Genomic DNA, 72,089 nt, shown 5'->3' with positions numbered 1-72,089 from the left:
AATACAATGGGATTCTATTCTATCTGAGACCTGATCAGCTGAACTGTTAACTAAGCTCTAGTTGCAGCAACAAATTCAGCCCTCACAATAGCTCCTTCCATCCCCCACTATTTGAATCTTTATTACTGGACATGAAAGAATACAATTTGACTTTCAAAGTCGAGGCAGGCTTTGCAGGGCATGAATTAGAAGAATCTTTTTTTTTTTTTAAGTGAAACTCAGCAAATGTTGCTCTGGATGTCATTGTAAGGCAATAAACATAGTACCCATGCAATGCCATGTTTGCAGACTTACTTTTCAGAGTCAAAGAGCACTGTAAGCATTACAATATGCTGAGTGGTATCCAATGAGACCTTTCAATAATGGCAGGCCTCCAGGAATTGCTGCAATAAAAGAGTCCTGAAAGGAATGTTTCATTTTATTGCTGTCCTCCAGTTGATTCATATATAACTCTGAAAGTCTTCCTGTTTTTCTTGAAGGTGGGGTTGTATGTAGTACATACAATTTATGGTTCTACACTGTTTCATTCCCACACCATCTTATCCTAAAACTCAACCTGTGAGCTGAGCTGTATCTCTGCCTACCTTGCTGGTGAATCTATTTTCTCAGGATGTTCCCCTGCCTTAATAATATGAATTCATACCCTATATTTTAGACATGTTGTAGAAAGCCAAGAGTCATTAATGTGACTAGTCATAGATTTATACACCATAAATCATGACAAGTGGGAACAAGCAGAGATAAAGCCTGAAGAAGTGGCGGGGGGGGGGGGGGGGGAGGAAGGGTTATGGAATGAAGGGCCTCTATGGGTATGTTTACACTGCTGCCAAGAGCACATCTCCCAAGCTGAACAGAGTTGTGCTAGCAGGCTTACAATAGGAGTGTAGGCATTCTGGTTCAGGAGGACTGACTGGGCTCTCAAACCTACCCTGTCTCCTTGATTTGAGAGTCTGAGCTCCAGCCCAAGCTAGAGTGCTGACACTGGTATTTTTAGTCTGCTAGCTCAGAGCCCTGCTAATATGAGTCTGTCTTCCCTGGTTGGCAGACATCTTCCCAGTTGCAGTGTAGACATACCCTATAGCTACTATTCAAGCAATGGCAAGCAAGACCAGACAACAGGGAGCAGGGAACATAGCATAATGCATTATAAAGGCTTCTGCTGCCTGGAGAGATCTCAGCATGAAGCAGTGAGATATACTCAGAAGTCCCAACACTTTGACCAGAATATGAAATTTGTTTCAGGCTTGCCACGCAAGGACATGTAAGAGTCACATATGGTCCCACATTGAATAAAATTGCTTTCCAATATAGTGCCTTATTTTTTGCACTTGCAATTATTGCATAAATTAGCAGATTTATTTATGCCTGGAATTTAACCCATGCAGTCATCTAACTGTATCCACAACTAAGGTGGTTAGGCAGCCAAATGGTTGCAACTCTGGGGGGGGGGGGGGGCGGGGGGGGGGGGAGTGTTCCTGCCACATTGGAAGCTGGGCTGAGATGCAGTTAATAGTCAGATGAAATCAGTTGAAAGAAGATCATTTTTTTCCCTCTGGATCCTCCTCTCTGGGAAGAGAAACAAATTGATTTTTAAAAGAGTGCCAGGGGTGTACAATATAAGTGAGGCAGGAATAACCTAGAACAAGGCAGCAGAAAGGAGTTGAAGTATAGTTTCAGTGGCAACATGTCAAAAGGAGAGTAATAAGAGTATAGTTAAGACAATAGACTGGAAAACAGAAAGTACTTTGGGTAAATAAAGAGAAGGGAGAAAAAAACCAACAGTGCTGAGAAAGGAATAGTTTTCCAAAGAGTGTCATGTGGGAAGTCTGGGACAGTAGGGTTTATAGTTGTTAAAGAAATATAAATATTAGGTTGGTTAGCCAGAAACAATTTTGAGACATCATTGAGCTCTCAGAATTTAACATTTTCTTCTAAATGTGCAAGATATGAGAACTAGAATAATAATCCCCTAATCTGATGGCAGACAAATACATTTGATTAAGTCTGTTCAACGTGTAATAAAAACTCTCTTCTGTCATGCTTGCACAGCAACACATTTGTAATGGTTGCACAGCAACAAATTGGCAACAGTTACTATCTCTCAATGGAGATATAGGTTAGCGTGTGACTAATAGAAGCTGCCGGTTGAACTGCAAGGGAATGAATGATTTCAAATGAATGCTTGCATGGGCTGTTGAAATTTAGACTGTTCTAGAAGGATTGTTCTCACTGGGAGTTCTTGGAGGGTTCTGTCAGAAAGGCTTAAACCAACCAGGTAACATTTGCCAGCTTTCTTCACAGGTTGTCCTGAAGGAAGAAAATATAAACCATGTTCTACATTATAATTAACAGAATTGCTTCAGTATACTCACAGGCACAGAAATGTGTAAAGGTGTATGCTTATTTTTAGGCATGGGGAAGATGATTTGAATAAATATAACTGATCAGAAAATTGGAGCAAAAAAGAAATAAAAGGGCCAGATTCTGATGCCCTTCCTGAGGCACTCAGATACTACAGTGATGAGCACAGCATAAAAACCCATACAAAACAGAACTTTCACTGAGTAGTACCTTTCTTACAAGTAGCCATCACTGACGTCAGTGGGAATACCCATGGCGTAAGGTACTATTAGTATGAGTTTGTGGTCCAGCCCTCTATAAATATCTAAATTCAATCTAAGGGCTAGAGCTGAATGAATTCACTATCAATACTAGTAATGAAATTTAAACAAATATTCTAAAATATTAGCAAAAAGAAAATTGTGAATTTTTATTCACGAATCTTCACACCAGTAAGTTGTTGCTAAGATTTATGCTCATTCAAGGCCTTATCGAACTCCCAACGATGTCAATTGGGAAAACTCTAAGTTGGAACAGACCCCTAGTAAGGTACAGAAACATATTACAGCCAGATTTTGCCACCCTTACACAAGTTGAGGAGTACTTATTACTCAAATTATCCAATTGAAATATACAGGACTAATTCAAGAATAAAATAGTGTGAGTAAGGGTGTCAGAAATAAGGACCTGGTGGTTTTTTTTTCCTCCTTCCGCTGCATCACGGAGTGGGAATTGCCTGATAGGATCATTTGGGCATTTCTCACCTAACCATTTCCTTAGCTTTGCTTGAGGCACTGGTGGCACCTCGAACTTTTCTGTTCTCTGACTGTGGCACACAACAATTTAATCTCCTGAGGACTAAAATGCTTTAGTTTAAGGATATGACTATGCTGCCCCCCAGTTTGAACTAAGGAGGTGTGAAAAGCAATGTGCACCAAAGTCCACACTGTAACTCTGTGTGGATGTGGTGGACATGAACTTAAAGGCATCAAGTTCTCAGTAATGTACTCCTCTTCAAACAGAACCTTTACGTTCATGCCCACAATGTTCACATGGAGGAGTTACAATCAGCAATTCAAGTTATTTGGCTCAGGATAGAGGTAACTGGGTAAAATTAGTGGTCTGTGATTTGCAGGAAGTCAAACTACATGATGTCGTGATGCCTTCTGGTCTAAAGTCCTATGAAACTCTATGAAACCCCATGTCACGTAGCATATTTCTTATATGTTCAATTGAAACAGCTTGATTTTCAATTGACTTATCAGCTGAAATGATTTGGTGAACCATTTTAATCACCAAATTGTATCATGTAAATTGTCTTCTCTTCATTAACCACTGTTATGATCTATGCAAACAGTAAAAGAAGAGAAATTTGGCAAATAAATGACACATTATGAATTATTCACCAAAGTCTAGGCAGGTTTTGTAAGATGTGGCCAAACCCAAATTCTGCTCTCATTGACACTTAAGTGACCCTACCACTAAAGGCATTGGAGTTACAAACATGTGACTGAAGAGAGAATTTTACTTTTATTATTACCCATGCTACACAGTAAAGAACTCATGGAGTTATTTGGTACAATAAAATGTGAAACTGTAATACTTTCTGTATTTAGCACCTTTAATCTAAAGATCCCAAAGTGCTCTCCAAGGCTATATGAGCTCTGACTCTAGTGTCCTCGCTATAAAACAACTAGCTATAGGAAAATTTACTCTGATCGCAAACAGCTTGTGTTTGAAGTTGTATAGAATTTTCACATTTTGAGTGTTACTTTGGCCTTAATAATTTTGGTACAACATTTAAAGTTGCATGTGTTTTTCTGGTGCTGAATGGAAATAGGTTACTGTAGACTTATTTTAAGTTTACATATTTAGGCATAGCAAGAAAGACTTAGATCATAGTATTTTACTTAATTCTATTCAAAGTGACAGTTCCAGCATTTTGTAGTGATTAATTTTTAATCCACATGTCACGGAGACTTAATATATAATTGTTGATGTGAAAGCAGTTTTTGATACAAAAAGCAAATGAAACCACAGAGGGAAAACAATAAATTTGCTGCTGCTATGTTTTTCATTCATATGAATGAGATCTACACAGTTAGTTTTAAATTGGACTAACAATGCATGTAAACAAAAAAATTAAGAAGGGATGCAGTGATATAGAGATTAGGTACTATAATCCTGTTGTGAATAAGAGAGTGAATGGTAAATTTTGGGGAAAATGCTTGTAAACTAGATTCAAGGTACTACATTATTCCATTCATGTAAACCTTTATATAACTAGTTCGTGTTTACAGATTGTGTTCTAAAACGTCTTTAAACATAGTAGTTAAAGGGTAAGTAATGAAAGGCTGAAAAAAAGAAAGCAATTTTGCTCTTGTTATTGCTATATACATTCTCATTATCCAAATAAATTTGAAGTAAAGATAATTAAATAAAGAGTAACAGTGATTTTTTTTTCTAAAATGACTCCAGGGCTGAGTTTTCCTTTCCGATCCACAATGGATCTCTCACATGGATGCTAAATAGCAACTCTCCCATTGATCTCTGTAGAAGCTACAACATCTAAAGGGTGACCTTAGAGGAGATTTTTCTCCTCAAACAGGTAGCAAATATCATATGATCAAAATCTGCTCACTGTACCACATGTTCACGGCTGGCAGTCAGCCTGACAACAAAATATAAGTAAGAGGCAGATAAGAAGCAGAGAGAAGGGAGAGGAATGAGGAGTAGTATATCCCTTTAATATCTAGTGGTTTATGGTGTACATCTCCTGGTAAAGCTTTCTACCTGCATCAGAAAAGATGCCCAGATAGGTTCCCTCAGTTTTACAGGGAAACTGGAAAAAGTCAGGAGCAGACATGCTGGTGGAAACAGCAGCAGAGGCAGGCACAAAAGGTTCAGTAGCAGTAGTCGATATTGTGGCCAATTCTTTCTAGTATTTTCTTCTTCTCCCCTGGACCAGATTGAAGCATAGGCATGTGCTAGCTCCTAGAGTTACATGATAACATCTGAATTCCAGCTTTCATTAAAAATAAATATGCTTCTAACTCAAGCCTGAAACAACACCTCTGAGTCATGGGAAACACCCCTTTCACCTCAAACCTACAGCTCTGAGGGATGATGGGAAAAGGGCATGCCCACATTAACTCAACAGAGGTCTTTGTGTCAGGGGAGAGGGATCAGGGGAGCCCTTACTGCAGCTACTACATCACAGCTCCTCTGGGTGGAATTGGGGTTCTTGTTTGGGTGGGAACTGATTCCTCCTTCCTCCCCAGCATCCAAACAGCAGTGGGCCAGATTGGAAGGGGAGCCCTACCTTGCAGGCTCCCCACCAACTCCACAGATGGCCCTGTATAGGTTGCTCATGCAACTTCCACTCTCAAGTAGTGGGACCAGAGCATGGATGTAGGGCCATATGATAGGAGTAGTGCCTGGCAAGGTAACCATATGTTATGTGCCAAGGACCCTGGATTGCCTTAATCCAGCAGTGCTTCTCACAGTTTCATGTGACATTTGGTCCAAGCATCACAAGATTTTCATCCCAGTTGTTATCTGTGGCATTTCCCATTCTTACATATTTGCTACATATATGGGTGCCTATTTTAGGCAGTACTTCTCCACTGTTAACCACTAAGTTTGTATACGAAACAAGAAAAAAAAATAAGATAAAAGGGAACCCAGAATCAACATGGAAAAACACAATAACAATATCTATCCGAATGATAAGTAAAATACTCCCCTATGGCAATTTTGGCAGTAGTCTGTAAGTTTGGTTTCTTACTCAACAGTATAAATGTCCAATAGGCAAATGTCTTCTTATCACATCACTTCTTCCTTTCTCATCCATGAAACCCCATTCGCATATTCATATCAGTGATTCATAATTTTGTTCCAGAGTCTTCAAGTATGCTCAGGTAGGCCTGCCCCCACTCTCTTGGGAAGTGCTGCCTGATCATTTCTTGAGTCTACACCACTTAACTCTTGCCTAGTGACTTCAGCTTTATTTAGTGTTTGGTAGGAGGGGCCTCACCCAAGTTCATTCAGCTCTGCAGTTGTCCTCTGCAATTTCAGCAAAGTGCCACCTCTGCATCATCTCCCATTCATCATCTCCCACCAAGGAAGAATTCTCCCAACCGGTAAGGATCCTCAGTAGAATAGAACAAGTAGGTTATAGGATCCTTGATCAGAGTCTTGGCCATCAGGGATATACTTCTTTCTCAGGGCAGGAGTCCTTTTTCCCTTATGATTTCTTTCATGTTCAATTCCAACACACAATCAATTCTGACTGTGCGCAGTTATGATGGCTCTCAGGTGTTACTGGATGACTTATGCAAACAAGGCTCGCTTTGTAGCTGTACATCTCCCTGCTCAGCAACAGATGGTGACAGACAGCACCTTCATCTCTGGAACTTCTGTCCATTCGGAGTTCCAATAAGATATGCAAATGTTGTCATTCTTCCCAGTGTTCCTTATCCTCTAGATATTCAGAGATCTTATCCTCTAAATCTACAGGAGTTCATATACACATAGAAAATCAGTTCTGAGAGTATATGTATTATTTTAAGAACTATCTTGTTCCTGTTGAAGACAATGGGAGATTTTTCTCTGATTTCAGCTGGAGGTGTCTAGGTCCTTAGCGGATACTTTAATTAGGAAAATTTCAGGTCAATCATTTATTTTTAATATTAGTGAACATTAAGATTAAATTCACCCATGAAGATGAGTCAAACTGCAAGAGGACTTTGCTCTGTAAGTAAAGCACAATGTGTCATTACAGCCTGGGGAAACACAAGGATGTGATGCCCCCAAATTACAAAACTATCTCTGAACATTTTAAGTTTTTTGGCTTGGGAAGCTAGTGGCACATCTTGTATAGACCTTCCCAGATAAAAAACAGTGGCTGACCAGTGAAGCAACAAACTTATCCAAAAGTGTAATCACAAGCCAGCAAAGAAAAATTGTATATTCAGTTGGAAATGCAAGTGGAAAAAAGGGTGTCATTCTTGACTTTAGTGTTAATATTTTTATCTAGTGTATCTAATTTAGGATGGCACAGAATATAAAGTGTAACCAATAATTGTGATAACTGTCATTGATTTGGCATGGAAGCATTTTTAAAATTCATTTCTCAGAGAGAAATAAATGTGATTGAGTACCGTGATGCCCACAGCTAAACTGGAGGAGATTTTTTGTTAAATGGCATGTCAAGCACTTTGACCTATTTCAATCCAAGGTTGAAACTCAAGCAAATTTCTAGAGAACAAACTGGATTCAAATTAGGAAGTTTGCAGACAGCTAAAAAGCCTCCAAAAACCTAAATGTACATTTATATAAGAGCTGGTTTTGGGAGAAGAAAAAATGTAGTGAATATAAATTATCATCACCAAAAGTTACTCAGAATCAAATACGTAATGTATTTCATGTAAAGGAGGAAAGAAATGCTTAATGACAAAGGGGAATTAGTTTTTTAAAAGCTGAAATTGCTAACATTTTAAAGGATTTTTGTGTGTGTCTGTATGGTCCAAGATACTTATTATGTATATTTATTACATTGTGGAATATACTGTATGCATATATGCAGGAAATATATTTGGTTGGAAAAGGGATTTTTAAGAAAAGGAAGGTTTTGGAATCTCCATCATTTTTAAGAGCAGGTTAGACAAAAGCCTGTCAGGGATGGTCCAGATAATACTTAGTCATGCCATGGGTGCAGGGACTGGACTAGATGACCTCTCAAGGTCCCTTCCAGTCCTACAATTCTTTGATTCTGTGATTCTTCCCTCCCACCCAACAAACAAACAAACAAAACCTTTAGTAAAATACAGGTGTTAGAATTACTACACATTAATCCTATACTACATTTAAAATAATGTGATTTGATTAGAAAAATGACTGAACAATTTGATAGTTGTTTTGAGTTTTAAAATCACCATTACAATATTACATTGGCATTGTTTATAGGGCTAGGATACATGTTGTAATTAATCTATTTATTTATTTATTTTGTCATAAGCTTCAAAAGCCTTTAAGGAAATGTGAAAAAACGATCTCAGTTTGGCTTCTCTTGCAAACACTGGCAGAATTAATTCAAATTAGTTGGAGTACTATAATCAAGAATCTACATATTGAATGGGAGATTAGAGTAGGTAAAATGATAAATTACAAAAAAAAATCTTATGAATTCACATGTTAGGGGGCTTATTCCTTCACCCACTCACTTCCCTGGTCCTTCTCGCATGAACAGAGAGCAACAATACCCGAAGTCCAAAGGTGCAAACAATTCGATGTTTATTGGGGTGAACTTCCAGCAAGCATGATTCCAGTTTCCTTCCTTAGTATCCTCCTTCCCAGCTCTGACACCACAGAGCCTTACACCTGTGTCCCTGTTCCCATTCCTGCCCTTAGCAAAACAGGATTCCAGTTTCCCCACTCCCATTCCCTGTTCCTATCTCCCCCTTTAGCAAAACATGATTCCAATTTCCTTACCCCCATTCCCTGTTCCCATCTCCCACCCACGCCCCCTCCCTCCCACCCACCCACGCCCCCTCCCTTCCTCATTGACTACAGATTATATAGTAAAACTTGAGTTCTGCTTAGCTATACCTTAACCAATCCTTTTCCTGAAATTTAACTAACCAATCCTAACATATTGTAACATGATTAGCTAACCAATTATATCCCACCACCTTAATTAGATTACACCCAGCAAAATTAATTATACAGCAGACAGAAACAATCACAGGACCAGACAGAGATTATACAGACAAACAATAGCAAAGTGGGAAAACAATACAGAAGTGAGGATTTCACATCCCAGCTATTGATAAGTGAGTTCTTGCCAGACAGGATGCTATCAAACTAAGTTTCCTTTTACATTTTCTAGGCACTTCCCTTTCTTTGGAGGTGATAGGAATTATCAGGACAGGATTGTATTCAGGACAGGATTGTATTCCTAACAGCCCAATAGCACCTTCTTTCAATGTGACTAGTTTGGAATGTGAGGATGTGACTGTTCGCTTCCTGGCTTATGGCTGCCTCTGCTGCTTAGCCAAAGGCCTTAGCCTAAGAACAGGGCCTCAAACTGTCACAGTAAGAGACGGCCCTTACACCAGCAGACAGTGATTTTGATTCTTTCTTTTATACCTCTAACTAGCCAAGTAATAAGAATACCCCTAAATTCTTAAAGTACAGGCCTTTACAGACAGGCCTGAATAAATCAAAATCAATAAAGGATGTTAGGGGGCTTATTCCTTCACCCACTCACTTCCCTGGTCCTTCTCGCATGAACAGAGAGCAACAATACCCGAAGTCCAAAGGTGCAAACAATTCGATGTTTATTGGGGTGAACTTCCAGCAAGCATGATTCCAGTTTCCTTCCTTAGTATCCTCCTTCCCAGCTCTGACACCACAGAGCCTTACACCTGTGTCCCTGTTCCCATTCCTGCCCTTAGCAAAACAGGATTCCAGTTTCCCCACTCCCATTCCCTGTTCCTATCTCCCCCTTTAGCAAAACATGATTCCAATTTCCTTACCCCCATTCCCTGTTCCCATCTCCCACCCACGCCCCCTCCCTCCCACCCACCCACGCCCCCTCCCTTCCTCATTGACTACAGATTATATAGTAAAACTTGAGTTCTGCTTAGCTATACCTTAACCAATCCTTTTCCTGAAATTTAACTAACCAATCCTAACATATTGTAACATGATTAGCTAACCAATTATATCCCACCACCTTAATTAGATTACACCCAGCAAAATTAATTATACAGCAGACAGAAACAATCACAGGACCAGACAGAGATTATACAGACAAACAATAGCAAAGTGGGAAAACAATACAGAAGTGAGGATTTCACATCCCAGCTATTGATAAGTGAGTTCTTGCCAGACAGGATGCTATCAAACTAAGTTTCCTTTTACATTTTCTAGGCACTTCCCTTTCTTTGGAGGTGATAGGAATTATCAGGACAGGATTGTATTCAGGACAGGATTGTATTCCTAACAGCCCAATAGCACCTTCTTTCAATGTGACTAGTTTGGAATGTGAGGATGTGACTGTTCGCTTCCTGGCTTATGGCTGCCTCTGCTGCTTAGCCAAAGGCCTTAGCCTAAGAACAGGGCCTCAAACTGTCACAGTAAGAGACGGCCCTTACACCAGCAGACAGTGATTTTGATTCTTTCTTTTATACCTCTAACTAGCCAAGTAATAAGAATACCCCTAAATTCTTAAAGTACAGGCCTTTACAGACAGGCCTGAATATCTATATCCTAACATCACATCTTTTAATTCTTTGTGAATTATGAAATATCAAAAATATAATTTTATGGATATTTGATTAATAGTGTATGCAAACATATTTTGGCATACATTTTGATCGTAAAATGGTCACTATGTTTATCCTCTATTATTTATTCACTACGAGTGCTGCACAATTGGTCATTTAAATCATATAATATTGTTTGTTTTCTTATTGTATGACCATATGACCACAAATTGTCCAAGACCATTCCTAACCGTTTGAATTTATTGTGCAAAGAAAAAACCCCAACTACTATAAACGTCTTTTCAAAAAAAGCTGTGAACATATATGAATTTGTTCACAAGTTCTTATTTGTATTTATAATACTTTTATTTATTTATAAGTATTTATAATACTTTTACTTTCCAGGAACATTCCTGCAAATTAAAATTTGCTCGTGGCAATGTTTGCCAGTAAACAAATGGAAGGAGCCATGAATACCAATAAAAGAAAACTGCAGGTTTCTTGTCATTTTCTTTCCATATCTACTTCCTGGAAAAAAGGGCAGACAGCCAGGTTTTTACTGATAGACCTGTGACGTTTTTCCAGTGAGTCATACTGTGTTTGGCTATTGTAGAAGCTGGGTCATTTACATAAATGTCTCTCATTTATTAGGAAATGTGTTTTGTACCCAAAAAGAAAATTCTGGCTTACATAAAATTGCCTTGTACATAAGAATGGCCATACTGGGTCAAACCAATGGTCCATCCTAGCTCAGTATCCTACCTCCCGACAGATGCTTCAGAGGGCATGAATGGAACAGATCAATTATTGAGTATTCTTGTATAGTATTTTAAATATTATCTGACAATATTTCACCCAACTTTTTGGTACGTTATCATCACAATGAAAACACATTTGTTTTACCCAGTTCTTTCTTCTCTTTAATCATGCCTGCTTTTTGCCCACCAATGTATGAATATATGGATTCTGTTTAAACACAGGCTGTCTGTACAAAATGACAATAAACGTTTTAAGATATTTTATTTTGATATTTTTAATTCATCCAAATGTGTGTAGTGAGGCAGAGTGGCCTCCCTCTGAGCCTGAAGGACCACTACACTCCCCCTCGTAGGCTGCACCAAAACAGCCACTCCTCCCCCCCTCCCCTCCCCATGCTGGAAGCTCAGGGAAGGAGGCAGATGTCTTGGGCCCTCTGCAGGACTCCAAACTAGGAACTGAGCCATGCCATGCCCTCCTACTGGTGGACACTGAGAGGAGTTACTGGGACTGCCATCAGTCATCTACCCTGAAGCAACTGAGGCTTGATGAATACAGAGCCACAGCAATGGAAGGCAGTAGGAAATAGCCAGGGTAATCAGACTTTGGTCAGGTTGTGATGCTAAGAAGCGAGGCAATGGAGTTTGGCTTCCCCACTGACTCAGTGGCAGGATCACCCACCACTAGCAGGGTCCTGGGCTCGGACCCAGTGGAGTATGGTGGGTCTGGATCCCCCTACCTCCTTTTCCACCAATCCCACAGCTGGGAATTGGCCGCACACTCCCCTTAGGTCCCAAGACCTGAAACCTTGCTTACTGATATGCCCTGTCTGGAGGGTCAGAGCCCAGACCGTGTTTGTTGTCTGCCCTAGCCAGGAGGCTTGGGCTAGAGAGTTTGGTTTCTGCTCTGCCCTACCCAGAGGGCCAGAGCCACAGACTGCTAATTTACTGTGCCTAATGCAGTGAGACAGAGTGGCCTTCCTCTGAGCCTGAAACTGAAGGACCACTACAGTGTTATACTAAATGAGTGTTTTATTTCTTCTTGGAGGTTCTATTTCAAGGTCCATCTACCATTTATCATATAGTCAATTTAAATTATTACCTACCCATTATTTAACTCTTTCATTCCTGGATTTTTCTGCAGTCCCAATGTAGTAGTAAAATGCAGAAATGCTCCTTAGAGTATTGATTTTGGAGCATCAGCATTTCAAAGGGAGAAATGGGGCAACACTGGAGTCCATGAAAATTCTCCATATGTATTATTGGAAGAGGGTTGATTGGGAGAGGAATGATATTGAAATAACTGCTAAACTTATTCCACACAGCAAAGCAATTACAAGCTAGGGATGAGGCGAAAGAGTCCCCCACTCTGCCCTGAGATTCACCCTGAATTACCATCTTCTTTGGCTACACCTCCATTCTTGGTAGTCAAGAAGGTGCACCTGCATTGGTGGTCTGAGGAACAATGGAAAGTGAAACCTCTCAGATTTCTGTCATATCAGAAATCAGGAGATGGGGCTTGAGACAGACCTTTAATATAGGTAACTGGTAGACATTATCTAGTATTATCTGTCTTCCTGGCCCTGCATGAGTTCCTAATGTATGATCATCGGATGAGGAAGGAGAATGATCCTCTATTCGACATTGGTGGGGCCTCATCTGGAGTACTGTGTCCAGTTTTGGACCCCACACTACAAGAAGGATGTGAAAAAATTGGAAAGAGTCCAGCGGAGGGCAACAAAAATGATTAGGGGACTGGAACACATGACTTATGAGGAAGGCTGAGGGAACTGGGGATGTTTAGTCTGCAGATTAGAAGAATGAGGGGGGATTTGATAGCTGCTTTCAACTACCTGAGAGGTGGTTCCAAAGAGGATGGTTCTAGACTATTCTCAGTGGTAGAAGATGACAGGACAAGGAGTAATGGTCTCAAGTTGCAGTGGGGGAGGTTTAGGTTGGATATTAGGAAAAACTTTTTCACTAGGAGGGTGGTAAAACACTGGAATGCATTACCTAGGGAGGTGGTAGAATCTCCTTCCTTAGAAGTTTTTAAGGTCAGGCTTGACAAAGCTCTGGCTGGGATGATTTAATTGGGGATTGGTCCTGCTTTGAGCAGGGTGTTGGACTAGATGACTTCCTGAGGCCCCTTCCAACCCTGATATTCTATGATCTGAAGCTTTAATTTATATCTCAGTATATTCAATGAACTCGACTTTTTGAGGACTGATACCATCCACAATTTAATCATAGTGAGATGCTCATCATTTCTTTTATTATCTAGAACTGGCTGGATAAATTTGACTCACCCTATTTTAGCTAGCCTTTGGCCGGATGGGTTTTTTGTTCAACGCAGGTCTATGAGAGGTTTTGAAGGATGTGGAGTTATGACATTTTATTTACCTTGACATAGGAGTTATCCCACCACAATGATGGAGTCATTTGAATATGCCCATCTGGTGTAAACATCCTGGGATATATGTAATGTATGGATCATAGGCCACCTTGTTGCTCCTGTCAGTTGACTGAGTTCTTAGCAAGACTTCTTTTTCTGAGTGATCTCCTTGTCCAATATGAAGATAATTTAGAATCTCATTGACTTCATATCAACCATGGGAATGTCTAAGGTGATTTCAGGTTCAACTCATACTCTGTGTCTCACTGGATTAGACTGGATTTTGGAATTTGTGAAGGTAGCATTCTTTTCTGATCATAACTAACCCAGGTTAAATTTGATAGCCTATTGTTTATTAGGATGTATCAAATCTGAAAGCATTTATGACCCAGTTATCTGGGAGATCATCTTTTCTGACTTACATAGCACCATGTCATTTATATTTGTCGGAACACTCTGCCTGTCAGTTTTGGGATTAAATTTTTTTCACAACCAGCAAAGGACATGCACAGTAGAGGAAACATGCCTCAACAACCAAATCTGGTGAGCTCCAAGACACAATTTAGAATCCCTTTGTTTAAGCCATGATTTTGCCAGATCCTTGTAATGGATTCCTTCTTCAAGGGAGAAGAGTACTGTTAAACAGTATTTCTTGACTGATATTAGTTTTCATTGATATGTGGTGCTCTAGTGCTTGGTGATAGATATTAGTATGAATGGATATATAAAATCACTTAGGGGACGGGTTGGTTTGAAAGGGTTTGTGTGTGGGGTGTGTGTATGTAAATGAAATCTTGGGGTCAGATTGATAGACAGGTACAGCGTTTCATCTCAGGCTTCATCCAAGTCCACCTCATACTGACTATGTTTTTCTTTATGAAAGCGGTGTTTAAAGCTATTATTTCTGACTTTTCTCTTTTGACCTCATAGGTATGAGCCAGCCAGTAGAACATGAATTGTCTTTTCTTTTGAAAATCACAGTGATTTTGCTTTAGGGGGTTTGCCACTGCAAGAAATACATTTTCTGCATATAATGAAAGACCACTTTACATACTTTAGCTTCCTACTTTTAGGCCTTGTGTTTCATTTTAATCTGTAAACAATATTTACAATAGTTAAAAGGTGTATCCTTGTTTTGTAATTACTTTGTTGAATTATTACTCATTTTATAATTGTCAGAATAATTACATGTATTGCCATTGAAAAGGAACTGAGATATACCACCAAGATATAAAAAAAGGTTTAGAACAATTTGCACGTGTACACATTCTAAGCACAGTACAGAGAGGTAGGATAGAGGGGAAGCAGCTTAGATATTAGGGCAAAAACTGATTAGTCTTAACTTTTGAGTGCTCAACTTGAAACACCTCAAAAGAACCCAATTTTCAAAGGGTTTTCTGAAAATCTGACCCTTTTAAGATGTCTTAGGTTGAATACCTGTTATCATTCATCGCTTTTAAAAATCTTGGCTAAAAGCTTCCCATCAAACACCGACTTGCTCATTCTGGGGAAGATATTGTTTTTTAATATTATTCCCTATATGACAGTCTTAGCTTTTTTTGGCCTCCACCACAAGGTAATGTTGTTATGTCCTGTTAATCTTTGCTACAGATCACATCAGATGTGAGTGAAGTGATTTTCTTATGAAGGGCCTAATCCTGTCATTGTATTGTGGCCTGTCTCCCATGGAATTTAATGTGAGCTTTTCCTGATCTGGAACTGAGTAAAAACTAAGGTAAGGACTTCAAAATTTGATTCCCTGTTTGTAAATCCATCAGTACAATTCATAAAGTGTGTTCGGATCCTTCTGAACAAATGATAATAAGCAAATATAATGTCTTTATTACTTTATATTTCTTGTGTCCTTCTACTCTTCTAGCTAGAATTGTAGTACCTTACCTTTGGCCCAGGGAAAAGAATAAACCAGGGATACTGCAACCCTATACAGGGTAAGTAGAGGGGAAAAGAGAGGCTTCTTCTGCCATACCTTCTCTCAGCAATGCACACCCATTAAGGACCAGGAAAATCTATGCCAGAGTGAGCGGAGTACTCATGCTGTCAGGATCATCTTGTCTTCTAAGTATACAGGAAGCAGAAGTAGGAAGGCTGTTTGGCTCTTTGTTGCATGACAGTGGATTAAACAGTTGAGGAAAGAGGAATATATTGTTTGTGCTTTGGGGTACATCTGGCTTTCCCCATTAGTCAGGATAGGTGATTGTCTAGATCACACACAGTGTGCCATTGCTTATGTGGTAGAACTCCAGAAATCTTTAGTGAAGCAAGGGACACCTTTCTTATGGCACAAAAGAAAAAACCTACTACTAGCCTTAGTACTTTAATTGCACTGTCCTCCAGAGCCCCATATATCACCCTGAGTGTTGCCTGGAAGTGTCAAGTAGTGTAGTAGGGCAGGGGAAATAATTTCAGATATCAAATTCTATGACCTGTGTTTGCACTTTCACTGATCTGCTGACTGAAACACCAGCACCATTTCACAGAACTGGCCATTACATTTTTATTTGCATGCTGTTTCCTATGGTGTGGTATATACAGCCTGGATAGAGAGCCTTCCTTCTTGCTGACACCAGCACCATTTAATAATAAATATCCCATAAAGAAGGATTATTCTTGTGAGTAAAGTTGTGTGCTTATAATATTAATAAATAGAAAGAGCCTCAATAATTGTAAAACACTTAAATATCTGTTTTGGTACCTGGCATGTAGATTTCTCTTTCTGATATTTCTGTGAGCTATATAAAAAACTGCAGTAGATAGCTACATAGATGTATGCACTAGGTGACTATTTGTGAGACCATTAAGAAATAAAACAGAAGGAAAGGTTATGGTGATACATTGCTTTTGCCGTCAGAATGCATGCTACCCATAGCTTGCACGTTCCTTCTCCATTCCTATATCTACTAGGTTTTGCCTGTAGCTAGAGCTCATTAAATTTTCAGGGTCCCTAGACTGCTCTGTACTGTAACTTGTCTATGGTTAATGCTTCAGCATATCATAACTGCATTATCTAATGTACCCATTATAATATTTTTCTGTCTTCAAATAATTTACAAATTTAACCTAGTCATTTTTTTTAATAAATGAAAAATAGGCATAGATTGCTGTACTGCTTGAACTGAATCTATTTTAGAGATAGCTAGATTTTTGACTCATGGTGAAATGAAATTGAATCCAGGAAGATATAACAAAGGTGACCTTATTAAAGAATTTACTTCACCCAAAGGATTAAGGACCATGCTACACAAGTAAAGGCTTCTTGTTACCAGTGCTGCCTCTTGTGGTCAAGCAACCATTTTAACTCCTGGATTAGTACATGTAGATTACTTTATACTATTGAGATTAAAGTTCAAAGGGGCATCAATCATATTTTTTTTGTTTTTATAATTATTAAAACAACTGAGTCCATCTTAATATTAAACCTTCAAATAGCTGTATAGTTCTCTGATGAAAATGCCAGCAATGTAAAGCCAGGAAAGAATCTGCGAATATGAAAATATCTATATTCAAACCTGTGATGGTTGGCTTGGCTATAGATAGCCCAAATCTCCTCTCACTTATACTATTTTTACACCAGTTTTACCCCATTGATGTCAGTGTTATAAACCATTGAAGAATCCAGCTTTCTAGAAGGAAGGGGCTTTGTTCGCTCTGTAGCTACTCTGTGCACAAAACACCATTTGACCTCAGTAGATGACCCACATGTGATATGGAAACAAGATTGTGGGGCAGATTTGTAGGAACAAACAAATCTATATCCAAACACTGGATTAAATATTTCAGAGTGATGCATTCTAATTGATAATCTCTAGATAATACACAGCAAGTGAGGAAATAAATGTGGAGAAGGCAAACACACAATTGTTCTGGGAATTGCAAGAAGATAGATAATACACCAGGAATGTGATTTAACTAGGCGACAACTTTATTAAGTAACCCATCTAGAAACTGTCTGGCAATAACCCATCCAATGCCAGTCATCCTTCCCTCTGTGAGCCATTACAACTGCCATGGTTCCCATAAGCCCCTATCCCTTTGTTGCACCAGGTGGAGGGCTGACGTCACCTCCCCTAGCCTGCCATGCCAATGGGGGAGGGGACTGCCTGCTGCTACTAGCCCTGCATCCCTCTGTACACCTGGTCCCAGCACCATTGTTGGGACCCCTTTGCCTTCCCCTCATACAAAGGTCAAGGGGGTGGGGAAAACGGGGGTTGTCTCCCCACTGTATCAGACGTTAGGAGCCCTAACCCCACTCCCACATCGTTTAGGAGATGTCTTCTCCTAATTCACTTCCAGTTTCAGTTTATCAAGGTACTGGACCCGCTATTGTTTGATTAGCTGCACTGATTATCTGCCAACCTGTGACAAATGATTTTTACAACCTAGCCTATGCAAGAAGTACCTGGGCTGCAGAAAGGAAGGCAACCCCCTTACCTCCCCCTGGCCAACATACACAATGCCCAGGTCAATTTGATAGTAAGGAAAAAAAAAATCCTGCCCAGACCCAATAAGTGCCTAGTATGATACCCACTGCAAAGACCCAAAACACAAGTCCTACTCTAATCCTGAGAAGTGTGTGTGTAAGTGGGGGGCATTTCTTCCCAGCACAGAATGGCCTCTAGGGTTGTGGGAAGGGCTTATTATCCTTCTCTTGGGTGGTGAGGGGGTGAGCCCAGAAAATTTGGTTGCACCCTCTGTCCAGCCAATGAGCCGCATGAGGAGGGAAGCTCAAGATTGTGTACAAAACTTAAAGGGTCCAAGGGTTCTAGGCTGTGGGAGAGGGTACTGGTGGTTTTCTCACAGAATGAATTTGCATCCTTCAGAACACAAAGAAATGTACACGCCAGATCAGAACAATGGTCCATCTAGTCCAGTCTCCTGTCTCTGACAGAGGCCACACTACTAGATGCTTCAGAGGCAAAGTGAAAAGTATGGAATAACTTGCCATGGGGAAGGCTCCTCCTAATACCATCAGCTAGTGGTTTGAATCGGCACTAGGTCTCATAACTTCCAGTAGCATTCAGTTTTAATATGGTATTAATACATTAACCACAAACATTCCTTTCTTAAATGCAGACTGCTGTTACAATACTGTTTCAGGCAGCAAAAAGTGTCACAAGCTGTAAAATAAAATGTAGACACAAAATATCAATAAGATGAAGTACTAGTTGTATTTATCAGCAAGTGATCTTCTAATATGCTTTTCAAATGTCAGATAAAATCCTGACTAGAACATTAAATAATTTCTGGATTCAATGAAAGGTTCCATGGGACCTATTATACTTTATGACTAGAGATGAGTGAACACTTGAAAAAGGAGTTCACAGACATTTTTTTTTCTAATTATGAGTTATAAAACTTCAATAAAGCTTCATTGATTCCCATCACCAGCTGAGGGTATGACCTACCATGAATTCACTTAAATATTTTGAACCCTTTATGGTTTCTGTAAACATTCATGGTAGTGGGTTTTTTTTTTTTGTTCGCCAATTTTTTTGCAAAAACTGACAAGCTTGTGAATAATCATGTAAACAGATCTGACCACAGGTTCCTTCTGAACTACTAACAGTTTAAAGACTCTTTATTAGCAGATCACAGTGGTATCATTCAGTAGTCACCAACTACAGGCATCTACCCTGTAGATGCACCCTTAACCAATAGTCATTCATGCAGTCAGTCCTATGTTTTGCTGAGCCCTCCTAGGCTGAGGGCTGTAGCTATATTTAAATTAGAACTGGTCCAAAAAAAAAACCCCAAAAAAACCAAAACATTTTTCCACCCAAACCAAAATGTTTTGCAGAAATATATCAGTTTCACAGTCCAAGATGGACTTTCTGATCAGAGAGCGCAAGCAAGACCTCAGAATAGCCAATAACGCAATGGCGAGGGCAATCACTTGGCATGTTCAACTCCCTTCTCCAAATCAGGCAGAGTAGGGACTTGAAGCTGGGTCTCTAACATCCCTAGAGAAGTTGCCAACCCCTAGTCTATCTTATCACTCTCTCTACTGTGCTTTTTCGTAATTATTTTTGAAAGGTCTCATTTTCATTCCATATTGGAACAAAAATAAATTGTCAAAACTTCAATTTTTTCACAAAACAGAATTATTTTTTCTGACCAACTCTAATTAAAACCCATTATCTCCAGACTGCCCCATGGGTTCAATGCTAACATCATGTGAGAGTTTGCCCTATGTGTTTTCCAGATGTTATAACCTGGGCTGGTTTCTCTGTGAGGTCACAAGCACATGAGACCCGCTGCTCAAGACTGATTACATTTATTCTTTAACCTTTTCTCTGCCACTGTATCATGCAGAAATATGATAAAGGTTAGCATAAAACACAGTAAAAGTTCTGTAGGAAAAGGATGAGGTAGATAATTTTGGTGTTGCAACTCTCCAAAACAGCAGCATTCCACATATTAGGCAAAGGCAAAGGGAAATGCAATTGTGATGTCTTTGAAGACAAGAGCTGTGTGAATGATTGATTTTTCTGGTTTGGGATCTCAAAAGAAAATGAAAGTTTGATTCGAAACAAAACTGAGATTTTTCTCCCCAAAATTTTCATTCAACCCGAAACAACTTTTTTTTCAGATTTTTGTTTCAGGTCACTTTACATTCTTCTTTTTTTTTTTCTTTAAATTAGCTAACTGTGATGGAGGCACTCATCCCTTGTGATGACATCTTGTTGGTCGGGTGAGAACCTGCACTTTTCTCTCTCTGCTCCCTGTGCTCTCTGCCAGCTGCTAATCTTGTCAGGTGGGTTTTCAGTGGCTCTGCTCTCCGGCTAAGTAACACAGTCAAACACATGAATCAAATCCATTCCGGAGTAAAAAGTTCAACAGGGCCTGTTCCTGTGTCCTCAGTAATGTCTTAAGCCCTGTCTCTGGCTCAATCCTTAGTCCCTTCTGGGCTAGCTTTAAGTCCACATCTACCCTGGTATAAAGCAGTGCCCACAGGACTTTCTCCCTGGAGACTCTTAAGTCCTGCCCTTCACTTGGGTCTCTAAACAAGCCTTATCCCTTTCTCAGGGCTTAGTCCATTTTTCCAGTGGATGGTAGGGGGACCCAGGCCCACCCATTGCTCTGGTATCAACCCAGGAACCCTATAAATAGCAGCTATATATTGTGCTTCCTGTAATACTTGCTGCTGCTATTCCTTGGGCCACTTCCCACATAGCCCCTTCACCTGCACCCTTACCTCAAGGCTGAAGTTCTTCTGCACAGAATGCCAATACTACCAGAACCCATCTTCTGGTTATCCCTTGAACTTCCTTGCTTCTCTGGTCCCAACCTGGAACTGACCTGCTCAGGCTCTTCCATGCCTTTTAACGTATACTTCTGAACTCTGATTGGCTGCTGCCCTGCAGCCTTTCTAGGCAGACCTGTAGGACCCATATTTATTGCTCTTTTTCTGTGGTGGTGTGTGATAGGACTGTGAGCCCCTGTTTATTTTGCTGCCCTACTGTTCCTCACACATTCTTGTCAACTGCTGGAAATGGACCACCTTGATTATCACTACAAAAGGTTTTTTTTCTCCCCTGCGGGTAATAGCTCACCTTACCTGATCACTCTCCTTACAGTGACTATGGTAACACCCACTGTTTCATGTTCTCTGTGTATATAAAATCTCCCCACTGTATTTTCCACTGCATGCATCCGGTGAAGTGAGCTGTAGCTCACTAAAGCTTATGCTCAAATAAATTTGTTAGTCTCTAAAGTGCCACAAGTACTCCTTTTCTTTTTTTGAGAGATCCTAATTATTCTATTAATTTGATGCCTGGGGAAATATTCATTTTGAAAAAAACACGCGTCAGCCTCTTCTTCTGTAATTATAGTGGCAGGCCAATTTTTCTAATGCTTTGCTTCCATCCTCCCCACCCATAAAAAAGTGAGCGACTGTGAAGTGTTACTCTAAGACATTTAAAGATTGGCAAGTGGAAGATTACCAGAACAACTGGATGAAATAAACCCTCTGCTATTCTGTGTTTCTGTACAAACTAATTCAATATTAGACATTATTCCTTAAAGCAATGCAAACAATCCAAAGTTGCTCTTGTCTGGTTGCAAGAACTACTGTAGTCAAAAGGCCTAAAACAACCTTACTCAAGTGAACTATGATTGCTAAGACAGCTTTAGCCAATTTACCATGCTTCGCCTCAGGCAATAAATATAGCAATATATTTTACAGTGCTCTCACTTCTCTTCAGCTTTCTACCCAAAAGCTTTGATGCTATTGTAATACTTGGAGGAGATACACAACTTTAATGCAGTTAGTTTGTCAGTGTGGAAAAAGATGCATTATACGTACATCAAAAAAGTAAAGCAATTGTTAATTCCCTTGAAACCTGCTCTGCAAGGGAGAATGAAACTGTTAAGTGCATTTAACCAGGACAATGTGATTTACTCAAACATTATTTATTTTAATTTGCCCTTCAATCTCATTTAGCGCATGTAATGCCTATGGCTGCAATCAGAGCTTCTTAGAATCCCTTGAACCAGATTAAAGATCAAAATCCTTCTTAGTGCCAACTTATCACAAAGCAAAAAGAAACTCAATAGAATCAGCTAGCTTAAACCAAGACTCAGATGTTAGTTAGTAAAGCCAATAGAGACGAAGAAAACAAGGTGACCTGGAATAAAATATCAAAGACTCTCTTGTACTAGTTGATTCTTGCTAAAGCTGTGAATTATTGTTCTTACATATATAAAGCGTCTAGGAAGATTTTTTTCCTCTCTGAAATGGGTTATAAATTGTGTATCAACTTGCTGGAGCTGATCCTCCTCCCATTAGTACTGGTTTTACACTGGACATTAAAGTAATTACTCCTGGTTTTCACCACTGTAAGTGAGAGATAAATTAGATCAATTTCTTCCATATTCCTTGTGAAAAAAAATACATTTTGAGCATGGATATTCCAATAGAGAGAATACAGAAGTAAGAAATATAGAAATGGGGCAGAGTGTGATATATTGGTAGAGGGAAACCTTACTGAACTGCACAAATTGGGGTTTATTATTCACAGAAATATTTATCCCCTGTTGTTTGCCACTTATCATTACCTTTTACTTTTCTCTGTTGTTTGCTGTGGCTACTGCTTTGTACAACATGTAGCTGGAGTTACACTTTGGAATAGTGCAACTGACTTAATTCTCTATCATGTTAATCTTAAAGCAAAAACTTTGTTGTTTCCAATTTAATTTTTTTTAGAAACAGTCATAAATTAAATTCCAAGCTCAGTTATACTCATGAAACTCACAGTTGCACGAATCTAGCAGATTTTGGCCATATATATTTTTCCTTATCTATTTTCCAAATATGCCCTGGGTTATCTAGATGGAAAGAATGTTAAAGTCTAATTTACTCTTCATTTCTTTTGTCTAGCTATTTACTTGCATTTCTCTCAGTTTTTACCCCCAGATTAGACTGATGAGTTTCTTTTTTTTTTTTTTTTTCTAGTCAGTTTCTAGTCAATGCCACTGAGGTCTGATTGCAATGGCAACATGTGGTAACATGCAGGTTGCAAACACAGCTCCCATTAAGTTCCTTTCTTAGACATCTCCAAGTTAAACCTAGATGGTTTAGGAAGCCCATGATCTCCAAGTCTCCCCAGTTGCCCTGTACAATAAAAATGTCCAGAGTAGACTTAATTGAAAATAGTCAGAACTAATGCTGGAGGAATGGCTATATAAACTTCCCCAAAGGATTCTTCTCTTGATCTGGGTAGTTCCAGGTTTGATTCCCTATTGGTCACCTTGGGTTCTCTTGTGTCCCCATTCTCCATCTGTAAAATGGGGATAATACTTTTCTACTCCATACGGATACTGTGAGATAAATATATTCCAGATTTCAAGGTGTTCAGATACTATATTAATGAAGAGCCATACAAGCACCTGCGATAAATCAATAGATTTTAAGGTGGGCATTTTCTAAGCAGTCTGGCACCCAATTTTCACTGCAAGTGAATTGAAAATGGGAACCTAAATCTCTTGCCCTTTTTGAATATCCCAGCCTAAGTTAGTTAGGTGTCTCTGTGCCCGATGATGCTAGTAAAACAGATTTCTAGATGTCTAAATGATATAAACTACACACACAAATAAATGTTGGTGTAGAAAAAGAGGTCTGTTAAGGCTGGTCTATAAATCACATCCTAATTATATAAATAATAACTATCCACTATGCTCTGAATACTATAAATTGTGTCCAATCATGTTATCAACTTCTAAAATATCATCATCATCATCATCATCATCATGTTCCTATTATGCCTCTGGCGTTTAGGGGCAGTGACGAAGCTCCTCCATTCCTGTCTGTTTCTGGCAAGTCTTTCAATAGTTCCCCAGCTGTGCCCCAGGATCTAAAATATGCTTATAATTAATTCTGTCATATAAGAAGTTATATTTTGGCTAGTTAAGCAAGAATTTTTTCCCCTGTATTGGAAGGAGTTCAATTTCCCTCTACAACTTGAGGAAATCTACTTAGGTATTTTAATAAGTCTATGCTACAGTGAATTCTGCAGTCTTCTGAGACAACATCGTATTGCAGCTTGCAGTAACCATAAAACTTCAGGTTACAGTACAACAAAACTAAATCTGTGTACAAAACTAAAAAGATAAAAAAATTATGGATAGGATGCCTGGATGAAAATGATGCCTTGTTTGTTTGAAATGATTGACAAGATTGCAACTTTATGACAATATGCATTAAGAAAATCTAAACCCTAACAGAGAAAGAGAGAGGACTCAAGATGGCTATTCAGATGGTTACCCCTTTTTTTTTGTACTAACATACCTGTCAGGGAGATCAATATGGGTTCCCTTCATAGTCAAAGGCCATGTACATTGTGGGTCTTACCCAAAGACCATTGAGATCAGTGGGTGGCTTTCCATGAATTTTGATGGGCTTTGCGATCAGGTCCCAAGGACTGAAATTAAACTTCATGTGCTGATACCTGACCCCAGTGCCAGAAAAGCTAACCATTCCTTTACTCAGAGAAATAGGAGCCCCGATAGACCAATCCACATATCTCCCAGATAGAGTTAGATAAAAGGTTTCACAAGAGGGAACTGGCATTCTGTCTCCCAATTACTGCAAGACTGACAGCCCTATTCCTACTACAGGCAGTGGTGGCCCCATTTGGACCATTGCTACTCTAGGTTTAAGAGGTGCAGGGGAAGCTGCAGTTTAGGGATGCCCAGTACTTAGCGTGCAAATCAAAGATATCTGGAGCTCCATCCCATCTGCAAGGAATCAATAGCACACTAAAAGGAGACTGAATAATGGGTCGTCCAGATAGGCAGCATGTTGGATCCAAATGACCTAAACAATGATGTTGCCATACTTACAATGGATGATGCCCTCAGCCATCCTTCACCATCCTGTGTGCGCAGGCTGAGTGTCAATCTGGTCAAGGCTGGTGGGATAAAACCATTTTTTAAAACAGGACATTATACCATGAAGCATGTAGCGGGAAACCAGTCTCAATATTTTGTTACACAGGATTGCCCTGTGCAGAGCAGTTCCAGTTCTCTTCAGTGGCCTCAAGGGAAGGATTCCTCCCAGCCCTTTCCTCTGTGAAGATTCCCAAAGCACACCTGAGTTACATGGGATGGATGCCAGGGGGAGGATTTGTTATAATCATTGTTTACTGTTTGTATTATAGTAGGACCTAAAAGCCTGAATCCCATTGTGCTAACTGCTGTACATACTGAAAAAGACAGTCCCTTCCAAGATCAGTTTAACAGACAAAGGGTGGTAGGGGAAAGCGATGTGCAGAGAGAAAAGGTCAGCTTACTGACAAAAGTCAGGAATAGAACCCACATCTTTTGTGCTCTAGGGCACTGCTCTAACCACTAGACCCCACTGCCTGAAGAACTGCCTGTTAGCATAGCCCTACCAGTACAAAACTTTCTTTTTTCCTCTGTATTAGAAATATATATGAAAAACACTAGTATGTTAAGTTTTTTTATATTTTTGGGGAAAAATCATTTTTTTCTAAATATATATCACAGACATATTGCAAAATAGAAATTGGTGCCTTATACAATTTTACATAACAATGCAGGGCAATACATATCAAAATGATCAATTCCTCAATACAAAGAACACCTAAGATTAAGATGAGATGACATTTAGATATAATACTCCATTATTTGATTATAATGCTATAGTTTCCTGCGGTGCAATAATCTTGATTAGTTTCTCTGGATTTTTTGTTATAACCCAGCCCCAGACCTACTCTCTGGATAGACACCAGTTGGGTATGATTGGACCTCACCTCTGGATCCCCTGTGCTTCTAAGACCCCTGACTCTGAATAATGATCAGGCACTGTTCCTAGCTCTGAATCTCTCAAGCAAACTTTTAGTTACAGGTCACATGTCTGATATACTTCTTGGACAGCAGGACTTGCAGTACAGTTGCTCTAGACCCTCTAATCAGTGATTCAGTCCTCCCAAGTCCACAGCTGTTTAAGCATGTTCCCCTACAGTCCAACTGGCTGAGTCCTGGTTTTCAGTTAAATCCTTAAGAAACAAAGTACAGAAAAGCAAGGAGCACAGGCTTAGCAAAGGAATCTCTTGTACACATACATATATTTTATTCTTTAGGAAGCACACTAGAGGTACTGGTTTTAGAAAAACAAAAACAAAAAATACTGATTGTATCACCCTCCTTCTAATTTCATGCCATCTGTGAATCTTGGTTATGGGCAGTGTCTTTAGGTGAGTCAGAGTCTCCCCTACCTTTGCTCTCTCTAGCATATCCCTTCTTACATGTGGTGATAGGTTCCTGCTTACAGAAGTAACCTCCTTTTAAAACAGTCTCTGTCCCATTTCTTCCCATGTGTTTTAACTCGTTGTATGTGGGGGAGAGGTTTCCAGAGTGACCCCACCAAACCTCTTGCCTTCTGTGTAGAGACAATGTTCCAGTAAGAAAGAGTCATGCAACATTGACGGTCCATGATGGCTCTCTCACCGTCATTCCACTGTGAGGTGTCCCACTCCCTAACATGAATATATTGTATTGAGAATGTATAGACCTTGTCAAGATGATACTGGTTTTCAGCAATACTGGGAGTTCTTAATCCAACATGGAGGTTACAATGCAGAGTTAAGGCTGCAGTGAAGTTAACACTCTCAAAATGGCACTCACAAAACAAGATAGACTTCACAAATTGATGGAGGTATCCCCAAATTTATTGTATATTTTGCAAACCGTTTGTTTAATATTTAAAAAACAACAATAAAAAATGTTTCTTCAACCTTTACCATCACGGGGCTCAAAACCTAAAGGAGAGGTTTGGTTGGTAGAAAATGCAGGATCAGCCCCCAGTTTACTCTAGTTATCGATGAACCTCAACAAGGTGCAGAAGTTTGGTTTTGAAAAGAATCCAGACTTTCAGGTGCTCCGATATAATTTTTTATTGAATAGTTCTACAAAATTTAATGGAGATGAAACAGTAGATTCTATAGAAGTGAAATATGAATTTATAGAGATTGTTCTAAAACTCCACAGAATATAACAGAGAATGAGATCCTTTTTATAACTTTTTGAACAATCCTTTAGTAATCTCACTCAGAGATTTTTTAGGATGGTTCAAAATATCTACAAGAAGATTATGATTTTTATGATTTAAATTTTATATAGCCTTTTCTGAAAGGATATAATAGGAATAAAAACTCAATAGTTCTCTCATTATTTATGATCCTGTGAACATGAGTAACTCTACACACATTGGGTGAAATTCTGGCTCCATTAAAGTCAATTGCAAAACACCCAAAGACTTCACTGGGGCTATGATTTTATCCATTTAGTTCAATGAGGCAACTCATATGCATAAATATAACCAAATCACTCTCAAAATATGTGCAATATGCCCAGCCATTTGATGACATCATCATCATCATCATCCAATTGGAGAGCAGGTAGCCAACCATCAAAATAAGTCAGTGGGAACTTCTTAAGGATATGTGACATAATCTGAAGCTGACTGCAGCTGCATCACGGGTCATTAGAAAAAAAAAACATTTAAAGAGATTGGCCACACAGTTGCCTTATCCTGTTCGCAACCAGTTTACAGATGACCCCAGGTGCCTTGGCAGATCAAAACCTGATGGACAGATGGTTGTGTCCATGATGAGAGAGTGATAAACAACTATTGTCACTAACCACTCATTACGCCAAGCAGATTCCACCATCATGTCCTGTGGCAGCATAAATGACTATAACGGGCATCTAGAAAGCAGGCGAGCTGACGGGTTGTTGAAGAGATCTGTGTACAAAAGCAGGTCGCTGCTCTGATGAATCTTGGCCAGCAGCATGATAGATGCCTTCTCACAGCAAATATGGGGTGGTGCTGTCAATAACCAAATACATAAGTATGTATCGGATCAGTGCCTTAGTGAGCATCTTACTTAATCAGATTCAGATATGCTAAAATGTTTAGTCTAAAGAGCAGACATTTGTCTTATGCTTCAGACTTTCCCATCATAGTTGTGAAATACTTTTATTATACTGTAGCCACACATTTTAAGTATATTTACCATTTATCCACACATACATATTTAGGGCTGTTGCTGTTACTGTAATACCTATCAAGATTTCCTGAGGCAAGTATTTTGTTGCATTTGTCAATGCATGTTGATACAGAGGGATACTGGATATAGAAGTGACAAGTGCTGCTGAAGATCAAGTCATGAATAAAACAAAACAAAACAAAAACCTGTTGAAAATGGTTGGAGCAATGGGACGGTCTATTTAAATTTGAGAATTCTCACTGTTAAAAAAAAAAAATTGCTCTGTCCACCTCATTGCTGGACTCCAGTGCACATAATGAAGCAAAAAGGAAAAGAAATATATCTCTTTTCATTGTAGTGGTACTATTCCCATTGCAGTCATTAAGATATAGTATATAGTAATGAGCTACCTAATGGTTCTCTTATATACATAATTTTCAATGTTTGGATCTTGGCTGAAAAAATGTATGAAAGGATGAAACTTCACATATAAACAATGGAACAATTCTTCTAGAAATAATATTGGTTTTTTTCTATTTACATAATTTAAAAAAAGTTATGAGCCGGATTCTGATCTCAGTTGCAGAGTTCACTCCAGTGAACTCACCAGAAGCTTGATTTTGATTTCATTTATAAATGAAAAAATATATATATTATTTAACACACAAGATTGGGGAAGGCATAACATGATTTTTAAAATATTAAGTTTACCTTTAAGCATTTTATACTCACAATACAATTTTCTCAAGACTTATTGTACGTTTTATTCAGTGGTGACTATTACCAAGTCATCAGTTATGCATAATTATCACACAGAGGTATCTGAGATTAGTTATTTCTCTGTAATTAGAATAGCAAAAAACCAAAACCCCAAACAAACACACACAAAACCCCAACAAATTACATATGCTATATTATAACTGTGGATAAATAGTGACTTTTTAAATGGCAACCAATATTTTTTGCTATGAAGGGCAATTGGTTAATTCTATAAGCAAATACATCTGAATGCAGGTACAGTGCTTGTACTCCTTTATGTAATGCAGGAACTGACTGGAATTCTTATTAGTTAAGAGTTTAAGGTGAAATATACTATTATTTCTTATTTGATCAAGTAAGAGCTGCTGGAAAAATCTCTGTTCTAGTTATGTAGAGTCCATTTCTGCAATTGATCCAAGGATAGAACTCCCCCTGAAGCCAACTGGGAATTTATGCATGCAGTGACTAAAGAACTGGGTCCTTTATTTAGCTGTGAATGAGCTTGATCCTGACATTTGCTAAGCACTCTTATGAGGAAACAGAAAACTCTTGCATGCAGTGAGCTACTAATTTCCAGTGGCAGTTGAGCCTGCTCATTGCTTCATGGCAGTGAAAAGCACCTCTGAAGTGTGCACAGCACCTTGCAGGATCAAACACCTTATTACAAACAATTTCTGGGAGGATAAGTGTACTGTTTCTTTAAAACTGTGCCATTGGTTGGGGGAGAAGGCAGAAGCTTTTCAGAGAGAGATCTAGAAAGAGTAGCTTACTACTTTGCTCATTGGAATGAAGTTCATTATTCAGTTAACTGTGACAGTGACTTTTTCTGTGATTCTTTACTACTGTCACATGACATGCTACATTCATGTAAGGAAATAATTAATTATGTAAAAGTTAAGGAGAAAGTAAATATCTGTTATAATTAATATTTCCTTTTTTCCTGTAGGCTTCAAGGATCCAAAGGCTTTTTAGCATGCACATCTTTAATTTATTATCTGTTTCTTAAATCTTACTCTGCCACATATGTTCTGTTAACGGTGGGTACGTGCTGTTACATCTGCTGATTCAAGATGCTTTCATAAGTATCAGTTTAACAAGGCTCTGAAACTGCAGAGGTGACAGTTTGGGTCCTTATGTAGATGTTAATGCAACTGAAAACAGGCTCTAGAAAAGGAAAGGAGAGGCTTATTGTTGCTGGGTTGTTGTTTTTTTCTCCCATGGTAAATGTCTCAACAAGGTGTAGGTGTCCAAACTTGGTCAAAATGACTGCCTTTACATAAAAATTTGTAAAATTTTTAATTTTCTTTTAACCTTTACATCAAATGCAAAATAAGCATCTCCTAAAACCATATTGCTTCAGGGCACAAGGGGTTTTATCTCTCTGATTGCTTAAAGCTAGTAGATTTTGTAATCAAGATGATGATCTTTACCTAAAGAACTTTAAAATGGCTTACTGGGTAAAAAGCTTGTTTGGAGACCTAAGTTACAGTCCTGTGAATATAAAATTCTCAGAAGCAAATGACAGAGTTAATCAGAAACAAAGGACTGCATGAAAAAATGTGTTTTTTTCTCACCCTACTGACCTATTTTTGCAGTGAAGTGATTGGAATAATTTCATAAATCTACTTCTTTTTTTCCCCCTTCAAACACTGGAAAGAGTTTTGATTAAAGTACTTTGCTAAGAATGGTTTGGGATGAAAATATGATTGCACTTATTAAGATTCATTTTAATACTTGATTTTCACAAATGATTTGGAGGACATTTCATGACAATGCCACTACAGCAAAAGGATTTCCAGAAAGGAGAAAGAAGTCATTATAACAGAAGCTTATCCACCCCACAGGCTATAATAAAAGCATTGAGTTGGGACCCTAAATGCAATAAGCCATTAATTACTAAAGGGAATGGAGGATTTCAAATCTGTGATACTAACATGAAAGGATGTTATAATCACACACAGTGAATAAGATGGTAGAAGAGCTTGTGGCTGGTAATCTACAGTACTTAGAGTTGAACCCTTTTAAATCACAGTCTGTTATAACAATGAATTGTTTAAATCATATGTGATTATGTGAGTTATCTTAAGAATCAGCAATATAGTGCTGGGGTCCACTTGTGTGAGATATTGCCATCTTGTTGTTGACGGTATACTAAAATAGAGAAGAGCATTACGCTTGCTGTATAGAACGTTGTGAAGTTTAATTGGTTTATAACTGCTGATGTGAGGATCTGTTGTATTGTACAAAGAAAAGGAATACTTGTGGCACCTTAGAGACTAACCAATTTATTTGAGCATAAGCTTTCGTGAGCTACAGCTCACTGTGCACAGTATGCAGCTGATGAAGTGAGCTGTAGCTCACGAAAGCTTATGCTCAAATAAATTGGTTAGTCTCTAAGGTGCCACAAGTACTCCTTTTCTTTTTGCGAATACAGACTAACACGGCTGTTACTCTGAAACCTTGTATTGTACAGTATCAATGAGTCTGTTCAAAGAAGCACCATGTACCAGCAATTTATTATAATCATGTAGTTAGCTCAAAATAGCAAGTTCCAAAATGCAGAAGTCTTTAAGTTGTTCTTACTCATGCAAAACTCCCACTGGCTTCATGCTGTATGCTTTCCTGGTTAAATTAGTTTGGAAGCAACTGGAAAGTAGAACCTATTGACATACTGAAAAACAGTACATAGATACAACTATACTACTTTAAAAAAAATCCCATGACAGTCAGATATATTCGTAGTTTATACAACTAGAAGGGACTGCTAGGTTATCTAGTCTGTCCTCCAGTATATCACAGACCATAGAATTCACCCACTTAACCCTGTATTGATCCCAATAAGATGTTTTTGACTAAAGTATATCTTCCAGGAAGGCATCCAGTCGTTACTACCCCTCACTTTTAAAAACAAATGCCTCATTTCTAATTTGTAGTTAAATAAAACATGGAATATAAACCTTTGGGTAGAATTTTTTTTAAACTGGGTAGATGCCTATTTTTAAGCCTTCCAACTAGGACTAGGTGCCATCTTTCCCTAGGAATTGCCAGACAAATATTCACATAGCTTTTTTTGAAAATCTGGCCTACATTTTGTACACTCAAGTCTTGGGCATCTGCATACTGGGAGGAGATTTTCCTGTGTGCACAGAGATGGGATTTTAAAAGAGTATCTGTGTCATAACTCTCTTAAGTACTGTGTTGCACATGTTTTGCCTCTGAGCAGTGGAAGATAATGTTGAAGAGAAAGAAGATGGAGGCATTGGCTAAGCAAGAGAAAATAATACAATCTCGCTTAGTCCACTGCAGCTATCATGCCACAAAGATAGATGTGTTGGGTGATAAGTACTTTCATTGGGTGTTAGTTGCAAGATGCTACTTTTCCTGCAACATTCCTTAGATTTTTCATCACAGGAGTGATGAGCATAGGTGCTTTTGAAAATCCCATTAGACATACATCTGCAACTTTAGGTGCCTAAATAGCTTTACAAATCTGGCCCGAAGTGACTTGCCCAAGGTCACACAGGAAGTCTTTGGTAGAGTCAAGGACTGAATGCAGATTTTCTGAGTATCAATCCAGTCTTTTAACTATAAAACCATGTTCTGCTTCTTCAGTCAAAAATTTTATTCCCTTTGTTTCTTTGATTATTACTTTACTCACTTTTTATTTGAGTTGCAGCTGTTTTTTAAAGGTGTGATGCATGCAGGTACCACAGTGATGGGACATGCTCAGAGTTATTGTAATGTGTATTTGTTTGCTAACTATTCATTACCTGAAGTCATAAATCTCTAAATACAATATTGCAATTATTTTCTTTGACAATCAAATTATGATGTCACACATAGGGTTATAACTGTGGTTAAGGAAAAAGCAGCAGGATCAGAAAAACAAAGAAGAAGGTGGAAGACATAAAATTATATGATATGGAAGTGAAATATTACTCACAATGAACATTTTTCTTCATTTTGTGGAGGGTGTTAATTAATTAATTTCCAAAATATAGGAATAATCTTTACATATAAATGAATGGTAGAGATATGAAAAAGAATACCAGAAGAATACAATAATCAAGACAATAGTGTCCAAGGAGGATGATCATATTTCCCCAAATTCATCCTGATGATCATTTAAATAGAATGATATTCTGAAGTCCTTCCCCAGTAAAAGGTCCAAATATAGTCAATGGACATTTTACCTGCAGGAGAAGAACAAGATAACTTTTATGAACATGAGCCTACTCTAGCATCAATTAGGAGTCAACAGAAGATTTCCTATTGAATTCAATGAGCTCTGAATTGGACCAGTGTTGTCCTTGATATTGAAGAGTCAGACAGGACTGATTTTTACATACGTTTTCATGCTGGTGGAAAGGACACTTTTATGGTAGAAAAGATGACTGCAGGATTTTGTCTTCAGGGGTCAATTTAAGGACTATGGAACAACCAAAGAAAAACCTACTCCCAGAGTATCCATCACAAGTTTTACAGTGAACCTCTTGCATGCTGGGACAATACTCTAGGGAATTAGTCAGTGCTGTGTGATTACTCCTACCATGCAGGAATGATCAACCGAGCTGATAGTTATGTACTGCATATCAAGCCTCAGTGCTCTAAGAAGCTTCCTGTTACCTTTGAGTAAGGATTAGGAAAGGGTTGTGGACACAACTTCTGGCTATTTAATCATTGTCTCACAGGAAGGCTAGATGTAGATGGATATGATGAAGAATGGAATAGAGACAGTATGTACTGTACATTTTAGTTGTATTCCTTGTTCATACTACTGTCATGTGTGATAAGTAATATTCTTACCAAGTGTTTTCCTTCACAAAGGGAGAAGGTGGATGTGTTTAAACATTTGCTGGGGTATAGCTTTGTGATTGAGTGGGTTTGCTTCATCAGGATTGAATTTGCACAGGATTTAAGGTACCCGTCGTTCTCCAAAGATGAGTTGTTGTTTTTTTACTTTCTCACCTTATAAAAATGTAGCAATTAGCAAAGCAAAACAATAACAAATTCTTTTAATCTTTTTTCTGTGCTTTGTAGTCATCTAAACATTCCCTTTCCTGAAAAATTCCTGCACAAGAATCTAGCATGTCTTCAGAATATTTTCATTACAGTGCACTGCCTCTGCTCTGAGAGACCTTCATAAATGTGGAAGACATACAAGAGTTGTTAGCAAGTCTTTAGTCATCTCAGGTTGTACCTTACACTCAGACCCCCTTCCTACCATGGTCACTTTTAACATCCTTGAAAAAATGATGAAAATGATGCACTCATCAATATCAAATAGTGATATTTCAGACAAGTACCTGCATGGATAGAAATAGATGGATAGATGCCTAGCCCCTTTGAAAAATGTAAAGGATTCTAAAAAAAAATGAGTAAACTTTTTTTATGGTGATTTGTCCTCCAAGGCATAGGGTCTCTTGCACTACTTGGTTTTAATGGAAAGCTATTCAGAAGACCAAATTGCCATCCATCTCCCTCCCACCTATTAATCCCGGGGACCATCATTTTTTCCACTTGAACTCAATCCCCTTGACCTTTGCAAACGCAGTAGTGGTACTTGCCTCTTAAATTGGAAGTGTGGATGAACAGCTGCTGCTAAGGTGGATTGATTGGCACAATAGCAAGACACTCAGGCAGCATGCTCCTCTGCTTCCCAGCATATTACCTTTGTGGCTTAAATTATGTCTCCTCCAGCCCGCAGTGAGAAACCTGAGATGACTCCCACACCCAGTTTCCCTGTGGTGCAACATACCACTATGCCACTGAGCTGGGAAACAAAGCAACATTTATAAAAGTTTATGGTACAAACTATGTTGCTAATTGCAACCTTGGGAACACTGGTCTTTTCATTTATTTATAAGAGAAGGATGTTGAAAGAATGAAGAACTATAAACACAAAAAGACCAATTGATTTATTATGCCTTCTGCGCTGGTGACATTTGTCATGTGGTACGAAAGAAGGAATATTTAGCTAAGTTTTATTTGTCTCCCTGGTTCTCATTACTCTAGCTAATGTCTGAAAGGAAAAAAAAGACAAATCTTAACAATCCAACAGTGCTCTCTGGTGGTGTGAAACAAAGGCATTTTATTCTCTACAGAAAACTCATATAAGTCCAGTACATAAGTCCTTGAAGACCGATAAGTGACAGGAATTCTCAACATGTTCCTCAGTGATAAGAAAAATAGAGCAATAAACAACTTTAAAACCACCAAAGCATGAAATGCGGATCTTGGCTTAGTAAAGGTAATGTAAATAAAACATCTTAAAAAATAATGTTTCTTTTCCAGCAGATGTGTTATACTCTTAATGTTCTGGGAGGAACTAATTTCTTCATCATGTACTGCATAATCAAAAAATAAAATGCACAGAATATAACATATCATGGTAAATTTTATTGTGGATCATTTTGATCTCTAAAATACCATGTTATGGAGGGGTTTTTTTCATGTGCATTATGTGTATGTGATGAAACAGCTTTGTTCAAATAAAATTATTTGGAAGGTGGAGGGGGTTCAATTATAAATCAGGATTGTTAAGCTTCAGAGTATTAAAAAAAGATCCTTGCATGTTTTCCCACAAAGCTTGTGGCATGAGTTTAGCATTCTATAGTAATGCTTTAAAAATAAATAAATAAATAAATATGTAAAACACAGGCACCATAGGGATCCATCACTCTCTAGTGACAAGTAGATGAGGGCACTGTATATGTTAGGACTTCTTTTGTTTAAAATTCTTGGCTTTGTGGGGCCAGATTTATGCAGTCTGTGACTCAGGAGTGGTGCAATTTAATAAAGTCTCCCAAGTAGCTAAATGCACCATCCCCTCTCCTAAAGAAAGCCTAAATTTATGCTCTGTTACCGACTAACCGTACTGTGTAAGTAAATAAAATCTCCTATGAGATTATCTGCATGTTGGCTGCTAGATTATGCCAATGCTAAACTGTGAATCAGAGGTTTTTGCAGTAGATAATCATATGTTACACTTAATTATTGCATTTTAAAAATATCCCATGTGGACATGGAGGATAGATTATGCATGTAACAAATGATGTGGAAATACAGTAGGGAACAAGGAAGAGGACTAAAGGGACAATTTTACATGTAGTCTAAATCCCTGATCAGAAAGAAACACATCTGCAACCTGGCCAAATTTCTGATGAGTAGGTTGGCTGACAGTAAAGCCAAGATATGTAATCTTCCCCTTCTTTCACAGAATGGGAGTTATTTCAGGTGACTCAAGCCCCATGTGATTAGACCCCAATGTTTGATTGCTGCTCTCAGAATGTTAAATGTTATGGGAAAAATACTGGATAGCTAAATGGAAAAATATACACTACTACTACTATCTGTTAAGGAGTTACTGCAGAATGACAGAGTACTCTTCCTCTTCCCAAGTCAGGATGCAGAAGTCAAAAATGAGCCAAATATTTCATAGAGGATATAAATTGGCTTTCAAAATATACCTGAATACCTAGTGCTAAATTAGTCTCTGTCATAACCCCAGTGTCACCAATGGTTTTAGAACAGGGACAAACTTCCTCCACCTCAATATTTTAAATTAAGTGAATGAATGATATGGAATGATATAACAAACTATGATCTAGAGCCGCTGAAGCCAGCACTATGGAGATGTAACTAAAACCTACTTGGACCCTTGGAATTCATCACCAAAAGGGAAGGCAGACAAGATTTTCTACCAGGGAGTTTCAGGTTATGCCAGGGAATCCAGAAGAGCCTTGCTGACACCAGCTGATGAGTGGATAAAGGTTATTATTATGTATTATTTATATAGCTTCCAAATGTTAAATTGGCACTTGGAGACAGATAAAAAGACTGGAGCCTGGCCATGACAGTTTATAGTTGCATAAGACAAAAAAGGAGAGAGATGGGTATACAGGGGAAGATTTATTTTAAAACAAATTTGAACCTATGCCTATTTCCTATATTTTGTTTTCTCTTGACTCTGCATTAAATTCACACTTTTATCACCATATTTTTAAGCCTTGACTTTTTTGTTTATTTTGTTTTGGTAATTTAGCCTTGGGTAATTTCCTCTTTCTAAAAAGCATTTTATATTTAGTTTCCTCACACATGTAAGCCATTTGGCCAAAGCAGAACTTGGATTCTGGGGGTGTAGTGGGCTTCAAGAGAGGCTCAGGGAGAGGAAAAGAGCTCTTTCTTTGTGTTGTGTAAAAAGCTCATTCCCAAGTAGCCAGGACCCAGGACTCTGCTCAGGAATCCTAAGTGCTAGAGGCTCATGGCTCTCCTCCTGTGGGGACTTCTCTGCAAGAGACAACACAGACTAAGGACTTTGCAGCACGAAATGAGGCAGAGAACTCTCTAGTCAGAGAAGATTCAGACTGAGGAGTTTACTGAAAAAAACTGTCACGGAGAACTGCAGCAGCACTGAATGGCCTCTGTTGAGGCCCCGCCCACCCAGCATCGAAATAAATCTGAACCACTGAGCTGGGTTAGGTGCTGACACTACCAGACAGGACCAGATAAGCAGCTCCATCATGACTGCAGACAACCCTGCAAAGAGACACTTGCCCTTCCTGAATCAGCGCCTCACTCTGTCATCCTGAAGATGACAGCACCTGCTACTTCCTGACCTATGCTGGTCCCCAGGGAGAAAAGAGACTGTGGTATCTGTCCAACACTGCTATCTCTTCCTATGAAAGACATTGTGATGGCATGCACCTAGGGCTGAGTTGAGCCCCACATAGCTTCACTGGGACCTCTCAAGACCTCAGTCTAGCAAATGTATGCATGCTCACCCTTAAGCATGGAAGTAGACACACTGAAGTCCATAGGACAACTGCCACGCTTAAAGTTAAACACATGCATGAGTGTTTATAGATCAGGCCCCAAAGCAATAAGTACTATGCCTGTTAGTAAAGTTTTTGTAGGATTGGGCTCTAAACTGTAATTTTTTCAGTGAATTGATCATTAATATGTATTACCATAATATAAACTTAAAAAAAATATTTACAGCCAGAGCTTAATACTGGCTATTGCATACTGGCTATAATAAATTCTGTGGCCCCCAAAGGGGCTATTACAAATTATTTTTAAACTCCCTACATTCATAGACAGATCATTTTAAAATGTTATAGTTGCAAAACATGGTAAAAATTAATACAATTTATAATTAAGTCTGACACTGTTTTTACATCATCTCATTGCCTTTTAAGGAGTTAGATTACTTTGTGATATTACAGTAGCTAGGGACAGCAGGATCAGAATGATAGGGTGGAGTCTGAAAGTGTTGTTTAAAACTAGTACTCAATAATTTTCACTATTTGGGGTTAGGAAGAAAAGATCTTGGGGACTGGATTCCACAGGAGATTGCTAATGGGATATAGAGCCTTTCAACTCTAGGTCACTATTCAGCTGTGATCCAGCCTGCTAGAAACTGAAATTACCATTCAAAAGAGGTTTGCTAGGCTCTGTGAAATGGATTGTTATTTTTATAGTTCCATTGGTGTGTGTCATTTTGAAGACACTAAAACAGGATCCCTGTCCTGAGGAGATTACAATCTCAGTCAGAGATAACAAATAAAACATGACAATAAACAGTACCAGAAGGGAAAGGAAAGTGAGGAGACAATTGAAAACAATTGGAAAATGTAAATCACTCATTGGAGAGCATTGTTAACAAAGAATGAGAAACACACATTTTGTTTTGAGACTGAATTTGGTTGATATTGTTGATAGGTGTTTATAACACAGTAATCTCTGAGGCCAAATAATCAGACCTGGATGCTTCATTGAACTTGAATCTATGCTTGGGCACCTCTTTATCTATATAAAGGGCACAAAGGTGCTTATCTTTAAATACACAAGTATGAAAATGTGGTTCCTTGTTGGCAGTTTAAGCAAAGAAAATTGTCTGGAATGGAGATTGAACTGCTTTGTCACTCCTTTTGTGGGTTTCTCCCATTCAGAATTGAGGCATATTGGGGATAGTGTGGGGGAATTTGCTTTACCAGTCTCCATTGTTTGCATAGCTATGAACTTCAGTGTGAACTATTGTCAATCTGTCACTTTTCCAGACTGTGGAATCAGAGAGTAAGTGTTCTCAGGAAAGGTACAACAAATAAATACATAAGAGACACTAAGCCGCTACGTGTTGGGGGAGAGGAAGAATCGAAGTATTCCAGTGGATTCTTCAGGCAGCATTCTGTGTGTATGTGCTTTCCCTTGCACAATAACAATCCACTAAGCCTTGATATAGCCCCAGCCTTGCCAACTCTATGCTTTTCCCCAGAGTTTTCAGACTCTGTTACACAGTGCAGAAGGCTAGCTCTTCTGATGGTCTGCACTTCCCCATTCCCCTGCCTCCTGAGGAAGGGGAGCCAATCGAGCTGAATTTGAACCAGACAGAAGTGTCGCCCTCCCCTCAGAGCCCCCCTAGTCTACACTGGGGGTGTGGGGGCGAATCGATCTAAGTTACACAACTTCAGCTACGTGAATAAAGTAGCTGAAGTCTACATACTTAGATCGACTTACCTTGGGGTCTCCACCGCGGTGAGTCGACTGCTGCCGCTCCCCCGTTGACTCTGCCTGCGCCTCTCACGGCGCTGGAGTAAAGGAATTGGCAGGACAGTGCTCGGGGGAAGGGGAGGTGTCAATTTATCATGTCTAGATTAGACATGATAAATCGATCCCTGTTGGCTCGATCGCTGCCCGCCGATCTAGTGGGTAGTGAAGACATATGGGTAGAGGAAGAATGATGGGTATGGGTAGAGGAAGAATGATGCGGCAGATCATTGCCAATACTGTTTTCACAAGAGTTGGGGAAAGAGGAGGCAATAGAAAGAGCCCATCAGCTCATGATGGCTCAGCTCTCATGCAGCCTCCTAATGAATAATGTTGCTCTCTCCTCCTCTTCCCTTCCCCTCTTCTCTCTACCTCTGTAAACCTAGGCCCGTGGTGTGGATGTCAGGAGTCAAGAGGCCCCTGATGGAGCTGCCATTCCCCACCTTGGGTCTGGGTGGAGGGCAGTGAAGAAGATTCTCCAGAATTGCATAAGTAGCTGAGGTGTGCTGAGTACTAAGGGACAGACATGGAGCCAGTGTGGGCAGGCATAGAATTCAAGTGAGGCTGGGACTGTGAAAAATTCATGTGAAGCTAGGGGTGGCACAGTGTTAATTTAAGTGGGGCTGGAGGCCAGAGAATGAATTTATGTTGGATTGGAGGGACGCAGAATTAATTGTGGGGCCAAAGGGCTGGAAGATACTTAATTCATTGATCTGTGCTGGGAAGGACATAATTAACTGAAGTGGTGCTTCAATGGGGTTCAGAATTCCTTGATGCATGGCTGGGGAACTGAGTCAGATAGGGTGACCAGACATCCTGATAAAATAGGGACTGTCCCAATATTTAGTTGTTTGTCCCATGTCCTGACCGATGTATGGTCGGGACGCCATTTGTCCCGATATTTTGCTTCGGCGGCACTCTGGCTATTTTTTTTTTTTTTTTGCTTGGGGTGGCAAAAAACCTAGAGCCGGCCCTGGTGGGGGTGGGGGGGGGGGGGTGAGCCTGTGGCTGCCCCCCCTCATGTGTCCCGATATTTTGTTCTTGTCATCTGGTCACCCTAAGGTCAGATGTGGAATTGAGAGGCACAGAATTAATTAAGTGGCATTTCAATGGGGGGAAGTTTTGGGAGTTGGAAACTCCCACACCACCAGGCATCACAATACACAGATTTGTGAAATTTAATTCAAATATTATATCTACTAGATTTTTTGTCACAAGATGTTGACAGTCATGATAGACAATGGAAATTGATAAATTTTCTGCCCCAGGATTATCCTGGTATTTAATAAAGAACTACACTGACCTCTGAAAACTTGCATTGACTACAGTACAGTTACAAGAGGGATCCATTTGGCTCCTCAGTTTTCCTTGATGTTGCAAGAAGGGAAAGGAGGCAGAAACAGACAACAGAAGGTGCCTACTGAAGATCTTAGACCAAGAAAAGCTGGAACCAGATATCTAGGAATATAAACCGTTATGTAGGAATTTAAAAACATATATTTATTATTATAAGCAGTTGTCACGAACATGAATTTTAATTAATTGATGATGATCTGAATTATCTGGCTTAATCACCTGATTATCCTATATTTAAGCATTTCCGTGACCTTTTCATATCTAATTTTCATATCCAAAAGGAATTAAGTACATCAATCAGGAGATAACCTTTTATAATCTGAGTTCACTTGCTATGTACAACTGCTCTAGTTAATCTAGGGAGCCATGAACAACTAATTTTAGACCACTGAAGGGTTGCCATGGATGGGTCATAGGTTCTTTGGTTCATCAGATATAAAGCCTTATCCTGAGACAAGACACATTGTTCCCAGTTGCATGGCAAGATTTTTTGCACTGCAGAAAATCTGGAGATCTTTTTTACTAGTACTGCAGGTTCATTATTTAGACTATGGACTCTTTTCCTTGCAGATTTACTGCACTTCTGAGCAGATTCTTTCATTCTCACAATAATTGTCAAAGAAAACTGGTTTATGTAACTCACATATTTAAATCTATGTTACATGCATTGCACCTTTCAGAATAAAGTAGAGGCCTGAGCTTGTCTGAAGGGGCAATCCCTGTGAGTTAGCTCAAGAAGTCTGCTGTTATAGAAAGTGAATCACTCACACTGTTCTCTCTCATAGAGACCTTATATGTGTTCTAGCTTTCTTTCTTCTATTTCCTGTAATTTGAAATAAGATAATTCATGCTTATCTTTTGCTTTTGGAGAATCATAGAATCAGAGAATCATAGACTTTAAGGTCAGAGTGACCATTATGATCATCCAGTCTGACCTCCTGCACAACGCGGGCCACCGAATCTCACCCACCAACTTCTGTAACAAACCCTTAATTTATGTCTGAGCTATTGAAGTCCTCAAATCATGGTTTAAAGAACTCAAAGTGCAGAGAATCCTCCAGCAAGTGACCCGTGTGCCACGCTGCAGAGGAAGGCAAAAAAACCCCAGGGCCTGACAATCTGCCCTAGGGGAAAATTCCTTCCCGACCCCAAATATGGCGATCAGCTAAACCCTGAACATGTGGGCAAGACTCACCAGCCAGACACCCAGGAAAGAATTCTCTGTAGTAACTCGGATCCCACCCCATCTGACATCCCATCACAGGCCATTGGGCATATCTGCCGCTAGTAGTTGAAGATCAATTAATTGCCAAAATTAGGCTATCCCAGCTACATGAGGTGGGGAACATCACTAAACATCCTCAAGGAACCTCTATTTGGACCTGATCTAGCACATTACTTAGGCACATGCTCAACTATAATCCTATTAAGTAATCCTATTGATTTCAATGACTTTGCTGAATCAGGGCTATAATCCTTTTGGATGCAAAAAATTTACCATGGCTAATTAAAAAAATCTGACAAATATATACAAGTATCCTTTAAGGAGTTGTTTGTTTCAGAAGGAAGATGTGTGCCTTTGAAAGCATACTCTCAGAATAATAGTGAAAAATCTCCAGAAGGTGTTAAGCAATCTTACTGTTTTAAACAAAACAAAACACAAATATTTTCCACCTTCTTTTCTATCTTGCATATAAATTCATTTTGTAACAAGTGGCAGATTGCTGTGGGAATGGAAGGACCTATTTTGTCACAGTCCTGTGTTTACCATAAAGCTCATGACATGAAGCTTCTACCACTAATAAGCTGTGTGCAGATAATTGAAAGCAAATAAAATCCTGGTCAGGCCAGCTGAGGTTCAGGTATGAAGCAATAAGGTATAGAAAATCTATTGTATGTGGGCAGAATTCATGTGAAATTATAATCGTAGCACTCTCAAATCCACCAGTCTAGTGAAAAAATAAAGTTAAATGAAGAGGCCCAGATATGATACTGGGTTAGGAGAAAAGTTTTAGAGAGCACTGTGGTAGTTATCATATTCTTTGTGTCTACAATGTGTTTAGTCACTCACACATTCATTCTCTCTAATCATTGGAAGAATTTAGAAAGTGCCATTACCAATATCTGGATTCACATGCATATCTGCTATACAGGATGACCGTTTTATTATTAGTTTTCAAGGAGATAAAGAATTTACACGTACCAGCTGAAAAATTAAAAGGTGACTACAGGGCTTAATCTCTGGATGGAGATACCAGGTATTGAGGCGCACAGAAAATATACACACATGCATGGATGCGCCCACATAAGCAGAATCATCAGTTACTGCAGGTATCTGTGGCTGCCCCTGGAAGAGAAAAAGGTGTTTTAAGTACATACCAACTGCTCTGGGCCACATAGGTGCAATTCAGCCATTTGGTTATCATCTACTTCTATCCTCTCATAGGAGATATAATCCACTATGTTGTGTGGAGGAAAAACACAGTAGACCCAAGTAGGCGTAAAACTTTGGTCAAGCCTAACTATGTATATGAAGCCTAAGAAGAGAGTAAGGAAAATTCCATTGTGGGACAATTGCAGCAGCACAGCTTAAGAAATGTAACCCTAACAGCTAGAAATTTGGAAAGACAGTTAACCGCAAAAGAACAACCTGTCAATAACAGGAAAGGCTTGTTTTGCTATATTCCAAATTCCAAATAAGGCAAAACTACTGTTAAGGCTCGCATTATATGCCAAATAAGGGAAAGCTCCATTGGTGGAAATGTGCTTGACCAATTGTGGTTTTCAGCTGTATTTTCTGTTTACGCCAGAGCAGCTCCGGCTGACTCTCCCTGTATGCACATGCTTGAATAAAGCTGCCCTCAGGTTTGTTCTGATCCAAACACACCGCATGGTTAATTTTCCACCACAGTTGTTACCCATGTCAGCTCTTGGGTTTAAACTATCCACTTCAGGGGTGGCAGGACATTCTCAGTCCAGGGCTCATGCCTCTGGATCTCCTCTCTCTATCAACCTGCCAAAGACTGAACCCAAAGGGCTTTGTTCAGTGTAAGGCTTAACTGGTGAAGCATTTGTAAGATTGAGGGTTTACTCTATGGTAGAGACTGAGGGTAGGATTTTATTTGCTTTATTTTGAAGATGGGGTTATGTTGCTGGCCTGAAAACTGAAAAGCTGGTATGTTGTAATTTTACAATTCATTGTATTTATTAGCATAATGATACTTAGCTGTTGTATGTCACTTTTCATCTGCAGCACCCACAGTTTTACAAAAGCAAGTAAGGATTATTATCCGCTTTTTACAGATGGGGAAATTGAGGCACAGCCTGGTTAAATAGCTTGCCCACACTGTAAGTATCCTAATAATGTAGAAAGCTCAAGTGCTCCATGCTAGGTGACAATTTACATTTCAAAATAAAGAAATACATTTTCAGTATTAGTCTTTTCAAAGGGAGTCCCTGTGAACCTGTAAGATGAGTAGCACATTTATTCTTTATAGCCTGCAGTTAGGCTTGTGAGGAAAACAAAAATAAACCATGATATTTCAATACCTGATACTAAAATTGGGGTATCAAAGGAAGACAGCATGTAGCCTTCCCTGCGGTATGCTCCATTCACATTTCGCAAGGTTCTTGAGAACCAACCTGACTTTAAGCATATGGCTAGTCCATTGTCTTCAGGTACTATAATCACATGCATAAAGTTAGGCACATGATTAAGTTTCTCGCTGAATCAAGACTGAAGTCAATAACAAACTAATACCCTAGCATGATATTAGCAGTGCTATGTTGCTGAAGGAGCCAACTTTTGGATGAGACAAAGCTGAGTACCTAGCCAATGGTCTTAATTCAGGACGCATTGAAACTTTTGGTAAGGGTCTTAAACCCAGTGTTCTTACTCAAGTTCTTTTAAAATAATGTAATGCTATCTAAATGTTCCCTTCAGTTTCAACAGGATAAAATATTGTTCTTTGTTTCCTATGCTGAGCAGTTGTGTAGCGTCACTGTGTGGTGTGTGTGTAATCTTCTCATTTTACACGTACACAAATAGTCCCATTCATTCAGTGGAAGTATTCACATGCGTAAGGTGAGCAGAATTCGACCCAAAGCTAATTAAGAATTGCTGGCTCTTTTGTGATGAAAGGCATCAGACAAATACAAGATTATATTATTATATATATTATATATATATATAATCATGATAATTGCTCTGTTATGAACAACAGCTTCTGGTTGATTAGTGTGCAAATATCTGCTTACATTTATGGAAAGCTACAAAGCAATAATTACTCTCTTTCAATAGGTCACATCTGCATACTCTTGCTTCATATGCACATATCAAATTGTTTTTAAAGGGGAAAAAAAACAGTTTCAGTTGGTGAGTTGATGGTACTGCTGCTATGCGGCATATTTGATTTGTCTGAGAATAATAACCCAGACAATAATCAAAGAGCAAACTATGTGCATGCTTATGTCAGAATATAAAGTTATATGACCTGTACTGACTGTTTAAGAACACAAATAATTTTGTGGGCTTTAATTGTTCAATGGCCAGAGTTCATAATACTAATTTAAATTACAAGATTTCCTTGGGGCCACAAATCACATATGTGTGACTCATATGTGTGAGTGCAAAGGCACGATGGTTGTTGAGTACCTGTGGATGGAACAGGGACACAGGGGAGAAAACAGATATTATGACTTCTTCTATGCATCTATGCAGTCTGCCAGCGTATCAACATAAGTAACTAAACACAGAAATGTAACTAATAAACACTTGGAAGAGGAATGACATTTGTTCAATAGAGGAAAATGGTGTTTAGACACACATGCAAATGCACACACACAAACGAATGCATTACATGCTTTTCAACTTGAGTGGATCCCTTATGTCACGTAACTGTGTTATGCAATGAATTCTGCTTTTTAAATCAGTGAAAAAGAAAAATAAATGTGGATAATTAGATAGTAGTACTATATATATAGCGTTTAAACAGTGCCTTCCATCCCTAGACTTAAAATAAAAGCTTTGTAAAGGAGTTAAATAAAATTATTCCCATTTTAGATTAAGAAACTAAGATACTTCAAGATGAAGTTGCATTACCCGAGGACAACCAGCAAGATAGTGGCAGTGCTAGAAGCAGAATGCAGACCTCCTGTGTTCCAGTACAGTGCTCCACCCATAGGGGCATAGTGATCTCATGAAACCCTTGTAAGTATGGTAATAGGTTAAAAATGTAAGTAGGAAAACAATGTAATGTTCCTGTTTATTATTATACAGTTGCTGTTTCACCCCACAGGTGGCTGTACTTTAGTGATGGGTAAAATGATGCAAGGTTCAATATACCCTACAGCAAATTGGATTTAAATTCTGAGCCAGAGTCTCCTGGTTTCTGTGGCACTGTGGTGGGGAGACTAGGAATTCTTCAGCAGTTCCAAGTAAATTAAAAAATGGAATGTTTTAGTGCATTAAATATGAAAATAGATACTCCAATTTGTACAGTATTCCTTGTGTTGTTTGGTTTTACATTAAATACAATTTATTTTACGCTGCCCCCAAATGTTTAGTTTTCAGTGGGCTACAGACTTTTGCATTGACGATATAAATTGTAGAAGCTGGGGGGAAGCTGAGGGGAAGTGAGAACTGAGGCAAATAGGAAGGAATGGGAAATATTTGGCAGTTATCAAATCATAGAGGTGAGTGATGTTCTTGGCAATGGAGAAGTATGAACACATTTCTCTTTTGATGTAAATGAATAAATTATTTGCAAAGAAATATGGAGAGGAATTTTACAAATTAGCTGCAATATTGCAGTACACTTCATTTGGAGTTAGACCCTCCAATTAGCTACCTCCAGTTTTTCTCAGATGATACAAAGTGGATATAAACTGGCCAGAAATGGCTGGTGAAGAACTCCCCCTATGCAGGACAATGCTTCCTGTGGCAGACCGCCGGTGGAGGTGGCATAAGTTCCCCCACCATAAGGGGAAAGATGAGGCAGATCAGGGACATATTGGGGACAGGGAGGGCATTGTGGAGGAGAGCTCTGCTACTCCCACTTTTGCCCTGGCATAAGGTAAATGCAATGTATAAACACTTTGAATAGAAGTGACGGTTGGTTCTGAAGAGGGAAGTGTTGTGGAGTCACACACGCAAATACACACACACACATGCATTACATAGTTTTCAATTTGAATGGCACCTTTATTTCATCTAGCTATACGTTATGCCATTGAGTCTCCATTTAATAAGGGGAAAAGGGAGTGGCTGAAGTTAGAGCTGCTCCTCAGCAATACTGAATTACTCCAGAGTCAAGCAGCACAGGATTAGGGAGCTACAAATGACACCCTCCTCCTCTCCACCTCCCTCCTCTGCCCCCTCCCCCCACTATACTCATTTCTTCCACATAGCATTGACTGTGAAAAAGTTTTAAAATCTGTACATGATCAAGCACTGATTAATTTGATAGTTCAACTGAGGGGTCACAAAAGATCTAGCCTGACAAGTGCCATGTATTCTAAGCCCAGCAAATAATACTGAGAGGGAGAAGGAATTAACAACTAAAGCTGAAGCAGGCAAAGAGCATTTTATTTACAGCCAAAGACACCTGACAGCCAAGACTGTCAATGATTCTGGTGCAGAGCTCATATTTATGACAGAAGAACTGTTCAATAAAGTAAGAATCCAAATAAGTCCCCTATCTTCACATTGTCTCAAAACCGTTTGAAGTTGTTCTTCTGCATTGTACTGGGGATGGTGCAAAAAAACCTGGGAACATCCTTCTGGAGTGATGGATGCTGTCAATCAAGTGTATGGCTCTGATAATGAAAAAGGGAAATTGCTGTTGGGAAATGATTTGTTATTGAAGTCCTGTCCACTTCTCAACTTAATCCATAAAGCCATTTGAACTTAGGTAAAGGGACATATTCCATGTAGTATCCTGATAAGGGAAAGAAACCAGAAAATGCTGTTATGTGCTGTCATAGGAAGATCAGATGCTCTGATTCTCTTCTCGGCTTTATAACTGTGTTTTTTAATTTGTTTCCCTGGATAGACTGTTTTTGTGGATGATCATTTAACTCTTAGCGCAGTCTGTCCGTAGTTAATGGATTGAATTGGAGTCTCAGTATACATATCCATCTGGAGTCAGAAAATGGTGTAGGTTTGAATTCGATCTCCTCCTACGATTCTTGTGGTGCAAATGAGTACATGTCTTTGTGGGAAATGGAAGTAGAGGCTATGTATGGCTGTCCTCTTGATTTGGAGACAGTGCCAGGAATTATTCTGCGTCCATGAAGAAGAGAGTGAGGGCAAAGAAATCATTTGATGTGCAAACCCTAGTTTTGAGAAATCCCTTCATATGAGAATACGTATAGCTACTATTTTGCTCTCATTGACTTCAATATTTTTGGATTAGGCTCTTTGACCCTCCCAACTGAGGTACTTATTGGATATCTCATTTTGATGTTGCTTTTTTGTTGTTGTTGTTTTTAGATCTACTTGAACAGTAGAAATAAAACCATAAATCACAAATATTATTTTCAGTATATCCACTGAGTTCAGTTTGGTGTAATTAATGTAGTCAGATTGCTCATTGTTCACTAACATTTGACAAACAGGTGGCATTGCTGAAAACATTCTAAAGATCTGTGTATGGATTAGTGAACAATTTGATAGTTCTAGTTTGTAGATAAATAAGCTCTAGTCTGAAAAAATGACTTAATCACTCAACAAATAATACCAAGGTGAGGGCATTAAACTAAAGTTGAAACAAATAGAGTATTTTGAAAATAATAGCAAGTCCTAAAAGTGTTTTGAGTTTTAGCATAAGTGACGATCCCAAAATTCATACAACAAATGTATTATTTGGTTCTCATCTTTTTCCTGTTAAAAGTACTTAAGCCATCTAAACAAGAAGGAGAAACAATACCATGTAACTGCTATGTGAGCTACCACACAACAAACTTAATGACTAGCAAGTATCAAATAACTGAAGTAAACAGTTCATAGACAACACACCATCTGACAACTATTCATTCAAAGTACTCAGTAAGTACTTAAGGATAACAAACACCTTCACAAGCAATCAGGATCATTTTGCAAACTATTCACTAACCCAAAAAGAAGCTAAATTTGTTATGGCTATAATTTGTTATAATTAGTGTCAAGGTTCCTTCCCCACTCTGAACTCTAGGGTACAGATGTGGGGACCTGCATGAAAAACTCCCTAAACTTATTTTTACCAGCTTAGGTTAAAACTTCCCCAAGGTACAAACTATTTTACCTTTTGTCCCTGGACTTTATTGCTGCCACCACCAAGTGTCTAACAAAATATAACCGGGAAAGAGCCCACTTGGAAACGTCTTTCCCCCCAAAATCCCCCCAAGCCCTACACCCCCTTTCCTGGGGAAGGCTTGATAAAAATCCTCACCAATTTGCATAGGTGAACACAGACCCAAACCCTTGGATCTTAAGAACAATGAAAAAGCAATCAGGTTCTTAAAAGAAGAATTTTAATTAAAGAAAAGTAAAAGAATCACCTCTGTAAAATCAGGATGTTAAATACCTTACACTTGCTTTCCCCTGCCTTGAGGAGCAATAATACCAAGATGAGAGCAGCCCTCACAGTTGAGAAGCAAGTGGCAATAGCCCTGTGGAAGCTTGCAATGCCAGACAGCTACCGGTCAGTCGGGAATCAATTTGGAGTGGGCAAATCTACTGTGGGGACTGCTGTGATGCAAGTAGTCAACGCAATCAAAGATCTGCTGATATCAAGGGTAGTGACCCTGGGAAATGTGCAGGTCATAGTGGATGGCTTTGCTGCAATGGGATTCCCTAACTGTGGTGGGGCCATAGACGGAACCCATATCCCTATCTTGGCACGGGAACACCAAGCCGGCGAGTATATAAACTGCAAGGGGTACTTTTCAATAGTGCTGCAAGCGCTGGTGGATCACAAGGAACGTTTCACCAACATCAACATTGGATGGCCAGGAAAGGTACATGACGCTCGCATCTTCAGGAACTCTGGTCTGTTTCAAAAGCTGCAGGAAGGAACTTTATTCCCAGACCAGAAAAAAAACGTTGGGGATGTTGAAATGCCTATAGTTATCCTTGGGGACCCAGCCTACCCCTTAATACCATGGCTCATGAAGCCATACACAGGCAGCCTTGAGAGTAGTCAGGAGCTGTTCAACTACAGGCTGAGCAAGTGCAGAATGATGGTAGAATGTGCATTTGGACATTTAAAAGCATGCTGGCACAGTTTACTGACTCTGTTAGACCTCAGCGAAACCAATATTCCCACTGTTATCACTGCTTGCTGTGCACTCCACAATATCTGTGAGAATAAGGGGGAGATGTTTATGGGAGGGTGGGAGGTTGAGGCAAATCGCCTGGCTGCCGGTTATGCACAACCAGACACCAGGTGGTTAGAAGAGCACAGGAGGGCGCGGTGTGCATCAGAGAAGCTTTGAAAACTTTGAAACTTTGAAAAAAGTTTCATGACTGGCCAGGCTACGGTGTGAAAGTTCTGTTTGCTTCTCCTTGATGAAACCCCCAGTCCCTTGGTTCACTCTACTTCCCTGTAAGCTAACCACTCTCCCCTCCTCACTTCGGTCACCGCTTGCAGAAGCAATAAAGTCATTGTTGCTTCACATTCATGCATTCTTTATTAATTCATCACACAAATAGGGGGATAACTACCAAGGTAGCCCAGGAGGGTGGTAGAGGACGGGAGGAGGGAAGGACAAGGCCACACAGCACTTTAAAATTTAAAACTTTAAAACTTATTGCATGCCAGCCTTCTGTTGCTTGGGCAATCCTCTGGGGTGGAGTGGCTGGGGGGCCAGAAGCCCCCCCACAGCATTCTTGGGTGTCTGGGTGAAGAGGCTATGAAATTTGGGGAGGAGGGCGGTGCGTTACACAGGGGCTGTAGCGCCAGTCTGTGCTCCTTCTGCCTTTCCTGCAGTTCAACCATACGCTGGAGCATATTAGTTTGATCCTCCAGCAGCCTCAGCATTGAGTCCTGCCTCCTCTCATCATGCTGCCGCCACCTTTCAGCTTCAGCCCTCTCTTCAGGCCGCCACTTACTCCCTTCAGCCCACCACCTCTCCTCCCAGTCATTTTGTGCTTTCCTGCACTCTGACATTGTCTGCCTCCACACATTTGTCTGTACTCTGTCAGTGTGGGAGGACAGCATGAGCTCAGAGAACATTTCATCGCGAGTGCGTTTTTTTTGCCTTCTGATCTTTGCTAGCCTCTGGGAAGGAGAAGATCCTGTGATCCTTGAAACACATGCAGCTGGTAGAGAAAAAAAAAAGGGACAGTGGTATTTAAAAAGACACATTTTATAGAACAAATGGATACACTCTTTCACTGTAAACCTTGCTGTTAACATTACATACATAGCATATGTGCTTTCTTTCCAAGGTCGCATTTTGCCTCCCCCCAGCGCATGGCTAGCCCCCCCCACTCCCCGTGGCTAACAGCAGGGAACATTTCTGTTCAGCAACAGGCAAACATCCCAGCAGGAATGGGCACCTCTGAATGTCCCCTTAAGAACAGCACCCTATTTCAACCAGGTGACCATGAATGATATCACTCTCCTGAGGATAACACAGAGAGATAAAGAACGGATGTTGTTTGAACGCCAGCAAACATACACTGCAATGCTTTGTTCTACAATGATTCCCGAGTACGTGCTACTGGCCTGGAGTGGTAAAGTGTCCTACCATGGTGGATGGAATAAGGCTGCCCTCCCCAGAAACTTTTTGCAAAGGCTTTGGGAGTACATCCTGTGAATGACAGGCCAAATTAATCATTAAACATGCTTGCTTTTAAAGTATGTACAGTATTTTAAAAGGTACACTCACCAGATGTCCCCTCTCCACCTGGCGGGTCCGGGAGGCAGCCTTGGGAGGGTTCAGGGGGTACTGGTTCCAGGTCCTGGCTGTTGGGAAAACTGGTTTCTCCGTTTGCTTGCTGTGAGCTATCTACAACCTCATCATCATCATCTTCCTCATCCCCAAAACCTGCTTCCGTGTTGCCTCCATCTCCACTGAAGGAGTCAAACAACATGGCTGGGGTAGTGGTGGCTGAACCCCCTAAAATGGCGTGCAGCTCATCATAGAAGCGGCATGTTTTGGGCTCTGACCCGGAGCGGCTGTTCGCCTCTCTGGTTTTCTGGTAGGCTTGCCTCAGCTCCTTAAGTTTCATGCGGCACTGCTTCAGGTCCCTGTTATGGCCTCTGTCCTTCGTGCCCTGGGAGATTTTGACAAATGTTTTGGCATTTCGAAAACTGGAAAGTAGTTCTGATAGCACAGATTCCTCTCCCCATACAGTGATCAGATCCGGTACCTCCCGTTCGGTCCATGCTGGAGCTCTTTTGCGATTCTGGGACTCCATCACGGTCACCTCTGCTGATGAGCTCTGCATGGTCACCTCTGCTGATGAGCTCTGCATGGTCACCTGCAGCTTGCCATGCTGGCCAAACAGGAAATTGATATTCAAAAGTTTGCGGGCCTTTTCCTGTCTACCTGGCCAGTACATCTGAGTTGAGAGTGCTATCAAGAGCAGTCACAATGGAGAACTCTGGGATAGCTCCTGGAGGCCAATACCATCTAATTGTGTTTACAGTACCCCAACTTCGACCCAGCAAGGCCGATTTCAGCGCTAATCCCCTTGTCGGGGGTGGAGTAAGGAAATCAATTTTAAGAGCCATTTAAGTCGAAAAAAAGGGCTTCGTCGTGTGGGCGGGTGCAGGGTTAAATCGATTTGATGCTGCTAAATTCAACCTCAACTCCTAGTGTAGACCAGTGCTTAGAGACTAAAAAATTTATTTAAGCATAAGCTTTCATGAGCTACAGCTCACTTCAACGGATGCATTGAATGCATCCGATGAAGTGAGCTGTAGCTCATGAAAGCTTATGCTTAAATAATTTTTTTAGTCTCTAAGGTGCCACAAGTACTCCTCTTCTTTTTGCGAATACAGACTAACACGGCTGCTACTCTGAAACCTGTCATATTATATTATATGAGTTGAAAGTTAAGTTTCAAACCGGTTCTTGTAAAAAGAAATTGGATGGACCAGAGTCTGGGAAGTACAATAAGCCTCTTCATCTGAGCTGAGTTTCAAGAACAGAGAGTAACAGGTTTTGTGTTGTGTTACCTAGGTCAAGGGAGGCAAATATTTAACCCATCATAGCAAAAGTAAATTGAGAGACTACATCTCCTAGAAAAAACAAACGTAAGGCACCATTTTTCCCTGCCTTGCACAGGGGAAAGGAAACTCTGTAACTCAACTCATTCAGTTTCCTCCAAATTCTTACATCAAGGGTTAAATTTGACCTGGAGGGCCTCCTGCTACCATTTAACCTATGGATTTCACTAGATCCACAGCCACCTGGAGACACAGCCCAAGTCATAGATACTTCTTTAGCACTCTCTCATTCTTCTTTGACTAATTTTTATTCATCTACAAATTCTTTCCCACTATTTCATGTGCCCTTAAAGTTTAGTGTCCCTCTGGCTAAATAAACATCTTAGAGCCTGAGCCTTCCAACAGTTCCTCAATGTGGTGTGTAATAAAGATCCTAATGCTGAAGTCCTAAATTAAGCAAAACTCCTTTTGAAGTTAATGTTATTTGTGATGAGAAGTTTTTACACTGATTATCTGTTATGCCAATAATCTCTCCTCTTTACTTTTCCTGTGCTGTTTAATGCTATTTATTTCAGACTATGCACTCAGATTCTGGAGTTCCTCAATCTTTCCTGAAGTTTTTATAGTTTACTTAAAAAGTAGGTTCCCCTCAATGTTTTCCTTATTTTGGTGGCAGTTCTGTTTTTTTTTAAATACTGCACTTCCCATGTCTGTATATGTTATAAGACAAATTATAGGGGTATGTACAGCACAGGAGATAAGAATTCCAATCCTGCTTATTATTATTAACAGGATTTGTCTGACTTCCTCCTTCATATTGCCTTGAAAATGTACTTCTGTGTCTCTGACTCTCTATCCATGGTTACACTGATTGACATTAATACCTAAAATGCCTTTAAATAGCATTGTTATGCAGACAACATACAGATTTATTGCTGCTTTTTGCTGATAATTCCTTGACAAATCCTATTTCTGCACTTCAAGAGTATTTGATAGAGATTCAGCAGTGGATATGTTCCAATAAGCTGTCTCTTAATGTCTTGAAAACTGAGTTATAATCAGCACTCCATCTGCTTGAAAAAACTATGTGGTGCCTTCACAGTAACTTAGTTGTATCTTTGTCAAATCTAAACCATAAGCATATACAACCTCGGGATTTACAAGGATTTTGGTTTAGCATGTGAATTCTATTTTAGTATTAAAATAATGGTGCTGTATTAGACTTGAAATTTTGTTTTAATATGTTCAACTTCAAAAAGACTAATAGGTTTCAGGGTTGAGGCTTTTTCAGATCTGATTAATTATTTTGTTGTCTCATACAGTGATTCCTCTAATTCACATTTGGTTGAACTCCCTCAATTCACTGTTCATAAGGTCTGGCTATTTCAAAGTGCTGCCGTTTTATGGGCCTGGTTACAGACAAGAAATATAACTATAGAGCTGTATTTCAGAGAATTGTTTATGCTTGCCCAAGATAACTTATGACTGTTGTGGACTTGACCCTGTGATATTCATAATTATACAGTTACAGAATGAACCAGTGAACTTTTCTTTATCTGCCCATCACAGGCTAAATAATCTGTGAAATAAACTGTGCATAAACAGTTCTATGCAAAATCAGGACATCATTTTAAAGGAAAGAGGGTAGTTCATTATTTTGTTCAATATTGATTTTATTCTACAACTGTCATTTCATCATAGCATTTGAAGTGTCTTGAGAAATCATGATCAAGTATATATGAAGTACCCTCTTCCATTACCAGTGGCTTCTGGGCAAACTCTCCCCAATTCCATTACCAATAAATAGAGAAAGGTATTAAGAAAACATCCCTAAATTATAGAATGACCGGTTGCGTTAAATCGTTGCTTTCCAAATTCACTGAAAGAATCTCACTGAAAGGGCCAATTGGCTTGATCTGAATCTAGAAGTATTTCCAGAAATGATGATTCAATATGCACAGAGATATGGCAGGATAGCAAATCAAATACCCAAACTAGTTTCAGGAGTCGTTTTGCCCTAATTCAAATAAAGTGCCAGAGCCTCAAATAGGATAAATCAGTAGCTCTGATCTGAATGGATTAACTACAGCTGAGAATTTAAAAATGTCCAGACTTTCAGCCAAATTAAATAAAAGGAAAAAGAAATTAGACTTATTTTTCAATATATTAAAGCAGATCAGAAACCTACTTTCTAAATTATCCTCTGGGTGTAGAATCACTGGAATATTTAAAAGGGTAGCATCTATTTTGGCAAAATTATTTGATCTGAGTCTCAGAGGCAGGATTGACACTATTCTTTGACCTAATATAGATTGGGGGATGAATAAGCTAAATGTATGTTATCTTTGTCATCCTCCTCTACAGATCTCATGTAAAGACAAAGTATATTTCATGAAATGGAACAACTTCCCGGATCATTAGGAAGAACGAAGGAGGCTAAGTAACATAGAAACTACAGGCATTAGCAGAAGTAAATAAAATATATATCTTACCCATGCCATTCCTGAATGCAGTAGAGCATACTGATATATTGGGCCTTTCTCCTTCCTCAGAAAACTGTGGCGTTTTGTAACCACATTTTTGTGTTCTATATAGATAGAACTGCATATTCTCCAGGACCCCTCTACACCTAAGTCCTGTGATTACAACCTGGTTTCAGCACAAAGGTACACAGGGCCAAAAAATCATGTCTGAAATTTTTCTCTTAGTTTAGGCAACTGACTCAGTAACCAACAGTTTGGGGGGAAACAGATAAAGTAACCAATCATTTATTGGAAATTTGGAGGTTCCCAACTGATACTCAGACAGCTCAGAGTTGTTTAAAATAGGTTTATTCTCTAGCTCACTGTACTGATTTTTTTTTTTTACAGGTTTATAACTCTGTATACACAGAAAAATAATTGATTAGTATTCAAAGTCACGAGCTGGAAGGAGAAAGACAAATTAGGAACTAGAAAATATACAGGGTTAGCTTTTCAAAGTAAGCTGTGTATTCATATGCTTGTGTATGCCTAACTTATGTTCAAAAAATACCAGATATGTGCAATAACCAGAAATTTGTTTGTGCACGTGGCTAGTTATGCATGTAAGAGATCATGCACACAGGGCTGCATATAACTGATCTCTATATGTTTTTGGGGGATGGTGTTCGGGCATAACACAGGTGCATAGAAGTTAAAAATGTACATGTTCAGTAGCCTGTACCTAGCTTTGAAAATCTGATCCATGATAACCAATTTGTAAAGTGATACATTTCTGTAGAACAGATACAAGCTTATCTTTCGTAATATGAAATCAGTATAGTATAAAAACATTATATGGGAGTACATCTATTTTTATTATTATAGATCTTGAGACCCTAAACCAATCCAAATTGTGATATAATAATAGCATCATAGTTTAGATGTGTTCAAAGCCATATAATACAAATAATTAGGGCTATCAAGTGATTTAAAAAAATTATCGCGATTAATTGCTCTGTTAAACAATAGAATACCATTTATTTTAAATATTTGTGGATGTTTACTACATTTTCAAATACATCCATTTCAATTACAACACAAAATACCAAGTGTACAGTGCTCACTTTATATTTACTTTTATTTCAAATATTTGCACTGTAAAAAACAAAAAAAAATGTATTTTTCAATTCACCTCATATAAGTACTGTGGTGAAATCTCTTTATCATGAAAGTCGAACTTACAAATGTAGAATTATGTACAAAAAAACTGCATTCAAAAATAAAACAGTGTAAAACTTTCCAAATTACAGTGTTGCTCTTTTTAGACTTCTAAAAGCATGCTCCACACTCGTCCCTCTCAGATTTTGAAAGGCACTTCAGATTCTTAAACATTGGGTCGAGTGCGGTAGCTATTTTTAGAGATCTCACATCGGTACCTTCTTTGCATTTTGTCAAATCTGCTGTGGAAGTGTTCTTAAAAAGAACATGTGCTGGGTCATCATCCGAGACTGCTATAACGTGAAATATATGCAGAATGCAGGTAAAACAGAGCAGGAGACATACAATTCTCCCCCCCAAGAAGTACAGTCACAAATTTCATTGATACATTATTTTTTTAACAAGCATCATCAGCATGGAAGCATGTCCTCTGGAATGGTGGCCAAAGCATGAAGGGACATACGAATGTTTAGCATATCTGGCAAGTAAATATCTTGCAATGCCAGCTACAAAAGTGCCATGCAAATGTGTGTTCTCACTTTCAGGTGACACTGTAAATAAGAAGCAGGCAGCAATATTTCCTGTCAATGTAAACAAATGTGTTTGTCTAAGGGCTTGTCTACGTTTACGTTTTATAGCGCTCTAACTTGCTGGCTCGGGGTGCACACCCCGAGTGCAGCAAGTCTGAGCATTTTAAAGTGCTTGTGTACACAGGGTCTGAGCACTGGGAGTCATGCTCCCAGTGCTTGGAACTAATCCCCTCGTAGAGGTGGATTACCAGGAGTGCTGGGAGAGCTCTCTCGCAGCGCTCGCACGCGACCACACTCGCACTTCAAAGCGCTGCCACAGGAGCGCTCCCGCAACAGTTCTTTGAAGTTTCCAGGGTAGCCATGCCCTTAGCAATTGGCAGAATAAGAAGTAGGACTGAGTGGACTTGTGGGCTCTACAGTTTTACACTGTTTGGTTATTGAGTGAAGTTATGTAACCAAAAAAATCTGCATTTGTAAGTTACACTTTCACAATAAAGAGATTGCACTTCAGTACTTGTATGAGGTGAATTGAAAAATACTATTTCTTTTGTTTATTATTTTTACAGTACATATATTTGTAATCAAAAATAATAATATAAAGTGAGCACTGTGCACTTTGTATTCTGTGCTGTAATTGAAATCAATATTGAAATGTAGAGAAACATCCAAAATATTTTGTAAGTTTCAATTGGTATTCTATTGTTGTAAGTGTGACTAATTGCAATTAATTTTTTTTAGTTAATCGCATGAGTTAACTGTGATTAATTGACAGCCCTACAAATAATTAAACTGAAACAAAACAATCATTTTGGTCAAAATGTTGTAATGTGAGTGCCTAAAATCGGTGACCAAAACTCTTATTTAGGCACTTACATAAGTGGCTTTACCTCCAGAGATGCTAAGCACCCACTACATTTCAGTGCTTGCATGAATATTTGTGATTCACGGTAAGAGTGGCAGAATTAAGGGCCTTATTGAATTTCCTCTTTTTATAGGTAGATATTTTTGAAAGAAGAGCTATCAAATATGATAATTCTTATTAAATTTCATCATATACCTTACTTTTCATATGATGCTGACTTGAAACAAAATAAAGAAAATAAAGCATTCACTCTTGTGGCCTAATCCAGGTCCCATTAACATTAATGGTAAAGCTCCTGATGACTACAAGGGTGAAAAGATCACATCCTGCAGTATAAATGGTATAATTCTCTCTCCTACATCAGCGCCTTTATGCCATATAAGAGCTGAAATGGCATAAAGGGTCCTTTAAGGCTGTCTCCCACAGTCTCCTTTGCAAGCTCTGGGCGTGTTGGGGTGGGACATTTTAGACCTCACTAACCTTGGGCTCAGGTTTCTGTGCTGTGCCTTATAGAAGTGAAGAAGACAATCTCACCCTATGGGCTTCATCCTCCTTGTTTAAAGTTGGTGTGAATTTTACCACTGTGAATTAGCTCCAATGGCACAACATGTGATTAGTTAAATATGTAAAAAGAACTGAAACATCAAGGATTTGTCAGTTCAAAAATATGGCTTTGAATTAGTTAAATGAGCAGGAAACAAATTAAATAGGACATAAAACACAAGCATTTCTAGACTAAATGAAAGAGTTTCTTGGAATTGTACAATTACTTCTGCAATTTATTTGAACTAAATAGATATTACATAGATTCTGATTAAAATGTTACACTAACACCATGTAGAGTAATGAAGACTTGCACATAATCAAGATATGCAGAGATTGAAAAGCTGGATATGTACATTAACTATATATTTTCAGCAAAGGGCAAATATTTTTTAACGAAGCATGTCACAGCAATCCGTTCAGAGATGCAGTGTAACACAAAGTCTAGAGAATCTTGAAGATGAAATATGGTCTCCTTGAAAAAATAAAGTAAGCAATAAACATTAGTTTTTAAATAGAAATGTGAAAGAAATGAGCACATCAGAAAAAAATAGATTAAAATAGCTTTAATAAGTCCTGTAGGGCTGAGTGAGTGGTTCTCATAGAAAAAAAATCAAAATTCACTTAGACAAGCTTGAGTACCTCACACTAAGCATGAGTATTTATATGCCATTTAATGAATGCTTATGATAGGAGTAAGAGTTTTATATAATGGTACAATCAAGGATATTATTCTGGTGCCACTGTATTATTTTATGGTCTTCAGTGTTGTTGTGCAGTAGATCACTAAATAATAATTTAAACTGAATATTTTCTGTGGACATTATGGGTATTATATTTCATCCCATATTTGTTTATTTGTTTGTTTTTAATGGGGGAAGTAATCTGATTTGCCAATGAGCAGTAATAAAAAACAGTGCTGCCAAGTCAAAGACCTTTTCCCTTGGCCTTCTTTAAAAGGAAACAAAAAAACAAGGAAACTGGGCCTTACTTATTTTGATACGATGAATGAGATGTGGGAATGAAGAGTCAAAGATGAGGGAAAATCAATCAGCATTCCTTTTTCTCTCCAAAAACAATCTCCCCTCTTCCCACTGCCCACTTCCCTGCTCCTACGCAATATTTCCTTGCTCATATATCCAAGGACTGCATTAGCCTTCTGAGTTACAGTATCACATCAGGAGCTCATGTTCAACTGGTTATCTGCCATGACCCCTAAATCCTTTTCACAGTCACAGCATGCTAGGATATATCCCTCACCATATAAGTGTCACCTACATTCTTTGTTCTCAGATGTATGACTTTGCATTAAGCTATATTAAAAGTTGGAATTAATTTGCAAACTGGATACAATTAATTTAGGCTTGAATAAAGACTGGGAGTGGATGTGTCATTACACAAAGTAAAACTATTTCCCCATGTTTATTTTGCCCCCCCCCCCCAAAAAAAAAAAAAAAACAAAAAACAAAAAACTGTTCCTCACACGTTCTTGTCAACTGCTGGAAATGGCCCACCTTGATTATCACTACAAAAGGTTCCTCCCCGCCTCCCCCCCCCGCACTCTCCTGCTGGTAATAGCTCACCTTATCTGATCACTCTTGTTACAGTGTGCATGGTAACACCCATTGTTTCATGTTCTCTGTGTATATAAAATCTCCCCACTGTATTTTCCACTGCATGCATCTGATGAAGTGAGCTGTAGCTCACGAAAGCTTATGCTCAAATAAATTTGTTAGTCTCTAAGGTGCCACAAGTCCTCCTTTTCTTTTTGGGGATACAGACTAACACAGCTGCTACTTTGAAACCTGTCATTAAAAGTCATATTGTTCTAATGAGCTCACCTTGCCAAGCAAACAAGATCAGTCTGTATACCTGACTTGTGCTTCACACTAATACACACTTCAATAATTGTGGTGCCCTCTGAAAATTTTACTATCAATGATTTTAGATTTTCTATGGGGTCATTTTAAAAGATATTTAACACCATTAGGCCAAGAACAGATCCTTGCAGGGCCACACTAGGAACACCGCCATAGGATGACGTTTCCCATTTACAATACATTTGTGCGATCAATCAGGTAAGCAGTTTAAAATCCATTTCATATATGCTACATTGATTTTATATTTTGCTATTTTCCTTTTAGCTGAATGTCATGCATGAATAAGTTAAATACCTTACATAAATCAAAATATATTATGTCAAAACAATTACCTTTGTCAAGCAAAGGTAATCTCATTAAAAATGATAACAGCTTTGTCTGAAAAGACCTACTTTTCATAAAACCATGTTAACTGGCATTAATTATATTATCTTCCTTTGATTTTTACTGATTATGTTGCTTTTCTCTTTTTGTTCTGTGTTTCTACAACACCTAGCACAATGGGGTCTTGGTCCATGACTGGGTCTTTTAGTCACTACAAAAATACAAATAAGTAAATAAATAAATATCAACCTTTCCTTGATTTTGCCCTGGACTGACATGACGCTGACTAGCCTATGTTTTGCCAAGTCAATCTGTTTACCCTTTTAAAACATTAAAACAACACTAGCTTTTTCCCGGACCTCTGGAAGTTCCCCTATATTTGAAGATTTGTTAAAATGCCAACATCAATGCTTCAGAGAGCTCCTCAGCCAATTATTTTAATACCCTAGGTCAGTGTTTCCCAGACTTGGGACGCCGCTTGTTCAGGGAAAGCCCCTGGTGGGCTGGGCTGGTTTGTTTACCTGTCACGTCTGCAGGTTTGGCCGATCGTGGCTCCCACTGGCCACAGTTTGCCGCTGCAGGCCAATGGGGGTTGCGGGAAGCAGCGGCCGGTACATCCCTCGGCCCGCGACGCTTCCCGCAGCCCCCATTGGCCTGCAGCAGCAAACCACAGCCAATGGGAGTTGTGATTGGCCGAACCTGTGGACGCGGCAGGTAAACAAACTGGCCCGGTCTGCCAGGTTTTCCCTGATCAAGCGGTGTCCCAAATTTGGGAAACATTGCTCTAGGTTTTAAATTATCCAGTCCTACAGATTTTAAATAACTAACTTTAATAGTTGTTTCCCAAATCACTAATGAAACAAAACATATTTAATTACCAGTTTCAGGTAAATGAATACATCATCCTGCTGCTTTCCAAATATAGAACAGAAATATTTATTGAATACTGCTGCTTTTTCTACATTATGATCTAGGGTTATTTTAACCAAAGAAACCATCTTTTGTGATTCCACAGTTATGTTTTTTTGTGTATCTAGTGAAGCATTCTTAAACTGCCAATTATCATTCTCATTTTTATATTTAAATGTTTCTTCCCACTCAATTTTGCTCATGATTGTTTTCAGCTTTGAAAATTTGGCCCTTTTAAAGCATCGAGTGTTTACTCCTATTTCAAGCAACCTTACCTGTTGTAGATTTGTTTTTATTTAGAAAGAGACTCACAAATTCTGTTTTGGAATTAGATCAACACAAGAAAAACCTAAGCGCTGGGGTTCCTGGAAATATGGCCTTAACTGAGGCACCATAACTCTGGTATTTTTTAAACTGTAAATATTGCTGTTATTAAGCATTCTTATCTATGACTAAATTTTTTTCAATTGGCTGTTCTAATCAGTCACAAGTTGAAAACTGTTCAATCACATTTCTCATCCCCTGCAACATAGCTTCTTTTATAGAGCTCATTCAGACCTAGAAAGCATGTCACGTTTGAAGAAAAGTAGTTCAATATTTTTAAATTTATAAATATTTGAAAGTATCTAATGAATCCTTTAACTAAGGAACATCTAATTGGAGTGCTTTGTATCAGTAGGACTATTCACCCTCTACACAGCTGGCTGTCTATCATCACAAAAAACAAAATATTTGTGTTAGCCAATTCCATTTTGGTGCTTTGTGCAACTCAGTCTTTACCCATAAACTCATTGATGCCTTTGTCTGCGGCCAGCTTTCCACAGGAGATGTGGAACGGTGCTTCTTTAGCCTATTTGCTTCTCTACCTTGGAGATTCTGACCTCAAATGATGTGGTTCCAGAGACTCTCACAGTTGCTCTTCAGTAGACTCTTCCCCATGAATAGTCTTCGATGGACTCCTGGTAGATTTTCAGTAGAGCTGAATTTTAGATGTAAGTGTCCTCTTTCATTCATTCTCTCCATGAAAACTCTAGCTCATCCTCTTTTTTGGGTTCGGTTATCTGAGGAATATATCAATTTGTTGGTTCCTTTTTTTCCCCTTGGAAATCCAATATTGCAAAAAAAAGGTTTGATAAGACTTTAACATTAAATTATTGTCTTTGTCTTATAAAGAGGTGCTTTCATTAACTGTTATATATTTTTTTTTAATTTGCTTATTTGTTTTTTGTGGTTCATGTTGCAGAGTGTCCTTTCCAGAATGTTTCAGAGGGGCTGAAAGCTGAGTTTCTAAATGTTTCCCTACACTCCTGTTGTTAGAACTGGGCTTATTGTCTTGTGCCTATGCAAAAAAAATAGTTCATATTCATAAATTCATAGAGTTTAAGGCAGAAAAGGACCATTCGATCATCTAATCTGACATCTGGTAAATCACAAGCCATTAAATTTTACCCAGTTACACCTGAATGGAGCCCAATTAATTGTGTTTGACTAAAGCATAATTTTTGTTTGGCTAACACATATCTTCCAGAAAGGCATCTAGTTTTATCTGAAAACTTCAAGAGAAATAACTTCCTTTCTAGTTTGTTCAAACGGTTAATTACCCTCACTGTTAAAAAATTGTCCCTTATTTCTAACTTGACTTTGTCTCACTTGTTCTTGTTATGTGTTTCTCAACTTGATTAAGGAGCCCTTTAGTCCCTGGCATTTTGTCCCCATAAAGGTACTTATGCACTATAATTGTCACCTCACAATCTTCTTTTTGATAAGCAACGCTCATTCATCTTTTTAAGTCTGTCACTGTAAGGGATTATCTCCTACACCTGAATCATTTTTGTGTCTCTTTTCTGCACCCTCTTCAGTTTTTCAACATCCTTTCTAAAATATGGACACCAGAATGACTTGCAGAATTCCAATGCCATATAAAGAGCTAAAAACAAACTCCTCTCTACTTCCTTGTTTATACATCCAAGGATGACATTTGTCCTTTTTACCACAGTATTGCACTGGGAACTCATGTTGAGTTGTTTGTCCAGTATTAAAATTCATTTTTGTTGAATGGGCCCATATTCCCAAGTGATCCAGATCATTCTATATTAATGTCCTGTTCTCATCATTATTTACCACTCCTCCAATCTTTGTGTCAACTGGCAATATTATCAGCAGTGATTTTATATTTGCCTCCCGCACACTTATGAAAATGTTGAATAATGTTGGATCTAGTACTGATTGCTGGAAAAGACCTCTAGAAATATCTCCATTTCATGATAATTTTCCATTTACAATTACCTTTGAGATCTGTCATGCAATTCTTAATCCAAGTAAAGTCTGTTTTATTGATACTATTATTAGTAATAATTATTGTTATTTGTATTACTGTAGTACCTAGGAGTTGTGGTCATTGTGCTGGGCATTGTACAAACACAGACCAAATATTCTGTAGTGATATTTTTAATTAGAATGTCATATGGTACTAAGTAAAATGCCTTACAAAACTCTAAGTATATATTACAGCTATTTTTACAACCAAACTTGTAATCTCATCAAATAATTAAATCAGGTTTGTTTGACATGACCTATTTTCCATAAAGCCATGTTGACTGGCATTAATTACATATTTATTCTTTAATTCTTTATTAATTTAATCCTGTATTATTTTGCCTGGGATTGATGTCAGACTAAGCTACTTATAGTTACCTGGAACTCTCTGGGCCTTTTTGAATATTGGCACAATATTAGCACTCCTCCAGTCTTTTGGAATTTTCTTGGTATTCCAAGATTTATTAAAAATTAAAATTATGAGGCCAGACATTGCCTCAGCCAACTCTTTTAGTTAATATCCAACTAGACGTTGTGATTTATATTCTGTGCATATTTTGGTTCTGGTCTCCCAAGCAAATTACTTATTCCTGTTCTCAGCAGGAATTGATGGTGTGAATGAGCTATACATGAGGCTGCTAATGGCCAGAATATGGATCCATATCAACACTGTTTTAATTAAAATAGCAATTTAAATACATGATTGGCATCTATAATAAACTCATTTCATTTCTGTCATGTTTGGATTTTAAAATATGTGGTACTTCCTGACAAATGTAAAAATGATATTAATTGCAATACATTTAAATTAAGACATCTGTATAGGATGTCTTCGAATGCACTAATAGGCTTCTATGAATATTCATTTGAGCTACCCTGGTTGTAGTGGCTATCTTCGGTGCTTCCTTCTTTAATCTAATTTGAGGTGGTTTAATATATGAAAGAAACAAAGAACATTTGTGAACAGAGTGCATGAAAGGAAGGTTGATTTTGTTATTAAGGCATGGGATTAAGACTTGGGAAACCTGGATTCAGGTCCCGTCTGTACCTGTTGCCCACCCGTGAATTGGGGATAATATTTCCCTAACTCACTGGGGCAGAGTGAGGATAAACTCATTAATATTTGTGAGATGTTCAGATACTATGGTGATCGGAAACCACATGACACTCTAGATATTCCATCCACTTTCTACAGAAAAATAAACCTCAAAAGAATTTAACGTTATAGAATTGAGTGATTTGGATGACGTAGAACAATTAAAGCACAAGCTAAGTGGAAATATGAAAAATTATCAAATATATAATGTTTCTTAAAAACATATTGACTAACTGGTGTGACAAAGTCCTTCCTCTGCCTTGGTGGGTCCTGTGCTTATTGGCGGATTTGCTTGCCTCAGAGATTCCCAGCAGCCCTCAGTTTGACCACTTTTGCTAGTGGCTCAAACCTGCCATCCACTCAGCTAACCTGGCCAGCATGGGGGAAATGGAGAACAATCTGTGTCCCACCTAGAGAGTCGGAAACAGGCCAGATCCCTTTCCAATTTAGACCTTCCCTTCTGGTGTTTTTCACAGACCAGGTCAACTCCTCCTGTGTCCAATCAGGAGTTGGAGGGATGGGGGGAATCCAGGCCCACCCTCTACACCGGGTTCCAGCCTAAGGCCCTGTGGATAGCAGCTGTCCACAATGTTCCCTGTATCAGCTGAGTGACAGCTACAATTCCCTGGGCTACTTCCCCATGGCCTTCACCCAGCACCTTCTTTATCCTCACTGCAGGATCTTCCTCCTGAAGCTTGAACTCTTCAGTCCTTCCGCAGCATGCCTTCTCACTCCCTGCTCCTTCCATGCCCCCCTACTAACTGATGGGAGGTCATTTTTAAAACAGGTGTCCTGATTAGCCTGTCTACCATAATTGATTCTAGAAAGTTCTTAATTGGCTCCAGGTGTCTTGATTAGCTTGCCTGTCTTAATTGCTTCTAGTAGGTTCCTGATTGCTCTAGGGCAGCCCCTGCTCTGGTCACTCAGGGAACAGAAAACTATTCATCCAGTGGCCAGTATATTTGCCTTCTACCAGACTCCTGTATGGCCTCCAGGTCCTGTGGATCTCCCCCTTAGGCTGGGGGGGGATCCTTTAGTGGTGGGCGAGCTTTGCCCGCCCACTTCCTGGATCCCAATAGGACCAGACTCCTGTATGGCCTCCAGGTCCTGTGGATCTCCCCCTTAGGCTGGGGGGGGATCCTTTAGCGGTGGGCGAGCTTTGCCCGCCCACTTCCTGGATCCCAATAGGACCAGACTCCTGTACCCCACTGGTCTGGGTCTGTCACACTGGAAAAAAACTAAACATGATCTTTAGAAAAAATTAATCGTGATAACTTCAGTGGAAGTTTAGACATTGACTTTAATGGGAGCAGGAGCGGAGGTTCTTAATGAGAATAGTACATTAATTTCATTTATTTTTTACCGTTTGTATGTTGTGAGACAGGTACCTCATCTTTTTCTATTATATTATTTTAGTGCCTTGAGTTCCCAGTAGGGTTTGGAGACCCATTTCCTAAGTATTGTACAAACACATAGTGAGAGACAGTCCTCTCTCCCAAAGATGTTGCAGTCTAAACACAACAGCCAAAGGGAAGGAGAGGCACAGAGAGGTGAAATGACTTGTCCAAGGTCATACAGAAGATGAGTGGCAAAGCCAGTATTAGAATATGGGTCTCCTGGGTCCCAATCCAGTTACCTAGCCACTAGACAATGCTACCTCTCAACATGCCTAAAGAGCCAAATTATACTTTTGGTGCTATGAAAATAATAACAATCTATACATATTTACCCAGTCTATATCTGAGTTTAGTTTGCAAACTTGCTTATTGTATGTATTGATCAACGGGAGTTTTGATTGAGTAAACACTAATGAAGTTTTCGGTGTCACCTTGTGTTACCTGTCAGCTCTGTGTTCTTGGGAACCAGGGCGCAGTGCCCAGCCTGTCTGACTCATGAAGGACCCCCCCACCCAGCCTCTTCTTCAACCAAAACCGATCACAAGAAAGACTTACAAAAAGCAATGAAAAGGCAGTGGGAGACAAACCTAAACCCCTCCGAACAAGGATGGATTAAGGCAACTCCTCTAGCCTCATTTGCATCAAAGATGGAATAGGGAAGCATCTCCATTAGCATACAGAATGGAGAACAGAGATTCCAAGGAAAGAACCATACTGAACTCTGGGACAAGAAAAGCAGGGAAGCAGTTCATGATGGGGGATCTCTACTCCACATGTTAATGAACCCATGCCTGCACACACCCAGCTCAGTAGTTATCAGACCAATTCTAGTAATAAATCCTTTATTGGTATCCAAAATACTGAAGCTGCCTAATTGCATTGTGAGCTCCCTCAAAGGAACGTGCCCATAGCCAGGAATGATCAGTTCCTATTGTCTAGCCCGAACACAATAACTTTGGTATACTCCCTTGAGCCATCAGTTTACCCATAAACAAATCTAGTGTAATCCCTTGAACCACTGTTGTTTCCCTACAAAAAAAAAAAAAAAACCCAAAAAACTACCCATGCTCAAGTAAGTGTTCTGATGCCTGGATCCAAAATCTGTATCAGTTCCATTGGGACTTCATCTTCTCCTGACTGATCGTGCTGGGGGCTCTGGCTGTCTCCAGCAATCCGTACCCTCATCTACCTCCAACACCTGGGAACCCCGACTGGTTCAAGCTTCATGGAGAAATGAGAACTCAGCTCTCTCTCTCTCTCTCTCTCTCTCTCTCTCTCTCTCTCTTTTTTTTTTCTACTCTAGGTATAGCTTTCTAACCCTGACTTGTGTGATCAGTTATAGTTTTCTAAACCTGACTTTTGTAATCAAATTTAAGCTAGATTTAATATTGTAACTCTTTTGTTTGTTTGGCTCTACTTGTATGGTTATTACCTAACAATAAATAAATTTTATGGTTAAGCTGGTTGCTTCTCTCTCTCTCTCTCTCCCTCTCTCTTTTGTGTTTTTTGACTTCCCTGTTTTCTCTGCAACAACACTCCTCTTACCTAAGCTAAAGATCCCTGCAGTGCCCAAAAATACTGTGGGGTTTGCTCATCAAGTGGGTTACTACCAGAACAACAGTAACGTGAAAGTGGGGATAGGGACGTGCTGAACCTTGGAAGTGCTACTCGACCCAGCCTGCTGAGTCCAGGGACATATAAGGGGTCAGCTTGGGAGTGCTGATTGACCCAGTCCTCTTAGATGTGCTCTGTTAATATGTGTGTGTTCATCTCATTGTGGGGCTGGAGGAACCCAGCCCTGGGGAACCTAGTGCAGGATAGCTCCACTGGGAGGGAGCTTGCAAAAGGGAGAAGTAGAGCTCCGTATAACAGCACAAGTGGCACAAGCACTACATTGATAGAATTCCCCCCTCCGAAGAGTAACCCTAATAAATGAGTGTACCCCCAAGTAACAGGCAAATCTGGTAACACTTGTTTATCTTTTACTGATAATAAAAAGAGTATAAGTGATATAAACTTTTTTTATGTGTTCTATCTATAACAGCAAGTTGTAAAAGCTTTAAAAATTCTTACAGAAAAGTGGCTTACGCTTCTTAACAGCTAGTTTCTAATGCATTTCTACTGATTTTTTTCTAATGTGTTCATTTTCAAAGATCTATAAAAGTTTATAGGAATTTTTATAGCCATCTTTACAGGACCCAGACAGGCAATTGGCCTTTTTCCCCTTAGACTGTTTAGAAATCATTACAACTTAAAAAAATAGATATTTCCACCTTCTACGAAGAACAAAATCAAAAAGTTTAGAAATGGAAAAAGACCGACTAGGTTAGCTGGCCTGCCTCCAGACAATGCAGGATTTTTCCATGTAGAACAGGCCTATTTTTAAATGACTCAAGCGATAGAGATTCCACAACCCACTTCAGAGATTATTCCACAGTGTAATAGGCCTCACTGTGAGAAATCTTTCTCTGATAATCTGCCCACTTCTTCCTTTTTTAATTTCATCTCATTATTCAGTTATAGCTCCTTGTACCACCTTAAATGATTCCTCAATTACTGATAGACTTGCTGTTTAGGATAGCATAACTAATGGAATGAAACTGAGCAAGGAAAATGTAAACTACCAGCAAAATTGTTCTAATATTGAGGTATTAGTCATTATTAGACTGCAGAAGAGTCTTCCACTAAACCAGACAAATCAGTTGAAAATATATTGTAGAGAAAAATCCTGCTGTAGAAGGGCCATGTACTAGATGACCTAACAGGTCTTTTCCATCTCTAATTTTTCAGACTTGACCTTTCTATTTGCTCAAGAGGTTCAGTCTTTTCACTTGCAGAAAGCACAATTTATAGCACACTACTGTTTTACTTATGAATCATTTGGCAGATAAAACCTTCCATTCTCTTTATTGTAGATATAGGCAGAGATCCCTTATTGGACAATACAAGAAGTACTGGTACTGAAAACCAATTAAAATAGAGATAAAAATACAGACAAGCACATAAATAAGATAATTAACTTATTTAAGGCTGTATAGTGGCAGCTCCACACACTGACTACTGGGGGGAATCTGAGTTCAGGACTGACAGGGGATATTGCTTGTAGCAACTACTGTATATACTGGATGAATTCTGAAGCAAAGTAGGATCTTTGCCATGTTCATTTTATAATAATGATAATAATTTACACTTCTATCAGATCTCATAGCATTTTGCAAACTTTTACAAATTAATTAATTAATTCTCCCAATATCCTTGTGAAATAGTTAGCAATTACTGTATTATCTTAATTTCAGAGGTGAGAAAAAGGGAACACTGTTCAAAGAAGCTTAGTGACTACTCCAAGGTTACACAGAGGGCACTCTTATTCTATATAAGACAAGAGTATATAACTCTGTTGGTATAACTGGTAAAACTCCTAGACAAGACCTAAGAACAATCATCCAGGACTCAAGAATATCTGCAAAAGACTGATGGACCTGAGGATTTAAAGTAAGTCTCCCCATTGCCAAATCCCAAGAACCTGCAGTGATTGAGGATAAATAAGAGCAAACAGAGGTTTCCATTGGGAAATTTCTTTTATTGGATTAAACATTGATAATGTGGTGATATTTTTACTTAGATTGTAAACTCTTTGGGGCAGGAACCATTGTTTTGGTCTGGTTTTATACAGTACCTACCACATTGGGGTCCCACTGCATTACTGGTGCCCTTAGGCACAACAATAATACAAATAATAAGTATATATTATTAGGTCAATTTAACTACCTCTTTCACAAATCTTCACAGATTAAGTTAGTTTATGTCAGATTAACGTGGTGTTAATCTTATTTTCTGTTTAGCTTCTCAGTTTATCTCCTCCTGGGCTTTATCTTCAGTTAGAAGATAAAGGATGTGTTTATTTATCAGATTTCTCCTAACGAGCAATTGGACAGATTGTTTCCCTTTGTATCAAAGTCCCACATAGTCCAAGCTCCCCTGTTCTCACTCTCAGTGCTTCCCTCCCCTCAAGATTAGGCCACTTATTAGTTTCCTTCATATTTATACTTCCAAATACATGGCACAAGGGATCGTCCCTCCCACCCACTAAGTAATTTACAATCAATCAACAGATCTTATCTATGATTAACTCACTTCATACACTCAATGACTTGCAGACTTCAAAGAGACTAGTTGAAATAGCTCATTTTTATTTACTGCTCTTAAAATTAATATCTTTTCAAATATCTATTTTATTTCTAGATCAACATTCAGTTGACAGATTGGAAGTGCTGGACCTAGAGTTCTCTTAGAGTGGCTCTGGGAGAAGTCACTTTTTGCAGGGTAACTATTTCCATTGCTGTTCAACATGGGACTTTGCTGAGAAACATTTGGATGGCAATTTGCTGGCATTGGTTTTGCCTTAGTACATAACAGGGCAGACCATGAGACTGTTGTCATTACCCAAAGGTCATTGGCAGTCAAGGTGGAAGGATGCCAATGTCCTGAACAAACAGTTCATCAAGAACCCATCCAAAGAACCCAAGGGCTTTTCATTCCTACATAAAATATGGTCCACTTTGAATTGCAGCTTCACATTACATGGCAGGTGTGTCTACCTTCTCCATAAATGGGTACTGAGACATAATCCTATCTGTGACTTCAGAAATGAATTTCAAACTGTGGAACACCTCATCAACCAACATCTCAAACAATCATATCCTGGTGGTATCTCTGCCATCGTCTCTACACTACCTGAAGCAATCAACTGGATTACCAGCCTACACTTGGACATCTAAAATTGCTATTTCCAAGCCATATAAAAGAAGACAACTTGTAGGCTGGCCACCCTAGATTTGCAAGTTATTATGCAGAACGGACTTTGAATCCATAGCTTATTTAGAGCAATGGTGCTTTGGTTCTGAGAAAAGGCTAAGAAAAGACATGCTGTGGTTTTGGAGGCAATGGATTATTTTCTGTCTGATTTGTAAACCAGATAATGTTCTCTGCCTTTAAATGTCATACTTTTTTATAACTTCTGGATGATGACAACCTAGTAATGAGTTAATTCCTTCAAGGTACTCCTTTAATTCTTTCACATGTGTAAAGAACAAAGACACCCACAATTTAGAATCTGACGCCTCCAATTATGAATTTGACAAGGTATTGCGCAAGATATTCAAATTGCAATATTTGTCAGATTGTTTGTTCTGTGAATTGCCTCTCTGTCTGTGTGCAATTACATTTGATTTGATGTAATTAAGGTTAATTGGTGATAAGTACAGCTGATGCCAGTCAAAAAGGAGTGGCTGCACAGAGGTGATGCAGACACTGAGTTACCTAATTTCTGAAGGAAATGGTAGAGTACAGAAAAAAATAACTGAACAAAAATATCTCTCTCAAGGAAGCAGCAATAAAATTGCTTAAAGTTTTGATGTGGTCGTTTCTTAATATTTTTTTCTTTCTA

Source organism: Chelonia mydas, chromosome 1, assembly GCF_015237465.2.
Source record: "Chelonia mydas isolate rCheMyd1 chromosome 1, rCheMyd1.pri.v2, whole genome shotgun sequence".
NCBI classification, from domain to species: domain Eukaryota; kingdom Metazoa; phylum Chordata; order Testudines; family Cheloniidae; genus Chelonia; species Chelonia mydas.
Note: the sequence above shows the minus strand (reverse complement) of the source record.